General features: G+C 47.5%; 2 protein-coding genes and 1 pseudogene across 2 annotated transcripts; 1 reads left to right on the top strand and 2 right to left on the bottom strand.

Moving 5' to 3' along the window:
* Nucleotides 1-18,835: 18,835 nt before the first annotated feature.
* LOC146186680 (tetraspanin-33-like) lies at nt 18,836-42,645 on the bottom strand. Its single transcript, XM_084608080.1, has 4 exons — nt 42,637-42,645; nt 42,130-42,454; nt 21,318-21,474; nt 18,836-19,202 (listed from the first exon to the last, which is right to left on the bottom strand). The coding sequence occupies exons 1-4, from the start codon at nt 42,643-42,645 to the stop codon at nt 18,836-18,838; spliced, it is 858 nt and encodes a 285-aa protein (XP_084464206.1).
* On the bottom strand, nt 22,527-25,686 carry LOC146186681 (uncharacterized; annotated as a pseudogene).
* Nucleotides 35,917-39,454, top strand: LOC146186682 (uncharacterized). The gene is made up of 3 exons (XM_084605721.1): nt 35,917-36,298; nt 36,801-36,878; nt 38,684-39,454. The coding sequence occupies exons 1-3, from the start codon at nt 36,143-36,145 to the stop codon at nt 39,452-39,454; spliced, it is 1,005 nt and encodes a 334-aa protein (XP_084461847.1). The 5' UTR covers nt 35,917-36,142.
* Nucleotides 42,646-71,885: the final 29,240 nt, after the last annotated feature.

Raw genomic sequence — 71,885 nt, forward strand, 5'->3', positions numbered from 1 at the left:
TATGCCCTTAAGCACAAAACCGCGTTCCTGAAGGTAAGCCCTGGTGCCGTCATTCCTTTCCAAATGCTTTCAAATACTTTATATCTGTTGTACCACCATGATGGTTCACTATAGGCCCATTCGTTTCGGCTGCACCTTCTGAACTGGTTCACAGCTGGTTCACTGCGGTGCACAAACGGTTCAGCACTCTTGCAGCCGCAATACAGTGGTGCAGCTAGAGCGCGATACTAGCGCCGCTCTGAAACGAATGCTGAGGTGCAGGTGTTTTGCAAAAGATCTGCAAGCCCTGTGTGCCGCTGTGCGTGGTCGTGCTGTGCTGTGCCCGTTAGAACTTTCGCGTTTTCGCCGTAGTGTTTGTGTTCCCTTTTTACTGCCCGTGGTGTCTAAAGGACGATGTTAACCTGTGATGTACTGTCAACTCTTGTCAACGTAGCCATGGAGCTCATAGGCTCGGACAGCGACGACGAAATCGACGACATGGCTGTGGCACTGGCTGAAAAGTTGGTGATGATGGACAGAAACCGCGTTCCGCGGTACTACGAGGACGTAGTTGGAAGTTATTTTGATTTTGAATTCAAGAGAGACTTCCGGCTTTCACGCGATACTTTCTGCAATCTAGCAGCGCGCTCTGAAACGTCTCAGTTCTTCCCAGAAGGTCACGGCGGGCGCCCTCGTATCAGTGCTGAGAAGACTTGCCTCATTGTGTTAGGTTATCTGGGAAGCCAGTGCAGTATGTATTCTCTCGCTGACAAATTTGACATATCGGAATCTTGAGTGCATGCGTGCATTGTAAGGGTGCTCAACTTCTTGCATAGCATCAGTGGAGAAGTCATCTCATGGTCAAGCCAGCAAGAACGAGAGCGTATAAAGGCTGGCTTTTTGTCAAAAAGTGCAGGCAAGGGACCGCGGAACACCATTGGCTGTGTGGATGGTTGCCACGTGGAAATAAACACCCCGACGGAGTCAGCCCCCACGTATTTCAATCGCAAAAAGTTTCCCTCTGTGATACTTCAGGGAATATGCGACGACAGGAATAAATTCATTGATGTGTTGGTCGGGTCCCCAGGGTCAGCCCATGATGGTAGAGTTCTTCGTGAAGGCCCGTTATACGACGAAGCAGAGACAAAATGCGGCGATGACTACCTGCTGGGAGATAGTGCATACCTGTTGCTGCCTTGGCTGCTTACTCCCTACAGGGACACTGAGCACAACTTCCAGGCATTGAAGAAGAAATACAATAAATCATTCCCAGCAAAGAACTGCAATAGAGAACACATTCGGCCTTCTCAAGCAGCGGTTCAGAAGGCTGTATCTGGCTGATGCTGTTACCATCAAGCAGTGCTGTCTGATCATCATGGGTGCATGCGTATTGCACAACATGTGCAATGCAGAGCGGGACTTCTTCGACGAGCTTCAGCAAATTCATCAGCCTGAAGAGGTAGGGAATGATTATGAAAATGCCAATGTCGACCGCAGTTTGGCAGTGTACAGCGAAAGCCTGCGAAATGCCATAGCGCAGAAGCAGTGCGAGTCCATATTCTTCAGAAGTGTGCACCAGTGTCAGTGTTCTTGTGGAATGAATAGTGCAACATCGCATGTTTACTATTGGAAATACAACAATGTTGCAGCACATTGTCTGGTGGAACCAGTGAAAATTTATCTCAATCAGTGGATGCCACCTTTTCGACAGCCGTGACGAGGCGCCCAGAAGTGTCATTTTTTTTTTTCAAAGCGGTCAGCTCTTTCCTTGCCTCCCTGAATTCATCAAGGAGGCCTGTTGCGGAACTTTCTTTCCGCCTTTTTTTTCGCGGTGGTTTTGCTGTGCCGATGTTGAGGGCTGCGGCTCTTCATCCAAACAGCTAAATCCCTCTTCAGTTTCGTCGCTACAATGTGAAGGAAGGGAATGCCTAGCTTCTGAATAGCTGCAGCTTAAGAATTAGCAGTAAAGGAACCCACCTGCTTTTTCCTATTGTTTTTCCAGGTGCGAGGAGCACAGTTGGAGCTATATGATGTTCTTTTTCAAGAACGTCGCTCAACTCCCTGTGGAAAGGAATACAAATTAGGAGCCTGAAAACGCACAATGCAGAAAATAGACTAATACACTCACTCGTCATGCTCACATGACGTCCCGGAATGCCCAGAAGAGCCATTTTTTGCCTTGGCCCTTTTATACGCTCGCTCAAGGCTCTTCCATTTGTTCTGCACCTGCAGCGCCGTGGTTGTCACCGAAAACTCGGCAGAAATCAAATCTGCCAGTTTTTGCCATAAGGCTTTCTTTGTTCTAAGGAAAGAAACAGGCACAAACTCAGCCACATGTAAACTCAACACGTCTGCTCTTTATTTTGCATCTAACTGCATGTCGAGCTCAAACAAAAGTTATGTAACGCTGTCATTTCACATAAGAACCATGCATGTTAAATATGTTAATAAATGTACTTGATTTTATAAACTACTGCCTACGCATCTGGTAATGCTGGTCGTGATCAAGCTCATAAGCTTTAGTGTGTCATCTAATTTCAGAGCTGCATTTTATATCGCCGAGCCCCTGAGCATGCAGAAAGCTACACACGATTATGACAGCTGCTTCAAAAAGGTCAGACTTGATGACACATTGGCCTTCACTGCCTGAAATCATGCAGAACTATGGCCACTCGAAGCTATTTAGACTATCACTCAAATATCCATTTAGCGTGACTTGCCGAAAACCACCCTTCTTCCCGACATTTTCCTTGAGCTCCTTGTACTTGGAGATCAAAAAGCGGGCCTTCGGCCCATTCCGGAGGTCAGACTCAAGGGAGCCTGGGCGCTCATCGGGCGTAACCTGCGCTACAGGTGATGAAGCGGTCGACGCCGCGGTTGGAGACGGGGCCATCGGCGCAGGCGACGCGGAGGCCGACTCCGCAGGAGGAGACGGAGCCATCGGTGGTGCAGCTGTCTGCGTTGTGTCTCTCATTACAACGGACACGATCTCCCCATCTGTGCACAGAAAAAAATATGGGAACGTATGACAGCTTGGACGCTTACGTTTTGGCCCTAACATTGGAACAAAGCTACACATTAGATGTTAGTTAACAACATAACACACAAGTACGTTATAATTTAACATCCAATAGGTTGCAACGAGAAATACTGCAAAAAGGCAGTAGACAGCTACAGCGCTACCGTGAACCAAAGATCTCTACAAAAAAAAAAAAAATTAACCACGTGCGTGCACATACGCACGCCCGTTGTTAGTGCACGTACCTGGCGTGGCGTAGGCAAAACCTTCACCCTGACGAGTGCGGGCCCCGTTTTTGTCGACCACAGGCTTCAGCGTCGTGAGCTGGCCATTTATTAGCACGTTCAGTGCTCCATCAATTTCGCCTGCTGCCATCGTCTGCTGCGTGCCGCTCTGCACCACCGTTGCACACAACCGGCACCTTCGACTGCGGTGGTTCAGAAATTTCGTGAACCAGCCGTGCACCTTTGCTGAACTTTTTGAAACGAACGGTAGGGTGCAGAGGGCGCTAGGCTGCACCGCTGAAACGAAGCTCAATACCGTAGCAGTCTGGGCGTGTTGGTTATTCATGATGGAAAAATACAGCGCAGAGAAGGACGAGGACAAAATGAAGACACATAGGACACACGAGCGCTGTTTATGAAACCCCCAACATCATACATGCGCAGTAGGCGATACATTCATATCTTGTCTTAAGTATATCAACTCCTTACGAGTAAGAGCGATAGAAGGCTTGGCTACGCAAGACCCACCCAACCGATCTATCATTTCAGCTTCTATAATCTCACGAGTCAGTTGACATCGGTTTTTTTGCGATAACATGGCATTGTTGGTAGTCAGGATGGCACACGGACATTTCATCTGGATCGTGTTGGTTTGCATTTTCGTCATTACAGTTTAGTTTACATTTCCTGCAGTGTACATCCAAAAACCCTCCTCGCTTTTCAGACACATTGGTACAATGTTCCCGGAGGTGGTCGTTCAAGCACCTACCGCTTTGCCCTACATAGCTTTTCCCACATTTCAAAGGGATGCTGTAGACCACTGAACACGAACATTCCACAAACTTTGTACGGTGGTCCTTCTTGCAATTAGGGTTTCTTGAACCACCGGGCCTTGTCAATCTGCACAACTTCTGCAGCTTATCGGGGGCAGAAAAGACAACTTTCACATTCCCCCGTTCACCGATCTTTTTCAGGCGATGAGACAGGCCATGAATGTACGGGATCACCGCAATCCGCTTGTTAGTAGGCGGCAGTGATTTACTAGTTTCTTTTGAGCACAAGCGCTTAAGTAGGGTTTCGGCGACACTGATAATGACATGTGTGGGATATCCCGCAGCTCGGAGACGAAGGATCTGTTCATTGAAGCTGGCAGCCATAAGTTCAGGACAAGATTTACACAGGTAATTTCTTAAGCACAGTCCCGCAATACCCCTCTTTACAAGTCTAGAATGTGCAGACCCAAATGGGAGCAGTGGCTTATTGGAGCGAGGTTCATACTTCCAGTAAATCTGTTCGTTACGGAATAAAAGCCTGATATCCAGAAGTCTAATGCTGTCGTCAGAAGGCATCTCATGTGTTAATTCTAGAGGCGAAAAACCTGCGCGTAAAAAGGTTAATGTGTTAGCAGCTAGTTCTTCAAATGAGTCCGAACTGCAGTCAAGGAAAATTAAGAAATCGTCAACATACCTAAGAATCTTGGTTATGTTAAAATTTGGTAGACGGCTACAAAGGGCTCTGTCAAGATCAGCTAAAAATAAATCACTAAGAACTGGGGCTATACAGGAACCAATGCAATTTCCTTCCTTCTGCAGATAAGGTTGCCCCTCCCATTGGATAAAAGTTGACCGGAGATAAAAACTAAGGAGTTCCAAGAAGCCACTGCTGGACATCCCGGTCTCATTCATAAAAGCTACATTTCCAAATGTGTCGATGCAGTCCTGGGCACAAGAGAGCAAACTTGACTGAGGCAACGAGTAGAACAGATCCTTAATGTCTACTGAGAACGCTCTGAGATTTTTATGCGGAAAACACTCTAGGTAATTCAAAACGGCGTCAGAATTCTTAACTAGGAAAGGGTCGTCAATGCGCAAAAGGTTGAGCTTTTTCTGAAGAAAAAGGGCAATAGATTTTTGCCAAGTGCCGTCTTCTGAGACAATTGTCCTGAAGGGAGTGTCAGCCTTGTGCGTTTTGACGCTAAAAAAGACATCTAGATAATCTCGGTGACAAGCTTCTATGCTCTTAACAGCGTTTTCTAGCTTCAGCCTGGTACAGAGATTCTTTGCTTGAGTTTTTACCCTTGACATGCTTATGTTCTTGCGAGGAGTAAAAGAATTCGAAACAGCCTCTAAGGCTTTGACTTTAAAAAACCCGTGGGTCAGCACAGCGAAGCCCCCCTCCTTGTCGGCAGGTAGAACGCAAAGAGCGCGATCTTTCAAAAAGGACAAAACGCGCTTAACAGGTACCTTCGGTACAGGCTGCTTGCAGTGATGCAACGCATCTATGCCGTCCGACGCACAGCGCAGGGAATCCTCAGCGGAGGCACGCCGAGACACTTGTCGAACAAGGGTGACGAGCTCTGGGGCTGTCCTTCTCTCTTCGACTGCGAACTTCGGTCCCAGTGCGAGCACCTCCTGTACATCTTGAGGCAAGCTGAGTTGTTCAGGGACATGGACAGAACCATGTGACACTGAGCGCTTCTCAGGGAGCGCTCGACGAAGCTGCCTGAGTTCAAGCTGCCAAATGTGCTCAGTCGCTTGGTCGATCAGGACAGAAAACTCAGCGCTCGTGTGTCCTATGTGTCTTCATTTTGTCCTCGTCCTTCTCTGCGCTGTATTTTTCCATGGCTGAAACGAATGGCAGTTTGCAGCACCACGTGAACCAGTTCAGGAGGTGCAGCTGAAACGAATGGACCTTATGTGCTTCATTATTGTGGCATCCCTTCGCCCTGGTGGCCTGTTCAGGTTTTTCCATGTATACCTGTCCTTTGTTCATCCATACCGCAAGGTACTTGTATTCTTGCCAGTCTTGGTACTGCTCCCTTGCGTTGTCAGATTTTTATCACTTAAATCATTGAATACTATCAGACCTGACTTAAGTGCGCTAAAGGTTGCTTCAACTGTCAAAAATTTGGTCACGGTTCTCAAACATGTCGCGGTCACCGGACACTTGCTAAATGTGCTAGTAAAGATAATTAATCTGAAAACTCTTGCAACCCCGCACTGCGCAAACTGCCAAGTGGATCATCCTGCATATTCTAGATCATGTCCCTCATGGAAGAATGAGAAGGAAGTAATTACACTGAAAACAAAGGAAAATATGGTTGTATGTAAATTGAGCATATTATTGTTTTGTAGCTTGCCACACTACCCGCAGCAGCTTCAAATTTGGTGTTTAGGATTATTTCTCGAGCTAGGGTATCATTTTGGGTGATAATCGTGACACCACCCGAGAGTCTATTTGCTCTCTGTCGTCGTGGAAGATTTTGTAATATATGAGAATTTTTGTGTTTTTAGGCCCGGGGTTTGTTTCAATGCTATTGGTTTCATTGCTCCTAGTGTGTCTTTAATGTCACTGTAGATATTTATTAGTGCTCTGCATTTCGATTGTGCTAGGAGATCCATGTTTGTGAGTTTTTGCTGAGTTATTTTTCTTCAGGACCCGTTATTCGGGTCTTTCCTTTTTTGGTCAGAGAGTTGCGCTGACCCTGTAACACGGATGTGCCAGGGCTGGTGTCCATCACCGCACTCGCGGAACGGGAGGCCCGCGGAGGCAGTGTGCGTGTGTTTTAGGCCTCCCCCTAATTGAAGAAGCCTTGCGGGCTCCCAACTCGGAAGTTGGGAGATTCTTCTGAGGTGATGACAGGGCAGCTTGCGCTACCTCCGTCTGAGGCTTTAGGTGGCTCTGCCAGAGACCCGCTCTTGGCTAGGGCCGAAGCCTGTTACAGCAAGTCGCCCCTACGTGCTGTACCACCAAAGTCCATATTCGGAGCTAATGAAAATTTCTTTGCCAAGGAAACAAGTGCACCCATGCCTTCTGCATGAACGTCCAGCACATCTGAAGATGTGATGGACACATCCCCCTCTTTGCCGCCACATCAACAGCAGCAAAGATCTCGAGCGCAAAAGAAGAGACAAAGTCTCAATAACAGGTCCAAAAGACCAAACTACCTAGTTTTTTTAAACTATCCCCAACAAATATTTTACCATGGCATTTCTAGTTCACTGGAGCTGTCGTGGACTTTTAAAGAACTGCACTGACATAACAGATATATTAGGTTCATTTTCCTTAGTCGCGTTGTGTCTCCAGGAGACAAATCTTAGACTGCGGAATAAAAACATCCTTAAAAAGCATCAAGTCTTTCGTTACGACCGACAGAACCCAAGCAGACTCTCTGGAGGCACTGCTATTGTGGTCCAAGGTGGTATCGCAACTCGAAAAATCGATCTTAAGACCTCATATGAAGCAGTTGCAGTCAAATTGCTCCATTTTAAAACCATAACAATATGTTCCGTATACATTAAACCTCATCTAACCGTCACACTTCACGATTTAGGAACTCTTAATACAACTACCAGAGCCATATCCTTTAGTTGGGGATTTTAATGCTGAATCCTCGTTTTGGGGAAGCAGACAAACGGACGTCAGTGGTCAGGTTTTAGAAGCTTTTATTCTGTGCAACAATGTCTGCTTGTTGAATACTGGAAGCATATACCTTTTGATAGGAAGCTCTCTTTCCCCCTCAAATAAACGTCCTAAAAAAGAAAGCTTCCAAATCTTTCAGTATACTCAAAGTCCTCTCATGCAAACACTGGGGGTCTGACCGGACCTGCAACAAAGAACCATTTTCTGAAACTGCGTCAGGGAATGTTTCCCTGAATAAGAGATGTGGTCCTTCACTAACCTAAAAAAGGAAAAAAGCATAACAAATGTCGGTAGCCCAGTGTAAAAGGTCACTCTTTCATCGCAGCCTTGCAAATATTCTTCAGTAAATCTTGTTGAACGCAAGGCCTCCTCGGATGCTTCAAGCTGTTGTCTCAAGCCTGAAATTCTGTCTTCCAGACCCTTGATGTCTGCACCACTCGAGTCTGTTTGGCAGGCTGCATCTGTTTGAAGCAGTATTTAAAAAAGACAACGCAAACAATTTAAACATTCACCATGCTGTTATCACTTTACAGAAGCATTCTTGTACGTACTGAAATAAAAAGACTACCAGAGAAAACACTGCCTCATTATTTGTGTCTACACGTGCGTACGTACTACCAGCTCGAGAGAAAACTGTCCGTTTCACGGTCGGTTCACTTCGGTGTGCATTGGCGTGTGCGTGTTTTCACTCGGTTCAGGCTTGACGCGGGATAGACACACACTAATCGCACCTATAAAAATAAATTAAACGAAAGAAAACATTACATTTAATATTATATATCAATTACGTAGTCTCTGTTAAGTGGGAAAAACAATGCGAGCTTTCTCGAGAGTAGAACTGAATGATCGATGTGATCGTGCTTTCCAGCGATGACAGCGCGATCGACTGTTCTCGGGATTTCGAGGCATTACCCATGCGCACCGATGGAGCCCAGTCGGGATTGCAGTCTTCGAAAATTTTCTAGGGCCGACCTGAAAATACACGCGCGTAAATCAAGACGTGCTTAGCTTCAGCAGCAGTTGCTTACTTCCAAGCACATTCGAGGTTCAAGAACAGAAAAAAAAATCAAGCACACACGTCGCCGCAGGCACCTACCCTGCGAAGCGCAGTACTACGAAGGCATTGCCGAAGCACTATCAAACTCGATCGTATCTCACAGACCGTTTTACGCACCTGACACGAAGTGGCGTGAACAGACATGGTACTTGTCCGGTTCGGCGTCAATTTCTCGTCTGTTGATTCGTGCGAGCCATTCGCATCGGCGTCGCTCAGACAGCTCCTTTGTCTTTCCGCACTCGCTCAGGTGTATTTTTGGAATCCTGAAGAACAGGCAGTCGGCCTTTCCGGTCTTGAGTTTCCGCGCTTTGCTTTGGCTTCAGCTTTTACAGCCCACCACAGCGCATTTTTCGTTCTATAGCCCTCTGAGTTGTCCTCAACTTAAGTAGAACTTTCTTGGTTAGCCTCCACGTTTCAGCCCCATAGGTGAGTACAGGTAAGATGCAACTGTTATATACTTTCCTCTAGCGATACCGGTAAGCTGCTAGTCATAATCTTTGAGTGCTTGCCAAATGCGCTCCATCCCAATCGTATTCTTGTTAATTCCTTTTCATGGCCCGGATCTGCGGTTACTACCTGTCCTAAGTAGACATATTCGCCTACTACTTCCAGTACTTCTCTACTTAACGTAAACTGCTGTTCGTTCCCGAGGCTGTTGAACATTACCTTAGCCTTCTACATATTGATTTTCAAGCCTATCTTTCTACTTTTCCTGTCTAGGTCACCAATCATTATTTGCAGTTCACCCCCCGAGTTGCTTAGCAAGGCAATGTCATCAGCAAATCGCAGATTACTGAGGTATTCTCCATCTACCCTTATCCCTAACTGCTCGCATTCCAAGTCTCTGAGTACTTCCTCTGAGCAAGCTGTGAATAGTACTGGGGAGATTGTGTCTCCTTGCGTAACACCTTTCTTTATGAGAATTTTGTTACTTTCTTTGTGCAGAACCATAGTTGCTGTGCAGCCGCTATATATATTGTCACGGTATTGGCGACTGGGGCTAGGTTAACAGAGCCGGTACAGGTGGAATTACACGGTCCAAGGTTTAGGTACGTCCTGCCAGTCCGGAGCCGATTCACTTCGTCTTTTTTTCCGAGCGCCACTTCAACGTCTTTCGCCCCGAGCGCCCCCTGGCATTCCTCCCTCCTTAAGCGTGACGCAAACGGCACATATGCACACAGGTGGACAAAAGCAAACGAAAAAAAAAAGTTTGCAGATGACGTTTTACAGTTACCGCGTAAAATACGGCTTCATGCGTAGAACATGAACTGTCTCTGGGCGAGGTAGCCGACGGCCTCTCTGCTCTGGGCCATCTGGGAGCACCTCATAGTTAGCGTCGCTGAGGCGCCGCAAGATTTTATATGGTCCGAAGTAACGGCAAATCAGCTTTTCTGATAGGCTACGGCGTCGAACAGGAGTCCACACCCACACCTGGTCCCCGGTGTTGTAGGAAGCTTGTTTGTGGCGGAGGTTGTACCGGCGTGAATCCTTGTCCTGTTTCTGGGCGATGTGGACGCGTGCTAGTTGGCGTGCTTACTCAGCATCTTGGGCAAAGTGCTCGGCATCGGTAGAAAGCTCGGTATCTGTTTCGCAAGGGAGCATTGCGTCCAGCATCGTGCGAACCTCCTTGCCGTAAACTAGGCGAAACGGCGTTAAGCGTGTCGTCTCTTGGACTGCCGTATTGTACGCGAATGTCACATATGGTAGGATAGCATCCCATGTCTTGTGCTGGGCGTCGACATACATCGCCAGCATGTCCACTATGGTCTTAAGCTTTTCCGTCAGCCCGTTGGTTTGCGGATGGTAAGCAGTAGCTTTTCGATGCGCCGTACCGCTGAGATGAAAAACTTCAGCCATCATTTGTGAAGTAAAGGCAGTCCCTCTGTCAGTAATAATAAAGCCCGTTATGCCTAGTGGCACGGGCAGATGCACATTATTTTATGTTTTTTGGGGTAGCCTCACCATAATATATATGTCAGTAATAATACAGGTCGGAGCACCGTGCCGCAGCATGATCTGGTGTACAAAGAAATGGGCAACTTCAGATGCTGTACCACTAGGTAACGCTTTGGTCTCGGCATATCGAGTCAGATAGTCTGCGGCGATGATTATCCAACGGTTGCCACCGGAGGATCGAGCGAAAGGACCGAGAAGGTCCATGCCGACTTGATCAAACGGTGCGCGTGGTGGTATTATGGGCACGAGAAGGCCTGCAGGCTTTGATTGCGGAACGTTCCGACGCTGACATTGCCGACAGCTCTTGACATAGCGCTTAACAACAGCGGCAAGGTTGGGCCAGTAGAATGTCTTTCGTATTCTAGCAAGTGTGCGAGTATAGCCCAAGTGGCCAGAAGTTGGTTCATCGTGGCACGCGGAAAGGATTTCCTCTCGCAGAGCTGGGGTTACCACGAGGAGGTAGGTTCTCGACTCGGACCTAGAGCTGTGCTTATAGAGTACACCACTTCTCAGTTGAGAGGCTCCGAGAAAATCACTTAGGTATTGTGGCTGGCTGACCTTCTAAATAATCGATCAGGGCTCGTAACTCTGGATCAGCACGCTGCTGATGAGACATATCTGAAGCATCAACAGCTCCGAGAAAACTGCCAGAGCCACCCGTGTGTGGTGAAGCGAGCTCGACGGGCGCACGAGAGAGCGCGTCAGCATCTTCATGCTTATGTCCGGACTTATAGACTATAGTGAGGTCGTACTCCTGTAGGCGAAGGCTCCATTGCGCCAGGCGGCCGCATGGGTCACGCAGGTTGGCCAGCCAACACAAGGAATGGTGGTCAGTGACCACTTTAACTGGGCGACCATAATGGTAGGGGCGAAATTTTGCAGCAGCCCAAATAATGACGAGGCATTCCTTCTCAGTAGTTGAATAGTTCATCTCGGCGCGGGATAAAGTACGGCTGGCATAGGCGACGACTCGTTCCACACCCTCTTGGCGTTGCACGAGAACCGCCCCAAGGCCAATGTTACTGGCGTCGGTGAGGATTTCTGTCTCGCCGTGCTCATCGAAATGGGCTAGAACAGGCGGCGATTGGAAACGGAGACGCAACTCGGTAAAAGCAGCTTCTTACTCGTGACTCCAAACAAAAGGGGTGTCTCCCCGGGTGAGCCGAGTCAGCGGTTCAGCAAGATCAGCGAAGTTATCAATAAAAAGCCGGCAAGAACTGCACAAGCCGAGAAATCTGCGAACAGCTTTTTTGTCACGTGGAATTGGAAATTCCGCAACAGCAGTAAGCTTGTCAGGGTCGGGCTTCATGCCAGCTGCGCTTACAACATGACCGAGGAATTTAAGCTCTCGGTAGCCAAAGTGACATTTCTGTGGCTTAAGTGTCAAGTTAGAGGATCGAAGGGCTTCGAGTACTGACCGCAGGCGCTTAAGATGTGCAAACGATTCTGCGAAGACCACCACGTCATCTAGGTATACTATAGCAACACTGCCTTTTAAGCCCGGCCAGGACAGTGTCCATCATCCGCTGAAATGTGGCCGGCGCGGAACAAAGTCCGAAAGGTAGAACATTAAATTCGTAAAGTCCGTCGGGTGTGACAAAGGCTGTCTTCTCACGATCTCGCTCATCTACCTCAATCTGCCAGTAGCCACTTTTTAGATCGATTGACGAAAAGTACTTCACACGCCGAAGGCGGTCGAGATAGTCGTCAATCCGCGGCAAGGGGTAAACATCCTTCTTGGTTACGGCGTTCAGCTTGCGGTAATCGACGCAAAAACGTAACGTGCCGTCTTTCTTTTTATCTAGAACGACTGGGGAGGACCATGGGCTATTTGAAGGCTGGATAACATCATCTTCGAGCATTTGTTTAACTTGCGACTTAATAACTTCCCGCTCGGTTGAATAGACGCGGTAGGAGTGCCGGTGAATTGGGCGCACATCATCGAACGTCACAATTTGGTGCTTGGCAATGGGAGTCTGATGCACTTTTGACGATGATGCAAAACACTCTGAATTCGAGTAACAACGAAAACAGTTGTTCACGCTGGCTCACCGATAGCTCTGAGCTAATATCGAGGCTGTCGAGGGATGTGGGCGGTGGCACGGTTTCTGTGGACAAGCACTCGGAGACTTCAGATATGCGTTCTGCGAAAGCTACGGAAGTGTTCCGAAAAAGGTATCGATACTCGTGCGAAAAATTGGTAAGAAGTACCTTGGATTGACCACAGTTAAGATGGATCAAACTGCGAGCCACGCAGACTCCCTGCGTCAACAGTAACGGGACGTTAGTTTCGGCTATTGCGTCACCATCGTGAAGTGCATTGCATTTGACATTAACGAAGGTGCTGGTTCGGGGTGGCAGCGTGACACTGTCCGCATAAACTCGAAGCACATTGAGTGGTCGCTGTGTACTCCTGAGGGCCACTGCTTTCTCAGTAGAAAACGAGACCTTAAAATCCCGGAGGTCAATAATTGCGCCATATTCACGAAGAAAATCTACGCCCAGAATTAGGTCACGTGAGTAGCTTTTCAGATCGAGGCAGCTTACCACAAATGTCGACTCTTGAATTTGAACCCTGGCCGTGCAAATGCCTAGAGGAGTAACCAGATGACCACCCGCAGTGCGAACATGTGTGCCAGCCCACGGAGTCACCTTCTTGAGAATCGCGGCAAACTGGCTGCTCAAAATAGAATAATCAGCGCCAGTATCCAACAAAGCCCGAACATGGCGACCATCCAGTATTACTCGTATGTCCAAGGAAAGCTGCTCGCGAATATCAGGCTTCTGAGTGTTTGAGTGCTCTGCGTCGGTGTACGCGGTATGCTTCACCTGCAATTCGTCGTTGTTGCGGGTGCGTTGGTGCGTCGTCGGTTCCACCGGCAATTCGTCGTCGTTGCGGGTGCGTCGTGGTGGCGTCGAGGTAGCGTTATAATCGGCAACCGCGGACTTTTCCAATGTCGATGTGTAGTCTTTCCGTGCCCGCGTCGATGGGGGGTCTCCCGCGCAGCGATGTCCAGCGAGCCTACCCCCGAAGGTCGCTGGTTTCAGTTTTCCCGCTGGGGGCTGGGCAATCGGCCCTGCGCTGCCCATGAGGACCTCGCAGCAGATGGCGAAGGGCGAGCCCTGGGCGACGGTGGTCGAGATTGCCGCAGACGAGACGGAACACCATGGCGCTGGTCATTGACGAAATCTTCAACGGCTCGGGGCCGTTCGCCGTAGCGAGGCCGCGGAGAATCGGCGGAAAAACCTTTGAGGCCCAGTCGACGGTAGGGACAGCGCCAAAAGACATGACCCGGTTCGCCGCAGTGAAAGCATAAAGGCCGTCGGTCAGGTGTACGCCACTTGTCTGCTTTCCGTCTAGACGGTCGGGAATCCGTTACGTACTGGATCACGGGGGCCGGTGTTGTCGGTGCAGCTACGTTAGCAGGAATGAGGGTCGGCGACTGGGGTGGAGAGTATTGTAGCACCTCGGCGTATGTGGGGCGCTGACACTCAGGTGGCGTAAGAGGAGGAGCAGGGTGAGGTTCACCGCTTGGAAACGGAGGCCGCAGCGCTTGCTGCACTTCGTCGTGGACAAGGCTCGCAATGGAGGTAGAAGCTGGTTGAGGTGCGCCATACAGCAGTCTGAGTTCGTCGCGCACAATGGAACGCACGAGCTCCCGTAGCGCCGATGCGTCCATGCCATGCGATGGTAACTCGGCAGAGACGGAGGTGGCGTGGTCGGTACGATTCTGTGCCGAAGCTCGCTGCTGAAGCACTTTTTCTATCGTGGATGTTTCCGCAAGGAATTCTGCGACAGTTTTCGGTGGGCTGCGCACCAGGCCAGCAAAAAGCTGCTCTTTGATACCAAGCATGAGGTAGCGCAGCTTTTTGTCCTCGGACATTGTAGGCGCTTGAAGAGGCGTGTCATCTCTTCGATATATGCCGCGACGGTTTTTTTAGGCATTTGAATCCGAGATTGGAGAGCGCGTTCGGCTCGTTCGCGGCGATCTGAGCTACCGTAAGTAGCCGCAAGATGACGCTTGAACTCACTCCAGGAAGACAGCTGGTCTTCATGGTTCTCGAACCATGTCCGAGCGCCATCCTCAACGCTGAAGTAGACGTTCCGAAGCCGGGCGGCGTCATCCCAGAGGTTAAAGGTAGCTACCCTTTCGTAGTGCTGCAACCACTCGTCGACGTCTTCACAGGTGTCCCCGTGAAAGGTCTTTGGGACGCGGGGGTTCTGAAACGTCACGTAAGTAGGGGCCGCTCCGGGCATTGCGACGACGTCGTGGCTGCCGGTAGTCATGGCCGATGGGGAAAACTCAGGTGGTAGGCCTCGTTGCCTGCGGCTGGTGCGGTGAACAGGCGTTTCCTCGAATATATGACCAGCACTCCTGCTTAGCGGAGGGGTACGGGACATCAGACCTGACCTCCACCAGATTTGTCACGGTATTGGCGACTGGGGCTAGGTTAACAGAGCCGGTACAGGTGGAATTACACGGTCCAAGGTTTAGGTACGTCCTGCCAGTCCGGAGCCGATTCACTTCGTCTTTTTCTCCGAGCGCCACTTCAACGTCTTTCGCTCCGAGCGCCCCCTGGCAATATCTTCTAGCACTTTCACGTACGGCTCGTCTACCCTCTGATTTCGCAATGCCTGCATCACCGCCGAGGTTTCAACTGAGTCAAATGCTTTTTCGTAATCAATGATTGCTATGTGTAAGGGCTGGTTATGTTCCGAGCATTTTTCTATCACCTGATTGATGGTATGGATATGATCGATATTAGAGTACCGTTTTCGAAAACCTGCTTGTTCCTTTGCTTGATTTCAGTCTAAAGTTGTCCTGATTCTATTAGCGATTACCTTAGTAAATAGTTTATACGTAACAGACAGTAAGCTGATTGGTCTATAACTTTTAAGGTCCTTAGAGTCCCCTTTCTTACGAATGAGGATAATGTTTGCATTCTTCCATGGTTCCGGTACCGTCGATGACACCAGGCACTGCGTATACAGGGTGGTCAGTTTTTCTAACACGATATCCCCCCCCCCCCCCCCCGTCCTTCAGCAAATCTGTAGTTATCTGATCCTCTCCAGCTGATTTCCCCCTTTTCATAGTTTCTGCTTTCTTGACCTCGTCCTTCGTCACTGGTGGAACGTCTGACTGTTTTTCTCTACTGCCAATCTCGTTACGGTTCTGACTTTTTTGGCTACTGTAGAGATTTGTATAGAACTGCTCGGCTACTTTGACTATCTTGTCCATATTCGTGATGACGTTGCCCGCCTTGTCCCTTATCGCTTACATCTGGTTTTTGCCTATGCCCAATTGTTTCTTTACCGCTTTGAGGCTTCCCCCGTTCTTTACAGCATGCTCAATTTTCTCCATGTTATACTTCTTTATATCGGCCACATTGCGCTTATTGATTAGCTTTGATATCTCGGCCAATTCAATCTGGTCTGTTGGATTGGAAGCTTTCATACTCTGGCGTTTCTTGTTTTCACTTCCGAATATTACACATTTTAACCTTACTCTTGGCGCATGATAGCCTTAGTTGCATATGCGCCATAAAACCCAACACAACACAACACAACTCAAATTTACGTTTGTAAACCCAGTTAGGTTTGTGAATATAGACATTGAACGAAAAAAATTCCTAAGGAACTTAAAACAAGGGTCCTTAAGAGTGATAATGCGGAGGCCTTTAGAGCTGGTTTTACTGTACTGTTTGCTTGACAGACTGAGCACACAGTGTACGACAGCTGCTTCTCCTGTAACGAGTAAAGGGGAGTAGCTCCACACAGCACTGACTGCGTGTGCTCATTGCTGCGCTTGGGCTCCATAGCTGGTGACAGATGGCGTGAGCCACCCATTCTCCTGGAGACTGGGTTAATGGTGTTGTTGTGCCCCTATATTTGCATGGAGATGGCAGGAACACTAGACAAGGAGGACTAAATGTTTCTCACGTGGCTGGCGTGGCTCAGTCAGTTAAAGCGCTCGGTTGGGTGATCGAAAGGCTAGTGATACTCGGTGAAGGGTGATTTTTTCTTAAAGGTTTCAGAACCTCGCCAATAGCCCGTGGAAGTCCACAGAATCTTACGGACACATTCGCGAACACATAGATCCTGCTAATACTGAATAGCCTATACAGGCTTTCGCCTTAAAATGTGCTTATAAAGATATGTTGCTTCTAAATGCTACATAGTAGAACACAGTTACAATGAAGTCTAATTTGGTAAAAAAATTTGTTCGCTATATCCTTTGTACTTTTAAATGTACAACAAAAAATCCTGTAAACATGCCCTGAAACAAAAGAAAGCAAAATACGCTTTATGTGGACTAAACAAAATTTCAGTAATGCATATTTTTTAATTCGAAATAAAGATTTGGTACACTGAAATATACATATAACGAATCACATGGGACTGCCAAAGTATTGTTGTAATAAAAAACTTGCAACTCTAAGCCAGTGGTAGTCAAACCTAAGTATGAAAATGACACACTTTGAATGTCGACGTGTGCACATAAGAAAAATAAAATGAAAATATTGAACGAACCTCACACCGTTTTATTTATAAGAAATCAGTTATTTCAATCAGCTACGTGCAGCACACATGACTAATTACTCTTTAGATCTTTCATGTTGCGCAAAAAACTCATCGGGTACGCCATTGCACTGAGTGATTAAAGTCCAGACTTTGTTCATGTGCAATAAAACATCGGAGGTCGATATGATTTCTCGCTCAGTATTCGGTAAAGTTTAACAATAATGTCTCCGTCTGTTAAAATGATTGTGACTGTCATTGGGGCAATGACAGGCTGTCTTATTCACCGCGTTGCTTTACAATAAGATCATCTTCAACAAAATTGCTGCCTGCATGTGAGAATGGCACAAAGAACCAATCGGCGAACGACACATAAGACAGAAAAAAAGGCATGCCGATAGGCCTGCTGGCTACTGCTTATTAAACCAGAGCTTTGTGGTGACGCTAGGAGTTGGCACATGCTTTGGCGGTGATAGACTATAGCCCGCTCCGTACATTGACAGCGGCCTCTGTTTCACACCAGAGTAGCGGCGCTGTTATTCCAAGGGAAGGAAAGCGTAGCATGGGGCGGCAGAAAGTTAGTTGGGCGGATGAGATTAAGAAGTTCGCAGGGGTCAAGTGGATGCGGCTAGCACAGAACCGGGTTAAGTGGAGAAATATGGGAGAGGCCTTCGCCCTGCAGTGGGTATAATCAGGCTGATGATTATGATGATGATGATAATGATGATGATTACCATCACAGTTTAATAATTGGACAAAAGTAAAGGAAATGCGTACTCTCTCTCGCCCTTTATGACACCTGGACCATCCTGGCTTCTTTTTGTGTCCACATTTTGGACTTGCCAAGATTCCTTATTCTTTCGCATTAATAATTCAGGTCGGACACCCGTATAAAGGGAGAGGTTCACGGAAAATGAAATGAATAAGCGTTTGGTTTATGGGGTTTAATCTCCCGAAGCGACCAGGGTATGAGAGACGCCGCATAGTGGAGGACCCCGGAAATTTCGACCACCTGGTGTTCTGAAATGTGCATCCACATCGTGCAGCATACAGGAGACGAGCTTTCGTTTCGCCATAATTAAAGTAAGCAGCACAAAAAACAGGGACAGAAGAAGTGATACCTTTTGAGTGTTCCTATACTGTCGCTGTTTTTTTCGCTACTTCTACTTTACACCCCACCGACTAAGTCTCCCCTGATTGGGCTGGGGCAGGTAGGTCACCGCTGCTTGCGGCGGGGGCTAGCCTGCCACGGAATTTTTATCTGTTGTAGGCCGTCATTGCAGCCCCCATCACTTCGGTGGTGGACGACGGCCGTCGTTGCGGCGCGCGTCTTTCTCTCCCTCTTCTTTTTCTTTCTTCTCTATTTTCTCTTCTGTCTGCACGAGGCAGCGGAGGTGACTCAGCTACAGAGCCGGTAGCAGGCCCGTGCAATTTCGTTTCCTTCTTCCAATAGCCACAACGACAACAAAGACACCAAGATTTGGAGATTTATTTTCGCCTCCCTTGAAAAGGGGCCGCCACGGCCGGGATTTGATCCCGCCTCCTTGTGCACAGACGTCGAACGCCGAAACTACTGCACCGCTGCGCCAGGGCAAAAAAAAAAACAAAAAAAACAAGGAAATGAGCCACACACAAAGTCTGGGAAAGATCGCACGGCGCTACTTTTTTCGTTTTTTAATAGCCGCCTCTATATTATCATATATTTTGAGGATGGCGTCGATCTCGTCGATGACCGTATTGGTGATCATTTCTATGAAGGTAAGCACGATGACCACGACCAGGCATCCGACACCCAGTACCAACGCGTGCTCCTTGAGGTACCGGTTGGCCGCTTCCTTGCAGCTATCCATGTACACCCGGTACCAGGCCTCGTGGTCGCTCATGTTGAGCACATTGCGGCCGCAGTACAGACTGGCTGTCAGGTCGGCGCCGGACTGGGCAGCCGCTGTCTTGTTCGCTTTGCAGCACGAGTGGGGCACGGAGCAGCGCTCGTAGCTCGGGTTCAGGTGCGTGCAGTTGAAGTATCTGCGTGTGCGCGCGCGCATTGCCATGTGTAGTTCGCTTGCTCCGACGCTCCCTGTCACACGCCCTCACGCTGAGACTCAGCTAACTTCGAAATATGAAGCATGTTTGCGAATGCGAACACAGTGGCGATCACTGTTACCGCCAACAGGGGCGCAGTAATGTGCCACCTTACTCTGCGTATGGTTTCATAACGCCAGCGAAGACCTCTTCTGTCTGCATATGCTTCATCGCACTTTACAGTAAGAATGGTCATTATTCTGGAGTTCGAATCGGTGTAATCCCTACGTCGCTCCTCCTAAGCTGTTCCTTCCTCGAATATTCAGCAATTTTGGGGTGGTGCCGCTATCGACCCTTGACATTACGGTTGCAACAGGTGTTTGCTTTTTTTCTCTATTGCTTGGTCAACCCATTACATTTTACGAAAACAAAGTCAACGAAAATCACACAAATGCTATTTACATATGACACACTAAAATTCACGCATACACAAGCTACTCGGGAGGTTCTGCTGCAGCTTTTTGAACTGCCAAAACCTGTGCACGCTTCCCTGAAAATAAATTCTGCCAGGCCGCGCGTCTTTATCGCAATGGTAACCCGCCATCCTTGAGCGCCTTATACAGTGGAAGCCCGTGAGCAAGATTAAATCAAATGGTACCCCATCCTCACTTTCTACTCATAAGTACCGGATGCCATGCGAGCCTGGCGGAAAATATTTCATTAGCGTTCTTTGCAATAGATCCCAAAAATATACACATTATGTTCACTATGCCTTTGTACAAGGCCTTTTACAATGAAGGCCCACGTGCAGATGTGTTAAAAAGGGTAAAAAGAATGAAGGTGACGCCATGAGCAAAAACCTTGTTTTCTAAAATTGCACAAACCTTGCCGGTAAAAAAACACTTTTGGAGGAAAAGGAATTAGCTATACTATGTATTTTTTTACACTGTTGGGAATAATAATAATAATAATAATAATAATAATAATAATAATAATAATAATAATAATAATAATAATAATAATAATAATAATAATAATAATAATAATAACTGTTATTATTATTATTATTATTATTTTATTATTATTATTCCCAACAGTGTAAAAAAAGACATGGCCTAAGCCTATTGTTTCTGGCTTCCTGCATATTAAACAATGTGATCCCCATGGTATAGATAATTGCTTTTTCTCCAAAAATGTTTTTACCGGCAAGGTTCCAGTGTGCAATTTAAAAAAGAAGGATTTTGCTTCTGGCGTCACCTGCATTCTTTTTACCCTTTTTAACATATCTGCACGTGGGCCTCCATTGTACAAGGCCCTGTACAAAGGCACAGTGAACATAATGTCACACAATGCACAGTACTGTTTGTTTCACTTTACTGTTGACAAATAATCACTCGAGAACCGCGCTGACAGAAACCGCACACTTGCTACGACTTCTCTATAAAAGCCCTTAATCCCTTCGAAAGAAAACAGTGTTTGCGTTAGCGTTGAGACAGTGTGTGACCTCACGCATACCACGTGAATGCATAATAAAGATAAATAAATCATAAATGGCATATAATTGAAGCGATTTCAATTCGCTAAATGTACGCAGCACTGCCACCATCGCGGTGGGTGCCCTCAACAGTGGTGTTTCTTCAGCTAACGCTCGATGTCGATGCTCAGCAGCGTTGAACGGCTTGGAACTTTTTCATCGGCTATAATTTACGATCAGTATTCTTGAAGTGATCAACCCTTTCGAAATTAAATGTTTATTTACTCGTTCTCCAGAGCGAAGCCCATCACGTTCTTGCCGATTCTTTATATAAGTACCATTTACACAAGAGCAAGGAAAAAAACGTACCGACAGAAATAAACTCGGACATCGTAAAAAAACTGTCACCTTAGTGGACACTCCCTACTCGACAGTCCCACTTGTTGCCTACATCGCACTGTAACAGAAGCGTGACGTAAAATGCATTTACCAAACAGCAACATCGAGTGTGCGCTCCTATGTGCAGTTACTGTTGTGGCGTCAAAACGAGAAGGTCTGGACATAACCGGAAATTATGTGGCTGGGCGATGTGCGTCAGGAAAACGCTAAGCACTGGATAAAGCGAAAATCATGAGCGCACGTACATGTTCTTGTTCCAGTCCCTGAAGCTGCTGTCCGACACGCCGCAGCACTTCAGGTTGCGCTGCACGGCGTCAATAAGCCTCTCCGCGTCCGTGGTGTCGCGGTAGTGGACGATCAGTGAGTCGGTCATCGTCTTCTCTATCACCTTCTTGATGCCACCTGCGAGACGTCGTGCGCAACAGAGTTGGGTACATTTTTAAAGGCATACTCCTCAAACTTTATTACGCATAGGTATATATAGATCGGTTGGAGGAAAGCTGTCACCGTATTCAATACTGAAAAAAAAAGAAAAAAAAAAGACGGTGTCAGAAAGAATACGCACGTGATTACAAAATTGTGGCCCAACCGTGCCATGACAGCCTACAACAAGATAAAAATTCGGTGGCTGGCTAGCCCCCGCCGCAAGCGGCGTTGACCTACCGTCCCAGCCCAAAACCGCCTAGACTACTCAAGGCCTCTCCGCTCCTCCGTGACGTCATCACACTACGACGAACGCGGAAGCTGCGCGCTGCTGCGCGTTGCTGCGGGCTTATTCTTGTTTCACTAGAATTGAGGTTGTTGCCGCGTGCGAAAACATTGTTTGGTGTTTTAAGCCCCTTTGTTTAATAATAATAATAATAATAATAATAATAATAATAATAATAATAATAATAATAATAATAATAATAATAATAATAATAATAGGTTCACAGGAAAGTAAAGGCGCAGTATCTGTCACACTTGTTTCTGTGGACACCTGAACCGCGCCGTTAGGGAAGGAAGGAAGGTAATACATACCTTTTCAGTTGGCTCGAATATTGCAAGTAAACGTCTGTATATTCGTGCAGCGGATTTTCTAAAGAAGATTAAAGTTTCCGGAAACAGCACATAATCTAAATGGATTTATGAAAAGCCAGAAGCACTGCTTTTATTGTGCCAGTGTTGGTATAACGCTACGGATATAAACATAGCTTCAGAAAGTCAGCGCTATAAACGCTGGAACATTCTGTAGCCTCTGTACTCGTTTTGGAAACAAATAGCAAGGAAGCTTCGCAATGATTTCATAGCACTCAAAACAAGTAACTCCACGATCAGCAGAGGACTTTATTTTTGGCTCTAGAATTGATTTCAGCTCAATAAATTCGTAAACTGTATCGAGTATGAAAGTATTTATTAAAATATGCAAGTTTAGAGAAAAACTTTGACAAATGTCACAAAAAAAGTCAAAATTATCAAGGCTTCAAAGTGTTAATTTTACGCTTTTGAGCAATCTTGGATTGCACAAGCCGACCGTTTCTTGTCTTGCAATAGTTCTTTAGCAGGACATTGGTTGCTGCACATATTTCATCACTTGCTGCGGGCTGTGACCATTTTCTCATCTTTCAAAATTTTCATCTTTCATCAGGTTGCTTGTCAAATTAAAAAGGACTTCTTTTTGGTTCGCCAGTGCATGGAATTGAATTGCATGATTTTCACTACGAAGTTTATCAAGCACGATCTCGGCTTTCACTACAGCATTTACGACAGCTTGTTTTGGAAATTTGAGACCTCCGCGGGTTCATGTTCCGAACAATGTCATCATTCTCAATTTGAATGTCGCGGTCTTCAACTAGGTTTGCTCTGCAGGCTGTGCATGAGAGCTTCTTAAGAGCAGCGTGTGCACAGTAACCGGCCACGTATGTAGTGGCAGCAATAGTTGGTTCCTTGTGTTCGAAGTCGTCATCATTTACTTCTATGTTGAAGCTGCCTAACACGAGCTCGTCAGTTTTAATTACCGGCGCCCCTTCATCCATTTTTGGAAGCTCCAGGGCTGCCTGGAGACGAAGCTTTCGTTCTGATTCGTACACCTGACGAATGGAAATGTGGTACTGGGATCCAGATAGTTGTATTTGCCGAAACGCGCCTCCAAGCAGTCAGTCTGAATTTCACCAGGAGGACGTAGTCAAATCCCAGGTCGTGGAGGCAGTAGATGATGAGGTTTACCAACGCTTCCGTAGTGAGTCGAAGCGCACTGTTCGTCTCCCGTGTTAGAATTCCAGTATCAGATTTCAAGCTTTGCCACAGGTCAAGCCATTTGAAGATACTCTGAAGAAATTCAACTTGTGGAGATGATGTTTGTGTTACAGGACTCTGGAACACATCACGATGCCGTTGTCCTTTCTTGGGTGACTTGACGTTTACAATCCTCCACCACTTTGCAATGATTTTCAGAAACTCTGCTGTTCCAGCTGCATGCTGGAGACCGTAGCGTTCACCACATGTTTCAATGGCAGCTATGGTGGAGGGCCTGAAGACCTTCAGCGCAAGCTTAACATTCTGTCTCTCCATACTTGATGGGTTGAGAGCTTTTGCTGAGCGTCGGAGCATCCTTGATTAATAGATCTTGTTTCTTGAGGTGAAGGTCATGCAATGACTTGAATGATGCGGTCAGAATTTTCGGCGTTGTGCATAGGTCCAGAAATTCAGGAAAAACCATACATGTTTCATAGCTCTTCTGATTGATCCAGTTGTTGCGAACAAATTTTAGCAGGTGAACGGGGTCAATAACAAAAAAAAAAAAAAAAAGCCGTGTGGGATCTGATGGATGCCAGTATGAGCTGCTGAGTTTTGACGAAGTTCAAAAGAAAGACATTACTTTACGGTTGATGGAGTTGTCTGTAATAACAGCGACAATGCGAAGTCCAGCCTCCTCAAGTTCATTTATGATTTTTCGGAGGACAGCATTCAATCGTTGTGCATTTATTTGCTTAACTGGTAAAATGTGAACGACGGTTTTTTGCGATGAAAGGAGGCTTTGAATCATGAAAAAGTGTGCCATTTTCGCTGCATTTGAGCTGTTGCTGGCCATGCCGACAATGGTGCCACCCTTATAGTCAAAATACCGTCTGTAGATGTGTTTCATCCATCATTAGAACCGCACATTTCTCATGATCTTTCATTGTTGTCACAACCGTTTTTGCATGCGACAGGAATGAGGCGTCCTGCTGCTCAGCTGCTGGACTGACGGCATATGAACCGCAGACACGTCTGATAGTTGATTCATGCGGCAGAATAAGACCTCCGTAGCTTCTCAAGTATTTATAGGTGTGAGGAGAAATGGTGAATAAAAGGCACGTAAATACGGGCAACTCAGAACAGTAGCGGGACGATTTGCTAGAAAAGAAGGGGTACTTGTTCCAACAAGAAGGTCAAAGCATCCTGTCGCTCCTCGCTTTGCATTTCTTGGTTCAAAGCATCCTCAAGAAGGGAATGCACGAGCGTCAGTGTGCTATCTGTCTTATCCACGGGCTTGAAGGCAGACACCTTATCAAATCTCTCAATGGCTTCTAGTAGATTTGTTAGGCACCGAATGTCATTTACAGTTTCTGGAATGTTTACACCATCAACTTTGGTCACCTCTACATCTTGAAAAAACAGCCTTATGGACAAGTCATTTGTTACTTTAACTGATTTTCTGATAGCTGGAGCACCATCAAGACCGAGATTTAGAAACAGTATGCACTCAGGATAGGAAACAACTTTCCAAAATTCCGAAGCCAGGATGCGTGGAAGACCGCTTAACAGAGCCTGAAAACTGTCAATTCTGTTGCTGTGTTCTTCCTCTCGGTGCGTCTCAATGGACTGGTTGATGGCTTCCTGTATTGCAGCTGCTTCAAGACGCGCCTTCTTGTCATCTTGGGCCTCTCGAGAGGCACTTGTAGCTGGACCAGAAAGATACGCTAGGCAGTTTGGGAGTATGCTTGGTACTGCGTCAGGTAGAAGTCGTACCAGTTTCAGCTTAGCTTCAATCACTTTTCCTGTCTTCACATCCATGTAACTTGTTTTGTCGACCATGTCCGCAGGCCTAAAGTGACGCTCGCAGACCTAGAATGTGAAATCAGACATTAGGAGGATGCAGTACCTGAAGGTAAAAAAAAACAAAAAACAGCAGCCCTACCTTTTAAGGCTCTAATGATCGCAATTTAGTTTAAAGTCCGCGCGCACTCAATATCAGTAATACCGTGTCTCTAAGTCACATTCACGTAGTATAAAATAAGGTTCGGACCATAGCTATGGAAACTTTCTTTTTAAGGCGGAAGCCTTTAATGGCTCATACTGTCGTGGACAAAGTGTACTCGCTAAAGTCCCCCTTATTTTTAAGGTATGAATCCCGTACACATAATCTCGGAGTACCTATGTAGCGTTAATGATGCAAAGAAGTTGTCGATAACAAATAGTAAAGAGGAATATTTGCCTTACCACCGATCGCTTTCCTGGTGTGAAATCGGCACGATGGATGACTTTTATCCACTGAGCCCTTCTCACTGGGTCCGATGGGAACGTGCAGACTCTCACTGTATCCCCACCATCATAGTTTCCTCGGCACCGCGGTAGAAAGCAATGTCCAGGCATTCTCAAAACGTGCACACTTGATGAAAACACTGCAGCATCAGCGCAGAACTGTCACCGCCACTCATCCAGTGCCTATTTCTAAAAAAAAAAAAACAAAATCCGCAACACTTTTGCGACACACGTTGCACAAAGGCGAAATCTCGCACTGTAGTTGGAGCATGAACAACACCACCTAGACTAACCACTCGCACCCCTCGCACCCGCCTCCTGGATATGCGCCGAGACGGGAGACGACGAAAGAGCTCCGTCGTAGTGTGATGGCGTAGGCGCGAGGAGAAGGAGGATATGAAGAGGCCTTAGTCAGTCTAGGTGGTGTTGCCCAGCCCCGTAGGGCCAGGAACTGCCACCCTTCCTTTTGCAGACAAGTGAGAATCAAGTAACAGGTGGGTCACAGCCGCTTGCGGCGGGGGCTAGCCTGGCACCGAATTTTTATCTGTTGTAGGCCGTCATTGCACACGCCACCGCTGGTGGTGGACGACGGCTGTTGTTGCGGCGCGCGTCTTTCTTTCCCTCTTCCTTTTCTGTCTTCTCTATTTTCTCTCCTGTCTCGGCGCGGTTGCGGTGTCCACGGAAAACAAGTGAGACAGTTACTGCGCCTTTCCCTTCCTATAAATAAATCAATCAATCTCTCCTGTCTGCACGAGGCAGCGGAGCTGTGCGATGTCGGCGCACGTTAAAGATCCCCAAGTGGTCGAAATTACTCCGTAGCCCTCCACTACGGCTCCTCTTTCTCACTCTTTCCACTTTCACTCCCACCTTCCTCCCTTCCCTTACAGCGCAGTTGCGGTGTCCACAAAAAACAAGTGAGACAGTTACTGCGCCTTTCCCTTCCTACAAATAAATCAGGCAGTGGAGGTGGCTCAGCTACAGAGCCAGTAGCAGGCCCGTGCATTTTCTTTTCCTTCTTCCTACAGCCACAACAATAACAACACCACGATGTCTTTCTCTTCTTGTGAACCAATAATAATAATAATAATAATAATAATAATAATAATAATAATAATAATAATAATAATAATAATAATAATAATAATAATAATAATTATTATTATTATTATCTAAATGTATGCTGCGCCTTCCTTTCCACACAAAAAAAAACTGATTTATTTATAGGAAGGGAAAGGCGCGGTAACTGTCTCACTTGTTTTTTATGTGGACACCGCAACTACGCCATAAGGGAAGGGAGGAACATGGGAGTGAAAGTGGAAAGAGAGAAAGAGGAGCCGTAGTGGAGGGCTACGGAGTAATTTCGACCACCTGGGGATCTTTAACGTGCGCTGACATCGCACGTTCCCTGTGAATCAATTATTAAAAATTTACTCGTGCACCTTCACTACGGCTCCTATTTCTCTCATACTTTCATTCTCTCCTCCCTCCCTTCTCTTACGCCCCGGTTCAGGTGTCCACAGAAACAAATGTAACAGATACTGCGCCTTTCCCTTCCTATGAGCCAATTTAATTTAACGGGGAGTTGTTGTTGTTGTGGCTGTAGGAAGAAGGAAAAGAAAATGCACGGGCCTGCTACTGGCTTTGTAGCTGAGCCACCTCCGCTGCCTCGTGCAGACAGAAGAGAAAATAGAAAAGAAAGAAAAGAAAGAGGGAAAGAAAGACGCGCGCCGCAACAACAGCCGTCGTCCACCATCGAAGTGGGGAGGGCTGCAATGACGGCCTACAACAGATAAAAATTCGGTGCCAGGCTAGCCCCCGCCGCAAGCGGCGGTGACCCACCTGTACCAGCCCCATCAGGGGAGAGCAGTCAACGGGGAGGCAGCCCGGGGTTGTGCGATGTCGCCTTGAAGGTCAAACCTAGATTCTGCGCCTTTCTTTTCTTAGAAACAAATGTACAATGTAAAAGAAAAAATATTAAAACATGATCCAATATCGAGCGCGCAGCCATGCCAACGACTCGGAGTACGCCAAGTTCAAACCAAGACCAACTTCTTTATGGATCACCGGAGTCTCTTCCTAGCCATAACCAAAGAAATCCTTTCTCTGAATAAAGAGATTTACCATGTGTAACCATACTTCGTCTTTCGCTTCACACTAGGTTTAACCGAAGCTAAACCACATCCAATTTATTCATTTATTTATTTATGGAGCTGGTTACGAGGAACAACGGCGGTGGCGCGAAACGCAGCAACGGGTGCTAAAGGAGCTGCGTTCTAAAAGATCCCTGTTATTTATAAACGGTAATTTCCACATAGGCCTGCACAGTTTATGGAGAAGCAGAATGGCAGATCTTCACGCACGGCCAGTTAGAAAATACCTTAAGGAAACTGTTTCAAGATATTCTAAACTTATAACACTTGGGGATCCAGCACCTGACTGGCTCTTGCACATTGAAAGTGTGAGATGTTTAAATGAATTTTAGCCCTGGTGTATCACTCAAATTCGGATTACAGTTCCTGTGTGAATATTGTATATTTTGAGCTCAATAAAAAAAAAGCCATGGTTATACAGTGGCAAATATCCCGACCGCCGGCGGCTGCGTTTCGATGGAGGCGAAACGGAGTGGCGCCCATGTGCTGTTTGATGTCAGAAGTTCAACAGGTTCCAGCCACTGTACTACAGGGATCTTTTTGATAGCATGTTGCTAGTGCCTACTATCCACCACTCGAGATATTGTGTGTTGGCCACTAACGACGTTTTGTAAAGAGTTAAAATTATACCTGTTCAACCCACTGTCAAGCATTTTTTTCTACTTCATAGCGACACGCTCCCCGTCAAACCTTGGCTCCAGGATAAAGAGATATTTGTTCCTTGGACAGTACTCTGTCTGCTTCGTCTGAAGCCAGAAACAGCCGATCATAATTTTCTTGATTGTTGTAATGCCATTTTTCACTGGGACGTCCTGAAGCGCATTTTAAAGAACTGCCCATAAAGCCATATGTTATCCGTTTCCTGACCGTGGATGATTATAGAAGCTTGCCATATTGCATGTTTATGGATTTGAGTTTAGATTTCATGTACATAAAATGCGTGTGGCTGTGCACCATGCTGATGTTGATATTTGATCTGTAAGGGTTAACTTTTAAGAAAGACTCATATATGTTCGAGACGTTTTCAAGGCTCAAGAGAGAGAGAAGAAACCTTTATTTAGCCGGATAGTTATATAGGGCCGAGTTATATTGCCCTACTAGATGGCCAGCAGGTCAAGCCTGTTAGCGACCTCGTAGGCGCGCTTGAGGATCCGGTCTTGTATGCACGGGTCCGAGCTGCGCAGCAGGGTCTCCCAGTCATCTGGATGCACGATTTCTCCTAATTCTGGAGGTGGGGGGTCCTCCTTGCATCCCCAGAGTATATGGTTGAGGGTAGCTCTTTCATCGCACAGTGTACAGTCAGGAGAAAATTGGCTGGGGAAAATATGTGAGAGAACTACCGGGTTTGGAAAGGAGTTTGTTTGGAGTCTCCTCCAGGTAATTTCGTGTTCTTTGCTTAGACGCTTGTGCGGGGGCGGAAACTTCCTTCGTTCAAGGCTGAATTGGTGGGTTAAATTATGAAATGATATAAGATTATCCTTGGCTGTCCCAAGAGCGGAGGTGGTCACCGCCCGGCCGACTAAACCTCGGGCTGGCTGGTGAGCCGCCTCGTTTCCAGGGTTGCCAGAATGTGCCGGTACCCAAATCAATTCAATGTCCCTATCTGGGAAGGGAATCTTATTAAGAATATTTAGAGTAGATTGTGCAATTCTACCTCGGGCGAAATTGTGTATGGCAATCTTGGAGTCGCTGATGATAATATCTGCCTCTGAATTTGTAATGGCTAAAGCGATGGCTGCCTCCTCAGCCATTGCGGATGTGGGTACACGGTGTTCTGCATTAGACGAGTTGACTAATCTCAATCACTTTTAGTAAGGTAACAAAGGCCAAAGTGTAGTTTTTGTTTTAGAATGCGTGCTTATGCTGCAATAGAGAAAAAAGTGCACGTTAAGAATTCCGGGTGGTCGAAATTTCCGGAGTCCTACACTACGGCGTCTCTCATAGCCTGAGTCGCTTTGGGACATTAGGCCCTACAAAACAAACAAAACCAAACCAAACAGGTAATGCAATTAATACATCAGAGAAATATCTTAGATCGACAACAATCAGAGGAATCATTCGAAATTGCGCATTCAGAGTTTAGGCACGAAAGACTGCAACAGGTTATGCTTCCTACGAAGAAAACGAACATAAGCCCCCATGAGCGTTTGGCTCGACGCTAATCGCACCTTGGTTCGCCTGGCACTCAAGCACGCAGCGATCGTGTGCGATAACTGTAATGCAGAATCTATTGCCAGGCTGGATATTATCCGGCGATTGCTGTCTGTTAACAAATTATATTTTGACGTAAACCGCGCACTTTTCTTCCAATGTAAAGAAAGCGTAGCAGGGGGCGGCAGAAAGTTAGGTGGGCGGATGTGGTTAAGAAGTTCGCAGGGGTCAAACGGATGCAGCTAGCAGAGGACCAGGATAATTTGAGGAATGTTTGCAGAGGCATTTGCCCTGCAGTGGGTATACACAGGCTGATGATGATGACGCACCATACGGAAGCAGCTTGTACTGGAACCACTCCAAGTACGCCGTGGTACTAAAATTATATACTTAATCTCCATTAGTATCACAAACCCTAGCCTTTACAGTCAACAGAGGCGCGGGATACCCGTTACAGTTACCCGTCGTCCCTCTAAGAGGTTTGATTGATTGATTTATAGAAGGGGAAAGGCGCCGTAACTCTCACCTGTTTTCTGCGGACACCTCCGATTGATTTATAGCAAGGAAAAGGCGTGGTAACTGTCTCACTTGCTTTCCGTGGACACCTCAGCCGCGCCGTAAGGGAGGGGAGGAAGGTGGGAGTTAAAGTGGAAAGAGAGAAAGAGGAGCCATAGTGGAGGGCTACGCAGTAATTTCGACCACCTGGGGATCTTTAACGTGCGCTGACATCGCACAGCACACGGACGCCTCTTCGTTTCGCATCCATCGAAACGCAGCCGCCGAGGTCGGGTTCGAACCCGGGTACTCCGGCACAGTAGTCGGGCGTCTTACCACTGCACCACCCCGGCGGGTGCGGACACATCAACCACGCCGTAAGGGAAGCAAAGAAGGTGAGAGTGAAAGTGGAAAGAGAGAAAGAGGAGCCGTAGTGGAGGGCTGTGGAGTAATTTCGACCACCTGGGGATCTTGAACGTGCGCTGACATCACACAGCACACGGACGCCTCTTCGTTTCGCCTCCATAGAAACGCGGACGCCGAGGTCGGGTTCGAACCAGGGTACTCCGGCACAGTAGTCGGGCGACTTACCACTGCGCCATCCCGGCGGGAACTTTAACGTGCGCAGTCGTTAATGCAGGAGGTGGTGAAGGGTGGCAGTTCCTGTCCCTACGGGGCTGGGACGGTAGGTCAACGCTGCTTGCGGCGGGGGCTAGCCAGCCACCGAAGTTTATACGTTGTAGGCCGTCACTGCACCCACCACTGCTTCGGTGGTGGACGACGGCTGTTGTTGCGGCGCGTCTTTCTCTCCCTCTTCTTTTGCTTTCTTCTCTATTTTCGCTTCTGTCCGCACGAACGCTCTGGTCCCTCCTCAATGTACGAAATAATCTTTCGCAGCGGAGGTGGCTCAGCTACAGAGCATTTTCTTTTCCTTCTTCCTACAGCCACAACAACAGCGCACTCGTCGCACTGCACACGGATGCCACTTCGTTTCGCCTGCATCGAAACGCAGCTGAGTTCTGAATCTGGAAACTCCAGCACAGTAGTGGGGCGTCTTACCACTGCACCGCCGCAGCGGGGCAATTGTACAAGAAAAATATTTTTAGAGCGCAGCTCCTTGGCGCCCGTTCCTGGGTTTCGCGGCGGCGTCGGCGTTGCCCATCGTAACCAGCTCCACTTTCACTCCCACCTTCCTTCCTTCCCTTACGGCGCGGTTGCTGTCTCCACAGAAAACGAGTGAGACAGATACTGTGCCTTTCCATTGATGTGAACCAATTATGAAAGGCACGCTTCACAGCTCAAGTGGACTTTCACTCTCACCTTCCTTCCTCCCCTTACGGCGCGATTCAGGTGTCCACAGAAACAAGTGTGACAGATACTGCGCCTTTCCATTCATGTGAACCAACTTTGAAAGGCACGCTTCAGAGCTCAAGTGGACTTTCACTCTCACCTTCCTTGCTCCCCTTCCGGCGCGATTCAGGTGTCCACAGAAACAAGTGACCAACACTTCGCCTTTACATTCGTGTGAAACAATTATGAAAGGCACGCTTCACAGCTCAAGTGGAAGACGCGACCACAAAGGGTGCACACTGCAAAGATAATTCATGAATAATGCGAGCGCCCACACCGAACTGCAGGGTAACATGTGCAGTACCCGAGAATTCACACACTCACAGAGAAAAGCATCATATTTTGATGTAGCTTGCTTATATACACCTAGTTCACCACGGTAAAAAAAAAAACAAAAAAACTTCGCTTTTCAAAATATGCCTCGAATGGCGTCGTTCCAGCATTAAGCTCTTTGGCGCCTGTTCCTGGGTTTCGCGTCGTCGTCGCCGTCGCCATTGTCCCTCGTAACCAGTTGTCTGTAATTGTACATATATGTCTTGCTCGAATTAGTTGCCTAAATCTATAGAAAAGCTGGAACAGCTGACGAGCTGCGCTCAAATTTCGCATTAGAAAGTACCGTAATCGTCGTTAATTTTTTTTATATACAAGAAAATATATGAATTTGGCCTGGTTAGGTGTACGTGTCCAAAATTCCGTGGCGTCAACTCAAATGCATAAGGATTCTTCCTTTCCCCAAAACCTAATTTAAATAAACATTATAAAATAGAACCGCGGATTGGAAAGCGGGTGTTAAATAGGCTGCAACACTCGGCTTTTGGTCATCATTAGGGTCAAGCGATGATTAAACCCTCATAATTGTTTCAGGCTGCAGTTGGTTAATTTCCTCTCTGTTCAGACTCAAACTATTCCCACCCATTCTGCACGCAAATGAAGGCCTTTCGCGCTTGTTCACGTTAACATTTAAATTTTCCGCCACCGGAAGTTAGGCCTACGTCACCAGATGTCCAGCACCACCTGACCCCGTTTGATGTCGACATTACCCCTCCCAGCGATTTCGACTTCTGATGGACTTAATTGCTTGTAATTATTTAACCTATTTGCCCACATCTGGCATTATTATCAACAATTGTATAACTTGCATACCTTTCTTTGACGCTCTATCCGATGGCACCATTCTGTTTCACCTTTTACAGCACCGAAAATTTAATGCATAAGCGAAAACCCCTACATACTCATACAATGATTACGCAATAACAGAGGGGTTCAACGCTGCTGGTGGAGTGAAAGCGTTGGCAATCGAGAATTGCGTCGAACACAACCAGCGTTCCGTTGAATGCATCAAAGTTCACCGGCGTTCTAGGCAGAATCCACTTCCACGCCCAGCGTATGCAATCCCAGCAGACTCCTGTTCCACCCGCCGTGGTACTACAGTGGTTAGGGTGCTCGACTACTGTTCCCAAGGATGCGGGATCGAATCCCGGCCGCGGCAGCCGCTTTTCTATGGAGGGGAAACGAATTGCGCCGTCTGCTGTGCGATGTCAGTGCAGGTTAAGGAACCCCAGGTGGTCGAAATTACTCCGAAATCCTCCATTATGGTGCTTCGTCCTCTTTCTACTTTCACTCTCACCTTCCCCCCTTCTCTTACGGCGCGGGTCAGGTGTCCACAGAGCAAGTATGACAGATACTGCGCCTTTTCTTTCCTGTGAACCAATTATGTTCCTGCCGCGGTGGTGTAGTGATAAAGATGCCCGACCACTGTGTTCTTTTTTTTTTTTTAGATTTCCCGGGTAAGATCCCGACCGCCAGCTGCTGAGCTTCGATGAAGGCGAAACAGAGGCGTCCTTGCACTGTGGGATGTAAGTCCACGTTTAAAGATTCACAGATGGTCGAAATTATTCCGCAGCGATGTTGTTGTGACTATAGGAAGAAGGAAAAGAAAATGCACGGGCCTACTCCTGGCTCTGTAGCTGAGTCACTTCCGCTGCCTCGTGCAGACAGAAGAGAAAATAGACAAGAAAGAAAAGGAAGAGGGAAAGAAAGACGCGCGCCGCAACAACAGCCGTTGTCCACCATCGAAGTGGTGGGGGCTGCAATGACGGCCTACAACAGATAAAAATTCGGTGGCAGGCTAGCCCCCGCCGCAGCGATCCACTACGGCTCTTCTTTTTTGTTTTTCAATTCTCTCGCGCCGCCGGGGTGGTCCAGTGGTAAGACGCTCGACTACTGTGCCGGACTAGCCGGGTTCGAACCCGACCGCGGCTGCTGCGTTTCTATGGAGGCTAAACGAAGAGGCGTCCGTGTGCTGTGCGATGCCAGCGCACGTTAAAGACCCCCAGGTGATTGAAATTACTCTATAGCCCTCCACTATGACTCCTCTTTATTTCTTTCCACCTAAACTCTCACCCTCCTCCCTTCCCTTACGGCGCGGTTCAGGCGTCCACAGAAAAATGTGTGACAGAAACGGCGCCTTTTCTTTCCTGTGAACCAATTATTATGATTATTTTCTCCGCCACCTCCGTGCCTTCCTTCAGCGCACGTTTAAAGATCCACAGATGGTCGAAATTAATCTGCAGCCTTCTGCTTTGGCTTCTCTTTTTTGTTTTTTAATTTTCTCTCCCTCCTGCCTTTCTTCTTTCACGGCGCGGTACAGGTGCCCACAGAACAAGCGTGACAGATACTGCGCCTTCCTTCTCCTGTGAACCAATTAAGTCCTCGCAATAATTCACTCGCTAGCCCATTAGCTCTTGCGGTCGAGAAGTCGTCGCTGTACCCTAGACTGGAGATACCGCATAAAAATGCCCATGAAAACGACGGAAAAATACGCACGGGATTTCGTATAATATAATAATAATAATAAAGAACTTTCCATGAACACTGCTGAATCTGCACTGCAGAAATGTGTAAGCCTGAGTGTTGTGTTTACCGCCAGATGTGCGATCGGGATTCCTCGAGGGACACATAAAGCACATTTTCAATGTTGTAAACCAATTATAGAACACCGGTGAAGTTTGATGTGTTCAACGGAAAGCTTGTTGCGTTCGACAAGGGGCACGCAATTTACCGTGTGCAGCCGCAACGCTCTGGATTTAGCATTTCCCCACTGCAGATTCTGCAGTGTTCTCGCAATTTCGCAGACTGCAGTTGGTTGATTACCTCTCTTCATACAGTTTCCAACCATTCGCACCCATTTGTGAACGCAAATCACGCCGTTTCCCGCTTGTTTACGTTCAGACATTTAAATTCGTCGCCAGCGGGAGTAAAACCCACATCATTGGAAGTCGAGTACCACGTGACCTCATCTGGACGTCGTGATTACCCTTTCCGGTAATTTAGACATCTTATTGACCTACTTGGCCGGAATTAACTGACTATATAAACCACCCGCACGAAAGTCTTCCCACAGCGACATTATTTTATCCTCTAATGCATCCATTCTTTTCATTATAGCTTGTTTCTTTCGAACGCAATCATCAGATAAACTCGTGATTACACGAACTTGCGACATAATCACTCAAAGATTATGCGTTATTACTAATTATTGGTTGACAGGAACAAAAAGCCGCGGTATTTGTCACACTTGAATGCGGACACCTGAACCGCACCGTAAGAGAAGGAAAGAAGGAAGGTGGTAGTGAAAGTGGAGAGAGGAGTTGTATTGGAGGGATGTGGAGTATATTCGACCATCTCGGCGCCTCTGATCAGCGCCATCTAGAATTTTTTCAAGGCCTCCGCACTCCAGTCTTTCGTAGGTCTGACGTCACAACACCTTGCCCTAGCCGAAGGGGACCTAGGTTTCTCGGCGTTCCGATAGGTGGCGTTGACGGTTTGGTTTGGTTGGTTCACAGGAAGGGAAAGGCGCAGTATCTGTCACACTTGCTCTGTGGACACCTGAACCGCGCCGTAAGGGAAGGGAGGAAGGTGGTAGTGAAAGTGGAAAGATAGAAAGGGGAGCCGTAGTGGAGGGCTACGTAATTTCGACCACCTGGGGATCTTTAACGTGCGCTGACATCGCACAGCACACGGACGCCACTTCGTTTCGCCTCCATCGAAACGCAGCCGCCGAGGTCGGGTTCGAACCCGGGAACTCCGGCACAGTAGTCGGGCGTCTTACCACTGCGCCACCCCGGCGGGGCTGGCGTTGACGGTCAAATACGTTTTTTTTTCTACCTTTGTTGACCGGCGGGTGCGCGCACGCTTGCGCTTGGATGTAGTATTTCTTGAACTGTTTCGTGATTATAATCCAGCACACGGCGTGCAGACTGCACGAATAGTCTTTGAAGTGAAGTGGTGGTGTCGAGGAGTTTCCGAACAAGGTTGAAACTGGTCGTAAAGTCGACGACTAGGCGAAATCAGTGCGTTAGGCCTGTGCCTGCGGTGTGGGACGACGATCTGCGAGGTTTCTGCGTGCATCGAGAGCTGCGATGGGTCGCTGCTGCGTACCCAACTGCCGCGGAAATTACGATAACGGTCCTAAAGTCAGACTGTTTTCGTTGCCGGGTGACGTTTCCCGAAGAAAGCAATGGGTGAGAGCCATCCGTCGGGACGATGTTGACATCTGCACCTTACGCGATCCCAAGGTATGTATACATACATACTTCCGCATGTTCTCTTCCCTAGGCGCCAAGGTTTAAAACAATGTCGTTTCTTGAACCGACACATGTTTTTTTTTTTTTTTTTTAACGTGTTTTTTTTTTGAAGGGGACTTTTTGTTTACTGTTTAAAAATGGTGATAATGATTTCCTTCGGTTCCAGTGCTGCCTGCTAGCTTCGTGCTAAAATCGAGTAGAGCTAGTCGCATATTAATGAAATAGAGTTGGCTTCTCTGCATTTCCGGTAGAAATATTGGGATTTCGAATTTTGAAGTTTTAGCGAGCCACTTATGCCTTTTGTACTCGTCTGGAGTACTGTGTCGATTGCGTTTCTTGATGTCGAGCCTCTTATCTTGCACTTGACACGGCCCTGCTTGATTACTATTTGCTGAAGGATCTATACGGCGCGTTATATATGAAAACAAAAATACCAGTGGAGATGGTAAACGAACCCAAATCTTAATAATTGATCTTTTCTTTTGCTGTGAAGGTTTGCGAGCTGCACTTCAAGCCAGAGTATCTCCGGTCCACTTCTAGCTATACAGCATCTGACGGGAGGACAGTAGAAGCAGCGATGGGACTTACACGTCTGACACAAGAGGCTGTGCCAACCATTTTCCCCAATAGCCCTGCCTACCTACCACACTTTGCTCCAGTGCGTGATGCACCAGAAGAAAAACGAAGGCGACTTGACGCATCCCATATGGACGAAGCCGTGCAGTTGTCACTGGCAGCACATGCTGAAGAAGAGCGTAAAAACAAGCTGGCGTCATATGGTGATCTACTTTCACGGCTTCCAGATATTCAGGTGTGCGATTTTTGGATGGTGAAGGCTGTTCAAAACGCTGTGTTTTTCGTGCACATTGCGGGTGATTCAGGAGAACCAGAGGTGGAACGCTCTATTGTAGTGAGTGACCTTATGGAGGTTACGGCCTTCTGGAGGAAGGTAAAACTTTCTTCTGGTGTTGTAACTATGCCTAGCAAGCTGGATGATATGCGCTCTCTTGAGTCTCTCTTGGAAAGCGTAAAAATGTTCAAAGCACCATCTGTATGTCACACAGATGAAAAAGTGAAGGCGTCTTTTCAGCTAGTGTGCTCACTTCTTGATGACATTACGAGCGAGGATCTTTTGCCTCAAGAAAAGTTGGAAACAGCTAAATTTTTAACTGAACAGTTGCACTTGCTCCTTAAAGATAAAAGTGCATTGAGGTATCCAGCAGAGCTTATGATATTTTCAAGCATCCTTTATACCATTTCCCCACATGCCTATAGGTTCGTCCGCAGTACTAGCAAAGTAACTTTGCCACACCCTTCTACAGTTATGAGGATTTGTGGCGAGTATCGTGCCAGTCCTGCGCATGAACAGACAGATGAACATTTCTTAAGCTATATCAAAAGAAGGACAAATCATCTAAAGAAACATGAAAAAGTTGTCATTCTCATGATGGACGAAATTCATCTGACGCAGTACTTTGATTACAAAGGTGGCTCATTGACCGGCACAGCAGCAAACTGTTCTGATGCAGCAAAAACTGCTCATGTATTTATGATTCAGAGTTTGCTATCAGGGCACAAAGATGTTGCGCATATCTTGCCTGTCTTTAGCATTGAAGCAAGGCAGTTGCACGATGTCCTCAAAAAAAGTGATCTTAGAGCTTGAGAAGGCAGGACTCACAGTTATTGCTGTCATCACAGACAACAATGCGATAAACAGAAAAGTGATGTCCATGTTTTCACCAAATAACAGATTGGGTATTGTATACCCTCACCCAGCTGACAAATCTAGGCCCCTATTTTATGTGGTGGATCCTGTTCATCTACTAAAATGTGTGAGGAACAATTGGCTTAATGAGAAAAATCCTGGAACATGTATTTTCTATCCGGAGTTTTCAAGTGCATCATCATTAGTTCGAATTAATGGCGCTTCTTTTAAGGCACTGCGCGACATACATGAATTTGAAAAAAAAAAGTCTGTCAAAGTTTGGCTATGGGCTCACATACAAAGCTCTCCACGCATCTAACATAGAAAGACAGAACGTAAAACTTGCACTGAAAGTTTTCAGTCCATTCGTTATTGAAGCCCTGAGGTCCCTTGGAGCAAAACTCGGATTGTCCTATGCTGAAGGAACGGCAGACTTTATCAATGTGATACTCAAGTGGTGGCACATTGTAAACGTAAAAACGCCCAAGAAAGGCCGTCGGCTAAGAGATCCTTATCAAGAACCAGTGACGAGCTTGTCTGGTGTGCAAGTGCAGTTCCTAAGTTCTTTTGTCAGCTGGTTAGATGTATGGAAAGAGGTAAGAATGGATACCGGCGCGCTCACAACTGATACGCATGCTGCACTCAGGCTTACAACTTATTCGCTTATTGAGATCTGCCGCTATTGCTTTGACGAGCTTCACTTGGAGTATGTCTTGCTCGGCAAATTTCAAACTGACAGCCTCGAACAAAGGTTTGGAAGATACCGTCGCCTTTGTGGAACAAACTACCATGTCTCTATCCAGCAAATATATGAGGCGGAAGCGAAGCTAAGGCTGCAAGACTCACTTATCTTCCCTGAAATGAAAGATATGTGGAAATCTAGCAGCAAGACATTAGATGCCAGCCGCCTCATAGAAGACTATAAGATAAAAATAACAGAAGAAGACATGAAAAGCAAGGAGTCGAGCTTGCCAGCTATTACATACATAGCTGGATTTTGTGCACATTCAGCTCTAAAAAAGGTTCCTTGCACAGCTTGCGCAGAAAATCTTACTGCCCAAGAAAGAGATATGGAACTGGATCACCACATAATAATTGAGAACCTCACCAGGGGTGGTTTGAAGTTCCCGAGGCCTGTGGTCATAGATGCTGTGCTGCGTATGCAAATTGTTCTGGAGAAATTGACTACAGCAGAAAATGTTGTGCAATTTCATGCTTCCAGACATCAGAGGGAACTGCTGATTAGTTTGACAGCAGAAGTGATAGACGATGAAGGATTCGATATCTGTTCTGAAGGTCATCATCCTGATGTTGTCTATCACAATATACTGTGGGCAGCAGCGAACACATTACTTAAAAATTATGTCCAAATGAAGACTGACCTCTTAAACAATGAACTGTCAAATAAGAAAAAGCAAAGAAAGTTCAAAACACTTTCATAATGCAGAGAAGTTGGTTGAAGGGTTTTGTTTGTATTGTTGGTAGTGAGTGTATTGTAATGTGTATGACAACTCGTCATTCTTCAATGTGTATTTCAAGTAAATTTGTCAGTGTATTGTTCAGTGTTCTTTTTTTAATGAATGCTAGTGTTGAGAAATAAACGTTTTTCTTCATGCTACTGTCGCCCACTCTGTTGTTGCTTGCATGACAGCATGACACAGTTAAATAATGGTTTTAACCGCAGACTAAGATAGGACATCATGTTGCCATGAGAAAGAAATTGACGCTAAATACTGGGCGCACATTGAAATTCTTGGGAGCGCCTATTTCACTTCGGCTCAAAAGCCGACGGGCGGAAGCAAGCAGGCGCACTCCGGCGGGGTCGGGCAAGGTACGTGACGTCACGGATGGAGCGTGCAGGCCTTGAATAATTCTAGGTGGCTCTGCTCTGATCCCCAGGTGGTCGGAATTACTCCGTAGCCCTCCACTACGGCTCCTCGTTCTCTCTATCCACTCTCACTCCCACCTTCCTCCCTTCCCTTACAGCGCAGTTGCGGTGTGCACAGAAAACAAGTGAGACAGTTACCGCGCTTTTCCTTTCCTATAAAGCAATGTTTTTTTTTTCGTTTCGCCTCTATCGACTCCATGACGCATCGTCCGCTGTGTCATGTGCTCAAGTACACATGGTGCGCGTGCCAACACCGTTCGAAATCCAGACGAATGCATAGATAGATGCAATATTCCCAGAAAAGGTGATCGAGCGAGGCCGGCATCCTTTTCTTGTATGTTGGTTGGTTGGTTCACAGGAAGGGAAAGGCGCAGTATCTCACACTTGCTCTGTGGACACCTGAACCGCGCCGTAAGGGAAGGGAGGAAGGGGGAGTGAAAGTGGAAAGAGAGAAAGTGGAGCCGTAGTGGAGGGCTACGGAGTAATTTCGACCACCTGGGGATCCTTAACGTGCGCTGACATCGCACAGCACACGGACGCCACTTCGTTTCGCCTCCGTCGAAACGCAGCCGCCGAGGTCGGGTTCGAACGCGGGAACTCCGGCACAGTAGGCGGGCATCTTACCACTGCGCCACCCCGGCGGGGCCCTTTTATTGTGACGCTATCGCTCATTGCGCATACCATTCCGCTTGCCATTTAGCATGCCTCTGCTTCGCATGCTAAATAGATTGCGATAAGGATTCGAACCAACTAAACTACATCCAATTGTATGCCGTTTATTTTAAGTGCAGGCGTCCATCGTTGAATTAAGCACATGCTGTGCGTTACTTGCACAAGCATCAAGCTAAACAAAAATATAATAATATCAGTTGATTGAAGAGGTGCACCTTTAGTCTTGGTCCTCTGTGCCAAAACTCTGAGCGGGGAGACGTTTCATTTCATGGCAAGTGGCTTTAAAATTTGCTTTTGTGCTCGGTTGCATATTTCAACGGGCAACCATGTGCACATGGTGGTGCTGCGCAGATAGCCGTCGATATTCGCTCCACTTTTTTTGAGGAATAACAGTTCGCGCTTTATCATTTCAGAAAAGTAATATGACGACCCAAGCTGTCGCCTGTTCAGCCCGACAACGCGCACACTGCAGGTATTGGGATAGTATATGTTGCGTCACTCGACTGTCTCTCCTAATGTTATTGCTTGGTTTGAACCCAGTTTAGATTCGGTTTCCTGTTTTTTGCTCTCCTATTATATGTTGGTCCTGAGTGCTTTGAAAACCTACATACTTTCCGTACGTATAGGAGGAAACTATAAGGAATGTGATTTGATTAATAATTTAAACAGCTGAAAAAATTGGCAGTCGCTTAGCTCTGCTATGCCTGGATATACGTAGCGTAAAGCGCCCGCGGCAGTGCGCTCTGGGAAAATTTAGTCTTCCGGGCCTCTCTCGCGGCAGCTCTGGGAAAGCTCCTTGTCGTGGCGGTACATCGCGTGCCCCTTATCGAACACAGCCAGCATTTCACTGAACATATTAAAGTTCACCGGCGTTCTATAATCCGTGCACAAGAAAGGAAAGGCGTAGCATTCGTCACTCGCGGAATCCCGCTATTATGCTCACTGACAAAGGGAATTATGAACAACGCTTCGCGATCCGGAACGTGGCGCTGTGCTAAAGCGCTGGGCTGGGGATCCACGGGATGGAAGTTCGTTTCCGCGGTGGAAGACAAGGTTTAGTAATTTATTTTTAAAGTATCGATTCAATGGTGATTGGGTATGATACTTCTGGTTGTTCGCTTCGAATTGGGCGGCTCTCGCGCATACGTAAAATGGGCGGCGCAGACTCTCTCGTAACTCGGCTCTGACCCGCGTCGTGTAGCTTTACGCTAAAAAGTCCTAGTTGTTTGCCTTTAATAAGGACGTTTAGTTTAGCGCCACCGCTACCGCGTCAGCGTCAGCACGCATGCGCAGATCACCCCAAGAGCGACAGATGGCGCCACGTCTCTGTTCAATTTCAGTGGACTCCGCCGCAGGAACTAATCAGAGCGTGCTATGCTGACGGTGTGCGGTAGCGGTAATGGCCGCGGTAAACCAAAAGTCTCTAATGCCTAGACGCCTTTGTGTGATGGTAATGTGCGGCACATAAACCGAACATAGTGGTGGCATTTGTTTTAGCACAGAAAGGTGGATCGCAAGCGGAGACAGAATGTTGACTGATCGCGACGTGTCACTCACCGGGCACGTAGAATGCGATGACGCCGAAGACGAGATGGACTGCGATCATGACGGTGAGGGCGAGCGAGTAGAGCTGCAGCAGGCAGCGGTTCTCGCGCAGAGCGCCCACGCAGCCGCAGAAGGAGACAACGAACAGCGACGCGCCCGCGATGGTCGTGATGATCTCAACACGCGTGATGATTGCGCTGGTCGAGTCGAGGGTGGTCAGCACGTCTGTGTCGTCGTCTTCTTCTAGCCCGCTCACGTACAGCGCCACGCCAATTGCCATCATCAGAATTCCAAGAAACCACAGCGCCAGGTTGAGCAGCAGAAGGGGGTACCGCACCTGCGAGGCGGACTTCGGTCACAACCAAGACAGTTTGGTAGAAAGAAGAGGGGTGCAATGCTGGTGCAACGTCCCGTGTACGTGGGACACCGCAGATGAGAAACTTGGAGGAGGAGTAGGTGTACGAGTATCAGGAGCGGTGTGTCGGATGGAGTTGCCGCGAAGGAACTATGCTACAGCACTGAGTCCATCTTCATCCACAGCCCAACGAAGGCATTATTGCGCAACTTTTACTTGGTATTGGCTCCTTTGTGTGAACGTAAAGTTAATGAAGAAGACCAACTACGGTCTGATGGTCTGCTAACAGCCTCAAGCGGAGGATCATACCAATATCTATCGCTCTTAAATATCGACTTCGATCATTGACTCCGATCACGCTGTGACCGGCCCTCCTGACAACGAAACACGTGCGCCGCAAGACTGCCACACTATGTTGAGGTAGAGGACTTCCCCCGGGTACACCAGTTTTCCATCGCTGGCAGAATCCTAAACGAATGAATATGAAATCAATGACAATGGAGCGGTTATGTAGTGTCTGCACGCATCACATCACTTTATTTTCCTCGAAGACCCCTTTTGGAGTTTGCATAAGGGGTGGGGTTACGTTATGATCGCCTCCCCGCCCTCCCCCCCTCCCCCCCGTTTTGTGTGCGCTTGCGTTTTGTATTAATTGCCTATGAATTGTTTGCTGAAATGTATTTTCCACCGTGCGTGTTGATTCTTTTTGTTTGTCTGTTTTAGTCTTTTTTGTGTGTGTTTGTATGTGCTCATTACGGCTGCCTGATCAAGTTCATTCTGTACTGGACCGTCCACTAGCCCGCGGCTATCGGTCCAAATATTCTTTATGTATTTTGTTTGATACAAATAAAGATCACTTTGATTGATTGATTGATCTAACTTTCTGATGTGTCCCTCCAAAGGAAAAACAATACGTTTTTATGGAACGGTACAATATAAAGCAGACTCGTATTTTGCTCAATTATCGATTTGTCACTTCGCAATGTTTATTTCCAGTTAAACCCGCACGCTTTCAGTATATAAGGAAACGTTCTCATGGGTGGTTACGCTACTGGCGTATTCAGTAATAACTTCATCCAAAATAATCACAAGCCTGAAGTACTCAAGCGCTATAGGAATGAACCCCAAGGACCCGCCGTCATACGCTAAGAGTTTTTGGATTCAGGCACTTAATAAGAGTGGTTGCACGTTCGTACAAAAAAAAAAAAACGGTAATAGACAGCTAAAATAGTACAAATACAGCTTTCCCTCGGCTTAAACATGAATAGTGAATACTGAAGGTGAAGCATGGTTTTCGGTGGAAACAATGTTCGTGGACGAAACTGTCATTATTAAGGGGTGAAATTTATATGCCGCATTAGGAACGGGACCTGGAGGCTGCAGCAAGCAGAAAAAGTGTTCCCGAAATTTCAGCGTTAGTTTATTGGCTACCGCCAAGCGGTCGCTTTGGTGCTGTATATAGTCACTGTAGAACATGCACGCGACTACTACTGATCCATCTTATTGAAGTATCATGTGATCGCATTGTGCGCGATTGGTAGGTAGTGTCACGTGATGCTGTGACGTGTGTGAATGGCAACGCCGAGAGGGGGAGCGTGGACTTGTTAAGAAGTCAGCGCGCAGATCGCTCGTGCGGGTCTTAATCTGTACGGCCCAGCATGCCGAATAAACATGTTGCTTAGTCGCTCTGCCTCTGCTTCGCTCGCCGCGGCTACAACATAATGGAATGAAGTATCATGTGATCGCATTGTGCGCGATTGGTAGGTAGTGTCACGTGATGCTGTGACGGGTGTGAATGGCAACGCCGAGAGGGGGAGCGTGGCACTTGTTAAGAAGTCAGCGCGCAGATCGCTTGTGCGGGTCTCTTAAGCTGTACGGCCCAGCATGCCGAATAAACATGTTTCTTAGTCGCTCTGCCTCTGCTTCGCTCGCCGCGGCTACAACATAATTGGCGACGAGGATGGGATCCCGCTGGACTACGTAAAACGCATCGCGGCGTTCGTGATCCCGCTGGACTACGTAAAACGCATCGCGGCGTTCGTGATCCTGCTGTACTGCGTGAAACTCATCGCGGCGTGCGTGGAAGCACCGGCGTTCGTGGAGAGCGTTTGGGCGAGGCACAGGGATGGCAACGCTTGGAAGTTTCGACCAGTTCGTCGAGGACGGAGACGAGGATTTTGGGTCCTACGTGGAAAGGTTCGAGCACTTCCTGAAGGCCTCCCAGGTGAGCGACGACCTCAAGGTCTCGATGTTTATTACGGCAATAGGCAAGAGGGCTTACAAGACGCTGAAGACTTTGCTAGAGCCTAAAACGCCAGAGGACAAGACTTATGCGGAACTCGTAGAAGTGCTGGGAAGTCATTTCACCCCAAAGCCCATGGTTATCGCAGAACGATTCAAGTTTAATCGGCGGTACCAGCATCAGGGAGAGTCCATAGCAGCATATGCAGTGGAGTTGAGGCGTTTGGCAGCTTCATGCGAATTCGGGGAATTCCTCGATGAGGCTCTTGTAGTGGGCCTCTGCGACAGCGCAACGCAAGCAGAGTTGCTGAAGAGAAGCAAGTTGACGTTTTCGGACGCCTGCGACGTTGCGAAAAGCATCGAGCTAGCGCGGAAGGAAAGTCGGGAATTTCAACCGACCGGGACGCAAGGTACAGTCGACGCCGTACGTCATAAGCCAGGCGGTGGGAAACGCCAGCAGCAGCGTTCAACCGGGGCAGGACTAGCAAGGGTCCGAGTGTCTGAATCGCCGGTCTGTTTTCGGTGTGGCTCAGCGCACGAAGCATCGAACTGCAAATTTCGCAAGTATCGTTGTCGTGCATGCAAGCGTTACGGACACTTGGCGAAAATGTGCAAGTTCAAGTCTAGAGACGCGGCTAATTCGGTAGCTGTGGAGGACGCGGATTGTGACCAAGTGTTGTTGTACAATGTCTATTCTTGTGCAGAACGCCCAGGGCATTATGAAATCTGTCTCAAGGTAGCCAAGAAGGATGTTAACATGCAAATAGACACGGGTGCGTCTGTTTCCATTGTGCCAGAAACGCTATACAGGAAATTGTGGCCCAGTCTACCTAAAGAGCCTTGCCACATAAAGCTGAGGACATACGGTGGGTCGCAGCTAACAGTCACAGGGAAGTTGACGGTTCCAGTCGAACATAATGGTCAGTGCAAGCAACTTCCGCTCATTGTCGTTAAAACCGACAACAATAGCGACATTGCGTTGCTAGGGCGTGACTGGCTGGAGGCTCTTAAGCTAGACTGGTCAAGTGTGCATGGCGTGTGTTTAGACAAAGTTGCGGCGCTACTTGAGAAGTACGCAAAGGTGTTCGAGCCCACTCTGGGGCTGATCAAAGGTAGTCCAGTCAGGCTGGTTTTGAAGGAGGGGAGCAACCCCGTATTTTGCAAAGCGCGACAGGTGCCATTTTCTTTGAGGGAAACCGTGTCACTTGAATTGCAGTCTCTTGTGAACAGGGGAGTGTTAGTCCCTGTACAGAAAAGCGACTGGGCGACGCCCCTAGTTGTTGTGCCTAAGGCGAACAACAAAGTCAGAGTGTGTGGGGACTTCAAGGTTACATTGAATCCGTGCCTGCGAACTGACCATTATCCACTTCCCGTGATGGAAGATTTGTTTGCAAAGTTGTCAGGATGCAAGTATTTCACAGTGCTTGATTTGTCGACAGCGTACCAACAGCTGGAACTGCATCCGGAGGCACAATCAATGGTGGTTGTCAATACACACCTGGGGCTTTTCAAGTACACGCGCTTGCCCTATGGCATCACAAGTGCACCTGCTATTTTCCAGTCTGTCATGGATGATGTGTTAAAAGGGCTTGAGCGGGTAAGCTGCTACTTGGATGAGGTGCTTAGCGCAGGTTCAACATTTGACGAATGTTTTCATCGAGTGGAAAGGGTGTTGGCACGTTTTCTAGAAAGAGGCATGCGATTGCAAAAGGAAAAGTGTAAATTCTTTCAGACATCTGTCTCTTACCTAGGCCACATTCTGGACGACAAGGGCGTTCGGCCATCAGATGAAAAGGTGAAAGCGATAAAAGAGGCACCAAGTCCAAAAGATGCGGCACAGTTGCGAGCTTACCTGGGCTTGATTAACTTCTACGGGAAGTTTGTACCGAACATGTCAGCTAAGCTTAAGCCTCTGTATAATGCTCTAAAAAAAGAAAAGGGATTTCAGTGGTCACAGGAAGCTGAGCAAGCGTTTCAAGAAAGTAAGAGCTGGTTGACACAAAGCAATGTGCTGACATACTACGATCAGAAAAAGCCGATAGGACTAGTGTGCGACGCTTCGACTTACGGCGTAGGAGCCATTCTTTTTCATAAGATTGGAAGCGACGAAAGGCCAATTGCCTATGCTTCCAGAACGTTAAGTAAAGCAGAGCAGGGGTATGCTCACATCGAAAAAGAAGCCTTGGCTGTTGTTTTTGGGCTGAAAAAGTACCACAAATATCTGTTCGGGCATCGCTTTGAGATTTACTTCGACCATCAGCCATTGGTGGGCTTGCTCGCTCATGGTAAGCCCGTACCAGTGATGACAGCAGCCCGCATGCAGCGCTGGGCTTTACTGCTTGCAGCGTACGATTATCGTTGGGTTTACCGCAAAGGTCGAGAGGTTGGAAATGCTGACGGTTTTTCAAGGTTACCACTTGCAAATCGCAATGATGTCTCGGATTATGCACATTTCTTTTCAGTTGTTGATGAAGTGCCATTGTCTGCTGTTGAAATTCAGAAGTGCACTCGAACTGACAGAGTATTGTCGAAAGTGCTGTGTTATACTATGAGTGGTTGGCCGCCGCATGTTAAAGATGATGAGTTAATGCCTTATTTAATTCGTCGACATAAGCTATCTGTAGATCAGCAGTGTGTTACATGGGGAAATCGAGTGATTATACCTCGTGGGTTGCGCAAACAGTTGTTGCATCTTTTTCACGAAGGACACCCCGGGATGACGCGCATGAAAATGCTCGCCCGTAGCTTTGTGTGGTGGCCTCAGCTCACGGAGGACATTGAGCAGATTGTGAAAAGCTGTGACACGTGTCAGTTAACACAAAATGCTCCGCCACGTATTCCACTGATAACTTGGGGTTGGCCAACTCGCAGATGGCAAAGAATCCATCTGGACTTTGCTTTTACCGATAACCAGTGGCTCCTAGTCCTAGTGGATGTGCATTCCAAGTGGACAGAAGTGTTCGTCATGCCATCCACCTCTACCGAGAAGACCATTGAAAAGCTGCGGAGTGTCTTTGCGTCCTACGGCCTGCCAGAAGAAGTAGTTACGGACAATGGTCCACAGTTCTGTGCCAAGAATTTCGCAGACTTTCTCCGCAGGAATGGGGTGCGGCATACCAGGACGCCACCGTACCACCCCGCATCAAATGGAAGCGCAGAGCGGTACGTACAGGCCATTAAGCGGGACCTTTTGCGACAGGTTCTCGACGAGAGAAGAACAGGGATCAAGAAAACCTTGCAACATCGGGTTGACCAATTTCTGTCCACGTACCAAAACACACCAACCGCAACCACGGGGCTGACACCCGCGGAATTGTTTCTGTCATGGAAGCCGCGCACACGCCTGACCTTTCTCCAACCGAACTTGGAAAAACGTATGGACGACAGGTTCTACCAGACGAAAGAGAAGGCTAACGAGAGAGGGCGGTCATGGAGATCATTTGAGGAAGGCGACCATGTGCTCGTCCAAGGACTACGTCCTGGGGAATCGAAGTGGTTGCGAGGCGTTATAGACCAGCGGTGCAGTGCATCCACCTACAATGTTAGAATAGGGCAGGAACAGAGGTTTGTGCATGCTGACAACCTACGTCCGTGTTCGTTTCAAAGTGTTGAATCCGGGCCATCTGTGTATCCTTCTGTGCCTAGTTCAATGCCTGATTCTGTAACGGAAGAGTCGTCTACTAAGACCCCTTCCTTAGATACGTCTGAGCCACAGGATTCCTCAGCACCACAGCCTGCCCAAGCATCTACGTTGCGGGGACAGAACGCCAGTTCGCCTGCAAGGTCCACGCTGCCTGCACCACCGCTCCGGGAGCATGCGCCACCTCCGGACACGCCACCTCTTCGGCGCAGTGCTCGTTCGCGGAAGCCTCCTGATCGTTATACCCCATAGAGCTGGTGTAAAACAGTTAGGGGGAAAGGGAATGAAGTATCATGTGATCGCATTGTGCGCGATTGGTAGGTAGTGTCACGTGATGCTGTGACGGGTGTGAATGGCAACGCCGAGAGGGGGAGCGGGGCACTTGTTAAGAAGTCAGCGCGCAGATCGCTTGTGCGGGTCTCTTAAGCTGTACGGCCCAGCATGCCGAATAAACATGTTGCTTAGTCGCTCTGCCTCTGCTTCGCTCGCCGCGGCTACAACACTTATTCCACCCTGTATCGCCTTAATGAAGCACCTAATCCAACTCATATTTTAATCCATCTTTAAACTACCTTTATGTCCTAATCTACTTAATCTAATGCTTTCGCATCCGCACGGAAGCAGTTTATGTGCGTTCTCTAACTCCTACGGTCTGAAGTACAAGCATTCCGACACAAGTATAGGCACTGACTGAGACAGCCATGTCTGATTTCTCCGGCCACTAAGCTGCGCTCTGCTGTGTGTCGAAAAAGTTTGCTGTCACGCACACAAAATATACTATGGGACGTTTGCCTCAACTGACAGCAGCTTGGGGGGCCAAACACTCTTCCTCGCAATTTATGAAAAAAAAGAAAAAGCCGTTCATAATTGCATTTATAAATGTCGACACGGCACATAAGATCTACGACGGCACAGGGTCATCACTGGCGGATAGGTGATCGCTGGAATTTCAGAAGGTTAGGCAACGACACAGGCTATGCTGATTATTTATGAGAGCGTCTAGTGATCAGATTTGCTATTCTCCCATGACACTTGCGTCAGACACCGACACTCGTGTGACGTATGTAGAGTAGATTTGGAGCTGGTGGGGCCACGCCGGGAGCTACAGCGAGAGACGAGGCTCCGGCACCCAGGCGTGCTCACCATTGGATTGACATCGAGCAGAAGAGGTTCCCCGGCCTCTTTCTTTCCTGGTTGCTTCTTGGCCTTGTCGGGCTTCACGCTGCCGCTCTCCTTCTTGACCTTCTTCTTGGGCGAAGATCGGGCAGGCGAAGGTGGCGATTTTCTTTTGACCGGCTGGGTACTCTCAGAACGCTGGAAGGACTGAGAAACGGATATTCTAGGGACGGGGACTGCGGGAGGCTTCTTCGGCCTCTGCACAGGAGACGAGTCGTCACTGGACATCACTGGTGCAATTCTAAACGGTTTCGGCGAACCCCGGGTTGACCACTGCGGTGATTCACCTTCTTCTTCTTCTTCTCCTCGGATCTGTGCATACGGCACATACTCATAGTGAGGCAATGACCAGAGTTCAGTGCATTAGTAAGAATCGAATACGCGGTCACGACTTTAGTTGTATCATTTATAACTTTTTTCTTATTTATTTATAACTTACTATCTATGTTTATAACTTCCTATTTATGTTTTAGTGTTGCTGAGATAATTTGGATATAATTTGAGGTAATAGGAATAGTAATAAATAAAAAGGATATTTAAAAAACTGAAAGGAAATTTTCATTTTTAAAGTATAGTCCAGATAAAGAAGCGTTAAAAACAAATCCCTCGGTCGCAATATAGCTGCGGAGGAACTCACACACTGTTGTTAGGGCATGCCATTTGGCGGCTGGATTGAAGAAGTCGGGAATTGTAAACGGCAGTCCTAAGCGAGCAAGATGAACTTTCGAATAATTACTTCTCTGACGAGCCAAATGCCTCAAAAGGAGCCACGACCAAATGCAGGTCGTGGACGGGCTTTCAGTTCGTAACGGGGATACGCAGGCTATGGAAGCAGTGGCGATAGCCCCAACGCACTCCGCATCGAAATACATAGTTACAAATTTCCAGGCTGCTTATAGAAATTATATGCGTGGCAGAATCACGCTGCTAGCCTGCAAAATTCTGAGTCAATGTAGGACTTCAGCTGCACGCAAGGAGCTAATATGGGTACCAGGTCACCAGGGAGTTGACGGAAGCGAGCGCGTACACGCTTCGGCCCGAGCTTTTCTTCCCCTGAATCCTTCTACGTCCTCCCTTGCTGATTTAGGCTCCCCCTCTTCGTTAATAACATATTCAGAGATATTACAGCATTTGCGCCTTGAAAGGCAGACATCCCCGAAGCCCGCTAAGGGTCTTAGTAAATCAGAAGAGTGTCACCTTCGAAGGTTACAAACTATGTCATTTAATAATCCAGCAACACTTCACGCTATTGAGTCCGAGTCTTTTTCGGCGCAGTGCAAGTTTTGCGGCCAGAAGGCAAACTTATACCATATGGTATGGGCTTGTCAATAAAATACCAGTATTGACACAATACATCAGCCAACGTGGGAAGGCTGGGAGGCGGCCCTGTCACGCTCGGATCTCAAGGAACAACGAGCCCTCGTCGAAAGAGCACGGGCAGCGGCTTTTACCAACGGCGTCCCGGACTAGGGACCCGACCAGCCTTCCCTTAATCTAAGCCAATGTCAATAAATGTTTTCATCATCATCATCATAATCATCTGAGAAGCATACCTCCGCCAGGAGAGGATCTATGATTTCCGCGTCCTGGTTTATCGTCGTCATGTAAATGTGTAATCTGGTAGTGTTGTGAAGTGGATTAGCAATTGCGACCCCGAGTAGCTCTCGCACGAACACTAGCAACTGCTGTTTTAATATACACGTTAAAGTCGCTGGAGGTGCGTGGTACGTCCAGTGCCAGCGCAATGCATCGGCGGCGCTTGAGTTGAGAAACGCAGATACATTCGTATGCTGTGCGATATCAGTGCATGATAATGATCCCCAAGCAGTCCTCTACTAGGGTGTAACCCTATTTCAATCTTGTGCTGCATACGTTGAGAGCGCCGGCTAATATATCGTGCGCGCCCGTCCTCGTCCCTTGGCTGGTTTTTATTCTCTGACTATGTACCAACTGACCCAGATTTCAACCCTCCATCATGCGATCCAGTGGGAGTGCGCGCTGCGCTCCGTTTTTTGTCTATACCAAGCGCCTGCCCTGGCGCCGATGGGCATGCGAGTATCTCGTGCGTGCCCGGATATGATATCTGTTATCCTGTTCCTTGTACCTTGGCGGAAAATAAACTTCTTTCAGTATTTCCGGCAGTTTTCCTCCTAACTCGTGTATAGCCATTTCTGATTGCCGCTAGGAGGTGGTGCAGCACCAAATGCCATTTGGCTACAGCGCGGTTTAGGTGTTCACGGAGATATGTGGCAGATACTTTGTCTTTCAATTTATATGAAACAGTTTACAGTTTTGGGGCACGCACGCCGAAACTGTCCCAGCCTGTTTTCTGCCTTCGAATTGTTGTTATTTCAGAAAATAATTAAAGGAAAGCTGTTCGTAAGTGGTGCTTGTTCATGCGACGAGATTCTTTTCTTGATATTTAGAACAACACATGAGAATTTTTGAAAGTGCTCTGAACCTCACTAGGCGACACCTACTTTTGTCCTGTATCATATTGCGGAAGGAACCGTGACGAACAAAGGGAGTCGAAAGTGTATCCATTAAATACAATCCTGCATTAAAACAAGGATTTGCTTCAAAATACGCGTCTTCGGGCTTTTCAGCAGGCAGTCTGGGAGTATGATTACGTGAGTAATATTACAAAAAAAGCTTTCTGAAGGGTTAAACGAGTTGCGCGCAATAGAGGGTTTACAAAAGTAAGTCTGGCAACCATGAGCGGCACGCTGATCCCGCGCTGGCAGCCATATGTTGTTCGCTCCATCCGTTCGCTTTAGTTCGCTTCGTGTCCGTCCGTAAGCGCCCGCCGTTCTGTCAGCGCTTTTCATGTTGCAACCTAGTGTGCTGTGCTTGGACCTCTCTTCTGTCCCTGGTGGTGTCTGTTAGCGACGCCAAGAAGCGTATTTTGACAGCCGAGGCGTAGCGGTTACAAACTGGTCTACGAGTCGTGCATGGGCCCCTCGTCGATCCGCGCAGCGTCATCCCTATCCAGGTACAGTATCCAGAGTTTCTTTTTTTTTTTTATCTGTGTGCCTTTGCTATTTACTTGAACGACTGTGAGAGATGATCGCGAGTTTGTTTGCTTGGTTTGCGCATTACCGTCGCTCATCCCACTGGTAGATACTTTTTGGTGAAATGAGCGAGGATGCAATTTAGTTTGAGATGAAAGAATCGTGCGTAATTTGACGTAAGTTGGAATGGCGCTTAGCACTTTCCTGCCTATGCCGTCGACGCAGTAGTTGGCACGGGTCTCGGGAATAATCGGGGGCTGTGTAAAAAAAAAAAAGAAAACGTGTCATAGTAATTTCTGCTTCCAGTGAGTGAAGATTGATTGGTGTGCGATAGGCGATGATGAGTTAATAAGGAATTTGAGGGTTTAAAGGTGTCAAAATGCTAAAACGAAAAACCAGTGCTTGGTGATGCTAATGAAGAAAATTTAGAATGTGTAATTGATTAATTGAAATAATTGAAGAATGCGTTCAGAGGTGTCAAATTACTCAAAGTGGAAAGGCGATTGTTGCTGACTCTGAGTATTGGGGTATAAAAATATAAAACATTAAATAAAATAAAGAAGCAAATGATAGAAATATAAAATAAATAAAAGCTAAAAATTTAAAACGAAGAAATAAAACGTGTGTGTGTGGGAAAGAGACGCTATCGCGTCATACCCTTTACGGCGGAGGTTAAGTGTCCCCCTAACTTTTTATAGCAGAATAATATAATATAAATCTGACTTTGTGAACACAGCCACTTGCACCAAGCACAGACACTTCGCGGTAATGTGAGTTGACTTTTCAAATTTGTTTTCGTTTCAGCCGAGTTCCTCTTCCTCCGAGTTCCTCGAAGCTTCCCATGACAGCTATTTCATATGAGATTAAGGCTTCAAATGTCTACTAGCTGACAGAGGGAATAAACAAGAAATCGGTATATTTACAAAGTCAACTGCATTTCAGGTGGCTGTCAATTAGCGAACCATCGGCTGACTCGACAAAAGTGAAGCGCACGATTATTTATTTTATCGGCCGCGATGGCAGGTATGAAGGCACAGAATGCAAACCTGAGCTGCGCGCTCTGGACGCGGGGACTTCGCATGCATTATCACGTGATAAAATCTTTCGAAACGGGCTGGACGTGAGCATATTACAACACACTAGTGGGATGTCATCTTTTCCTGTAGAGGCTTTTGCAGCATGAAACACGCTCCTCGGGTGCACTAGACAGCCGTATTTCTCTCTGCACCAAGCACTACCATTTCGTACGACTGTGAAAAGTAGTTTCGGTAATCATGCCCTTGTCTTAAATCAAATACATAATGGTAAATGCAACCTACGGACAAAAGGATTCAAGGAACGTATTTGAACTATAGCGTTCGTTATACATGCATTGCCCCTTCTCCCGTGTCCTCCATGGAAGCATAAGCTTACCCTTCAAGTTAACAAGGCTCCATAGCACGCAAAACAACCTTGCTGTTTTAGGTGATAACACGTTCTGTGAGCTAGCTCCCAGTCAGAGGGACGTGTAGTAATGCTTTACATGATGCAAGTGACACTTGTAAAGCAGCTTAGGATTGCAAACGAACGGTCGCATACACGCGTATACCTTGTTTCCGTGCGCATCTACGACGGTGCGCTTGCTGCTGAAGGGTACGCACAACATGCTGGCATCATTCCGAATAGAGCTTGGTGCTAGCAGAGACTGCTGTGATGTTAAAAAATAAAACAATCGCTTGTGATCATTCCAATGCACCTTGCGATGCAAGCACGGGTTCCACGAAGGCGCACGTTGACAGCGTACTCGATGGGAGGCGCGGGCGGACTGAACAAAACATGGCCGCCGCGCACAGTTTCTGTCTTTTTCTCTAGATGACGCTAACTTTTGTAAAGGCAGTAAATATCGGTGTGTATTTTGGGATTTGTGGACAAAATCCAGTCGAGTGCCTGGGAATAAGTGCCTAGTGCTGCTTTTCCATCGCGTTGCGAGGTAAGTGTGAAAATAGCTTCGTGTTGTGGATAATGTAGGTAATCATCCATGTGGCCATTTATTACAGTAATCAGATGCTTTGCTTTAGTAAGGACTGGTCAAGGACCGGTGCAGAAGTAGCAAGACCATCACTCGCACGTTGTAGTGACCTGAGCGAAACTGCAACGACTGAGTTAATGTAAACTTTGGTTTCTTATACTGCGGCCAATGGTTATCGAGAAACTGCTTTGCGTGTAATAAAAATCAGACAAGCTACTCCAGGCAGAGGCTCAAGTGCTCGTAAAAATGTTCGTAAAGTGAGAATCTCAAAACGAGATTTCAAGACTTGTACACGGGTCTCGAAATGGAGGACTGCATTTGCAACTGATTTTGGTGAGCCAAAGACTCAGCCGTAAAGCGCGCTTCTTCAGAAACAGCAAAGGCCGTAGTTTATATTTAGGATTGCCAGACAAAAGAACGCAACCGAACCCTAGAATTAGTCCCACATAAATTTTATAAACAAAAGAGTACCCCTGCGCATACGTAATATCTTATTGCAAATTCTAATCAGGCGACCAAGGCCTTGCTTTCCTTTCAAGTAATTGTTGTCAGGCGATGTGAGCATATACCACTTCCTGTTATAATTGGCAGTGGTATGTTACACCTCGAGGCTTTAAGGATTCAACCTGTCGCATCTGTGAAGCGCAATACACAAAATAATCATAAAGTGGCTGTGCCGGTAGGAACACGAGTACCCAGGATTTGTTCCCGTTGTTGTCCTCTAAATTGATGGCAACCCACACAGAGAAATCAACGAAGAATTTTTGTTCACAAACATTTTTTTTGCGCTATGCTGAAGGTTTCTAACCTTCAGCATAGCGCTGCTTCACCCACGTGACGCTGTGACGTCACACCCCACGTTACACTAGGGTAAGGGCTGGGCTACCAAATCAAGCGGTTGGCGTAGCGCGGCCGCAGCCACGGCACAGAGCGTGACGTTACACCCCACGTGACACAAAAGCGGTCGGCGTGGCGCGCTAGAGGCGCAGTTGGTGCTCACGTGATACGTTACGTCAGACACGTTCATACGGCTTAGTTAAAGCGGGGCTGTATTGTGGGCTGGCAGGCGCTGCCAACTTGGGTCTTTCGTTTCACATGGGACGGTTATGTCAGAATCAGCCTGCTAGGACCCTGGCATTCACGTTATCCCTATAGGCCACTAAGGTACGTTCATACGGCTTGGTTAAAACGGGGTTTATATGTGGGCTGAGGAAGAGGAAAAAGAGAAGAACGCTCGGTCACCCGCAGCTAATGCGTTCGCTCAATATTTGGTTCTGCAGCATTGAACCTTTGTAATTTTTTCAGTTGTATAATTACATCGCACTTTCAAAACAAAATGATTGCTAGAGAAGAGATAAGGACACGAAAAGAGTAACGCCGAAATAAAAAGGATAAATTATTGCACATGCATTAGGTGAAGACTGGGACATTTGTAGCCAGTGATATAAAAAAGGAAAACTATATTAGCAAGGCAGACGTTTGGATTCCATTATAAAGTTTTGAATGGCGGTAAAAGGGAACCTTTGGAGTACGCAAGTATAGTGGCTCCAAACGACAATAAAATTTAGCTGCTCATATTAGGTCCTAGCTGTTGCGATGGCTTCACATCAAGATGGACCATGCATTTCGCCGAGTGGCTTCTATTTCTTAGTTCGCGCTGTATAAAAAAGAAGAACCGAACAAGGGTAAATAGGGTACGCCTCAGGTCGCAGATGAGCCAACGTTTCGACAAGTGGACTTGTCTTTGTCTTCCGAGACGAAGACAAGTCCACTTGTCGAAACGTTGGCTCATCTGCGACCTGAGGCGTACCCTATTTACCCTTGTTCGGTTCTTCTTTTTTATATCGTGCAAACCATCTTCTTCCTTTCGTTCTACCTAGTTCGCGCTTGGCATGCGTCCGTGCAATCCCCACTGTAAGACTCGATTGGATTCGTAAGTTAAATCGGTTTAGTCAGGGTCGAATCATTAATGACTGGTTCCATAAAAAAATAACTCAGAGAGAGCGGAGTAGGCAGCTGTTTCTATGGTAATGGTCAGCACCAATGCAGTCACTTTATAATTAGCAGCTCCAAAATCTCTATAAACATTTCACGAGGGCCCTAAACAGAATGAATAATGAACATGAAGAATGGAATCAGAGGGAGGTGTAATTATTATGGGTGCCGGCACACTGAGCAATAAGGAAAGAATTAATGTCAGTATGCTCGAGGTTACTTAAGCCGATCAGTGAGGCAGGTCGAGTCTCCCAATGTCATGAGGCGTGCAGTCATATAGTTTTACTGCTACATAATTGCTTAAAACTAGAAATGTGGATATATCCGCAACCATACAAGAGGATGGACAAATGTCGAAGCTGGCACACATGTACACATGTACACTATGTAACATAATCCTACTTTGAACGAATGCGGCTAAATTGCAAGGTATGATCGCAAAATAGAGCTGCAAAAAGGCATCGTTACCGGTAGACGTACTATCGGTTCTTTCTATAGAGCGGTGGGAAGCTATACCGGCCAGCTCAGCCCGTTTACGCACGTCCGAGCCATTTAATGAGCTCACAATGTCACCGATCGCCACGAACTCGAAGCCGTCGCTCACATGCAGCTCAGGGCTGGTAATAAGCGTTTCCAGTGCGAAGTTGTCACCTTCGAACTATTCATTTTGTTCTAATGATTTAAGCGGCTTTTACTTTCTTTTTGCGGTTTCAAAATTTATCCCCATTACAATAAGTGCTCAGTTTAGACAGTAATCTTTGTTACTCTAAGGTAGAACCGTTCAGGTGCATTTATGTTCACACGATTTCTGCTGTTATCTAGGCTCTGGCAACTTCACATCTAACGTACACAGCCGACCGAATGTTTTTCGTTTCGGCGTTTCTACGATCCCCATAACTAAATAGCTAACACGTGTACTAGTACTGTCTTATTACGTTTAGTAAATACCTAAAAGTTTATCCTGCTTTCTGAACATGTACTGCAGCTCCGTTGTTTGCAACCCGGCCTTTTCAAGTACTACGGTGATCAATAACCTTTCAGGCGATAGGGGATACATCTTATTGAAACACGCACGTGTACATATATTTTATCCTGTTGCATATGGCAGCAAAAAGTCGTGCTTAAAAGGATATTTTAGTGGCAGTCACATCTCAATTAGCAAATGTAGCGCAACTACGCGCTTTGTTTCTACTCAGTCTCGTTCGACGTCCTTGAATGCTTAAATAAAGACAAGAGAAAACTTAAGCTCCTCATTTAAGGATATGATGCGTTAGCATTGAAGGATCCAATGTGAAGCTTTCATTTCCGTTATTCGTTCGCGCACATGAGGTATCTGCTCGTTTTTCTATCCCACTCTTAGCGTTTTAAATATCTCACACACTCGCATGAGCATACAGCGCTAAGCTAGCCGTTATCCAGCTACCAATGCCGTTATATTAAGGCCTGCTTTAACTAGTCTTAGCAGACTGCCTGCGTGGTCTAGGGGCAGCTTTGCTGAGCATGAATGCAATGGGGCCTGGAATGTTGATTCCTATCCTCCCTTCCACCTTAAACGAATAGCCCGAGTTAAGAGCTCATCCCAAACTTTCTTATATCGCCTAACCCATCGAGGAATTAGTGCCTGGCCATCTCCTACTTAGAGTTACCACCTTTCACCTAACCACTGATTTTTCGCTCACAGCGCCGACAGCTGATGCCAACAAAGCGTAATTTACACGATGGTTTGGTTTGGTTTGGTTTACGGCCCCTGGCCGAAAATAAACTTGCCTCATGGCTTCTTTGCCCTCCAACGATCGCTCCCAAAAAAAGGGGGCGCACCGATGAAACTTCGCAGTTCTTTTTGAAAAATTTAAACAGATTTTCGCGATTCAATGTCGTGCGCAGCGAAGATGCTGAAAAAACGGCTCGACATATCTCACCTTTCATTGCGACAAAGCCTCTGTCAGAAGCATAGGTCCACGCTACAAAGCAAAGAAATTTCCAAATTGTGACCTCCTTCTGAAAATATTTTATAACAATCAATATGAAAAACGTTCTACTGTAACCAGCTTTGGACAATGCCCAGTAATAATAAGTAAGCAGCGCTCACTGATAAAGGTAAAATGGTTAATTTCAGATTACGACCTTAGGTAGTTAAGTGAAAAGGAGTTTCTCGACGGACTCAAAGAACAGAATGTCATAAACGTCTTCAGGATCAAAATCAGACGGGGAAACAAGCAGATACCAACAGGCACATAGGCCTTACCTTTGAATTGAGCGCATTGCCCGAAGCTGTGGAGATAGGGTACGCAAAGTGCAAACTGAAACCATATATACCTAACCCGCACCCCTGCTTCAAGTGTCAAAGGTGTGGCCACGGCTGGCAGACTTGCCGAGGTTAACTGACGTGCGCAAAATGTGCCTCAGTCAGCATCCTGACAAAAACTTGGAATCCGAAGTGCGTCACTGCAGCAATTGTGCGGGCAACCATGTTGCTTACTCACGCACCTGTCCAGCGTGGAAACAAGAAAAAGATAACATCACACTAAAAGTCAAAGGAAACCTAACTTACAGGGAAGAACGTACAAAAGTCACATTGACTCAGAATCCAACTCATTCTGTTGTGACGCAAAAGGGGGTGGCATCACAGCAGTCTTTGGAACCTGCCCAGGCCACACATTGGACTCCTCAGGCAGGGACCTCTACGCCCCTGGTGGAAGTAGATGGGGCTGTTCTACCGCCCCCAAACAGGCTGTGGGAACCACTAGGTCAGCCGGCCCTAAGGTCTCTCCAATCACTGCGAGGCTTAACACAAATGGGTCTGTGTGCCCTGCACAATCGTTCAACACGTCCTAGTACGCAATGGACACAACGAACAATGATAATCCTACGGCTGTCAACATCGGACATTTGTCAGAGTGAAGTAGACAGGAAAAGGCCCGAATCACCGGGCCAGAAAAATACCTAGTCTCTCTACCTTCCACTAAAGATGGCGTTCCTAATCCAATGGAACTGTAGAGGACTGTTAAGAAACTGCAGCGATATAAAATATATTCTCGCTTCACTCTCGCCTGTAACGCTGTGTCTACAGGAAATCAATCTCGGTGCACAACACTCAAATACATTAAGAAATTATAGTTTTTCGCCGCGACCGAGAGCAAGACAGCAGGCTCTCCGATGGCATTGCCAGAATTGTGAAAAATGACATTCCAGCAACTGAAACCTAACACTACATCTGAAGCTCTGGCATCCGCTTTGCTTACATTTAAAACACTGACAGTGGGCTGCGTGTATATTGAGCCACACCACAAATAACCCTCCGGAATTTCGGAGACCCAAATCAACTACCGCAACCTTGTGTGGTAGTTGGTGATTTTTATGCACATTCTCCTTTTGGGGAAGCGAGAGAATTGATAGACGAGGCCAAACTATCGATTTTATTCCATCCCAAAATGTTTGCTTACTAAACACTGGTAAATCGACCTGCTGCTCTCCTAACTGGAAACTTTGGTGTTTTAGATCTCTTTTTGATCACCTTCTGATTTTAATTACTTTAAATGGGGAGTTTTACATAATCAATATGGAGGGATCACCCACCAGTACTAATCAGCTTGTCATCACCAAAAATCATCCCGAGCAGAACGCTGAGGGGGAAGCTCCATTTAGCTGACTGGCCGCTTTTCCAGTCTAAGGCCAGCCTAGAGAGGCTGTTCAGGAGAGCTGAGTGTAGAGGAAATGAATGAGAGATTTATGAATTGTATAGTAAATGCAGTACGCTTACCGATCTCACAATCCTCGGGAGCTGTGCATATAATACAATCGTTTCACAGGAAAGGGAAGGCACAGTATATCTGTCGCAGAGAGAGAGAGAGAGAGAAAACTTTATTTAGCCGGATAGTTATATAGGGTCGAGTTACATTGCCCTACTAGATGGCCAGTAGGTCAAGCCTGTTGGCGACCTTATAGATGCGCTTGAGGATCCGGTCTTGTGCGCCCGGGCCCGAGCTGCGCAGCAGAGTCTCCCAGTCATCTGGATCCAGGATTTCTCCTAATTCTGGAGGTGGGGGGTCCTCCTTCCATCTCCAGAGTATATGGTTGAGGGACTGCAATAAAGCTTTGGTGGGGCCTAGTTCTCCAGACTGGACACTGTGCAGTCTGAAGAAAATTGGCTGGGGAAAATATGTGAGAGAACTACCGGTTTTGGAGAGGAGTTTGTTTGGAGTCTCTTCTAGGTAATTTCGTGTTCTTTACTAAGCCGCTTGTGCGGGGCGGGAATTTCCTTCGTTCAAGGCAGAAGTGGTGGGTTAAATCGTGAAATGATATCAGGTTATCCTTGGCTGTCCCCAGAGAGGAGATGGTCATTGACCGGCCGACTAAACCTCGGGCTGTCTGGTGAGCCGCCTCGTTTCCAGGGTTGCCAGCATGTGCCGGTACCCAAATCAATTCAATGTCCCTATATGGGAAGAGAATCTTAAGAGTATTTAGAGTAGATTGTGCAATTCTACCTCTGGCGAAATTGTGTATGGCAGCCTTGGAGTTGCTGATGATAATATCTGCCTCTGAATTTGTAATGACTAAAGCGATGGCTGCCTCCTCAGCCATTGCGGATGTGCGTACACGGATGGAGGCCGAGAGGGCTGTGGCGTGTGTTCTCGTAACCCCTGCCACTGCAAATGCTCTTTTTGGAACTGCATACTCAGCTGCATCAATGTAGATAATACCCGGTTGGTGCTTATAAGTCTTATGAAGAGCCAGGGCCCTGGCCATCCTCCTACCCCGTGGTGTATAGGATGCATGGTTTGGGAAGAGGCTTAATGGCGAGTATCTTTCTGATTGGTGTGGGTAGATCTGTCGCTTCATCTATTTCTGGCTCTGAATTTGCGTGCAGTGCACCGAGGATGCTTCCGCCTGTTTTGGTTTTTGTCAGCCGCGCCATCTGTGTGGTGATGTGGGCTGCGCAAAGTTCCTCGAGTGTGTTGTGAATGCCGAGTTGCAGAAATTTTTCTGTAGGTGTGTAGTGAGGAAGCCCCTAGTGCCTCTTTGAATGCTTGTCTGATGAGGCACTCCAGCTTGGTCTTCTCTGCGGCATAGAGCTGCAGGCACTGAGTAGGTGAAGCGGCTAAGGACAAATGTCTGCACTAATCTGCACAGGTCTTTCTCTATCATGGCCCTTCTCTTGTTTGCAATTCGTTTAATCAGACGGATTGTCTGATGGGTAGTGGCAGAAAGCCTGTTAATTGTCTCCGCATTCTTGACATTACTCTGGATGATGCCCAACACCCTCAGTGTCTGGGCTTCTGGTATGGGTTGTATTGTTCTGTGGATACCTGACCCACGCCTTAAGGGAAAGGAGGAAGGTGGGAGTGAAGGCGGCAAGGGAGAAAGGGACGCCATAGTGGAGGGCTTCGACCACCTGGGAATTTTTAAGAGGGTGGTTGCTCCTGGCCCTACCTGACTTGGACTGGCAGTTCACTGCCGTGTGTGGCGGGTGCTAGCCTGCCATCATAGTTTTATCAGTTGTAGGCCGTGATTGCACCCGCTATCGTTTAGGTTGTGGACAACGGCTGTTGAGACGCGCGTCTTATTCCCCTTTTTTTATTGCGAAGCAATACTACTTTAGCTACCACCTCAGCCCGTCAAAAGGCGCGGCGGTGGCAGCCATGCTTGACCTTTAGCGTGACCTGGCTGTGTGACGTCATACCATCGGTGTAAGAGTGGGGGCTCAACTCGTGCCCTTGCCTTGCGCGGTGGCAGTTACGGCTTGACTCCGTTCCTCTCACTAGTGGCGCTGCGCGCTGCGTGACATTATACCATCTGTGTAAGAGCGGGGCTCAACTCGCGCTCTCGCCTTGCGCGGTGGCAGTTATTGCCTGACTTCTGCTCCTCTCACCAGTGGCGCTGCGCGATGCGTGACGTCATACCATCTGTGTAAGAGCAGGGGCTCATCGTCGCCTTGCGCGGTGGCAGTTACGGCCTGAAGCCGCTCTTCTCGTCAAGCCATCAGATGCCGCCTACAGTCAAAGCGCTTAGGCAGGCTGCAAAGAGGAAGCAAAGGCGAGCCACAGAGACAGAAGAAGAGCGAGAAGAACGGCTTTTCAAGCGACGAGCGCAAGAAGCAGCTAGGCGGAAAAGGCGGTCAATGCCTTCGGCAGCAGAATCGACGACAGAAGCAGGAGAGGAAGGTACGAATTTGTCCGATAGTTTGGAACGTGCATTTACTAGCAGCACTACCAGTTCGGAGCGATGGAACGCTAGCATACGACAACGACGTGCCCAAGAAACACCGGAAGAGCGACAACAGCGACTAGAGAAGGAACGTGTGTATCGAGAGAAGTACAATGAACAGCGAAGAAAACGGCGTGCTGAAGAGACACCCAAACAACTATGTAAAGCCATAGCTAAACATAGTACAGTCAAGCGTCACCATAGCCATAACAGCAAACATAACCGGAGCATCACCATGGTGAATATAGCACAGCCAAGCATCACCACAAGCGGTACAATAGTAGCACCACGTATTGCTTCGCGATCACCAGGCTTAACCAAGCTAAGCCACAGCTAATTTTTTTCTTTCTTGTCTACTTCCTCTTCTGTTCGCACAAGGCAGCGGGGGTAGAGAAGAGTGAAGGGTGGCTGTTCCTGGCCCTACGGGCTGGGACTGGTAGGTCAACGCCGCTTGCGGTGGGGGCTAGCCTGCCGCCGAATTTATATCGGTTGTTGGGCGTCATTGCACCCGCCACCGCTTAGGTGGTGGACGAAGGCTGTTGCGGCGCGCGTCTTTCTCTCCCTCTCTCTATTTTCTCTTCTGTCTGCACGTTGTAGCGGAGGTAGCTCAGCTACAGAGCCAGTAGCAGCTAGGCCCGTGCATTTTCTTTTCCTTCTTCCTTCAGTCGCAACAACGACGTGCACTGACATCGCGCAGCACACTGACGCCACTTTTGTTTTGTCTCCATTGAAATGCAGCACCCGGCCGTCGGGATCGAACCCGCTTACTCCGGCACCGAAGTCGGGCGTCTTACCACTGCACCACTGCAGCGGGGAAGGAGTTGTGCATCATAAATATAAGATATGGTATACACGAGAAAGCCGGGTTGCAAAAAAACAACAACAAAATAAGGCCTGGGGAACTTTACTCGGGTACCCAACACAAGAAAACATGAAAGCAATTTAAGAATGCAGGAGGTAAAGCACAAGCTATTCGTCGAAATGCTGAAAAAGGTCTTGACCGATGTATGAGACCTAAATATTTAGCAGGATGAAGTCTAAAAAATATGAGAGCAAGTTCACAGGTTAGATGGAAGCTACTCCCCATTTACAATTCTTTTGTTGACAGCTCCTGATAGTCAGTCAATCATAAAGAACAAGCAGACATATTGTCACGTTTTAGTCAAAGGACGGGACGATAACAGTGACCGCAGGTCAGCAGGGCAGCAGCAGGAACCAGCGTGACGGCGGGATATTTCATCAGAACATTGAAAAAAGGATCGCCCGCACCGGCGTCTTCTTTCTTTAAAGAACACTCGCACTTTCTTTTTTTCGGCTACGATACTAGGCAAACATTTTTCCATAGTATCTAGTTCCTCACATTACACTTACACTTTCTCAAGTGCGAAAATATAGATGAAAAACAGATGCTTTCTACAAATGGCAGTCTAAATGAATGTTATATTAGTTTAATCACACCTCAAGAAACGCATACAGCACTTTGCCTGAAAATAGCCTGCACCAGGGGCTGATGTGCAGTATAAATTCTGGCTCACCTCCCTGAAAAGGCCATTAAAGCACTCCTTAAACTCTTTAATAAGATACGAGTATTAGGAAAACATGGAAAACAGCTATTATTTTTCCATTGCTCAAACCGGGTAAACCGCCAACCTCTCCCAGCAGTTATCAGCCTATAGCTCTGAGAAGTTGCCTCGCCATGTCCTTAGAAAGTATTTTATTATTAAAATAAATGTTTTACTAGCATCACGCAAACTTCTCGACGTTCACCAATGCGGGTTGAAAAGATCACGCTCGATAGTTGACCATCTAGTTTGCCTCGAAAACAGCGTCAAGGAGGCATTTGTGCTCAGACAACATTGTTTCGCTGTCTTTTTTTTGGTCTCGACAAGGCATACGATACCACTTGGAGGTATGGAATGCTTCGTGCCCTAGCAGCTAGGCGTACGTGGTCAAATGTTGAACTGCCTGAGGGATTTTATGACTAACCGCTCTTTACAGGTACGCCTATCGGCGCAACACTTTCGGAGAGCTTTGTTCAAGAGAACGGGGTACCCCAGGGCTGTATTTTTGCACAACACTTTGTGTTGTGAAAATGAATTCAATTAGCAAAATAATTCCGAAATCCGTTACGTACTGAGTAAGTTGATGGTCTTCGAATATTTTCGACGTCCTCCAAGCTAACAACATGGTCAGGTAAAAATAGACTCCAGTTTTCCATTCAAAAAAACATTGGCAGTGATGTTGTCATGAAAACGAGTTATACAGACTGACCCCACTTTACACCTTAGAAAAAAATATGGCTTTAAAAATGAATATAAATTTTAGGTATAACGTTTGTTAAAAAAACTAACAGTCCTTCATTTAAAAGCCTTAAAAGGAAGCTTTTAAATCCCTCAACTAACTGAAACATGTCTCAAGGAAGCACTGGAGACCTGATTTAACATGCTTGTTACACATCTACCACTCTGTTGTATGCTCCAGTTTAGATCATGGTTGTATTGTACATGGCTCTGCAAGACCATCATATCTAAAGCCATTAGATTTGATATATAGCCTTGGTTTACGTCTTTCTAATGGATCATACAGAACAACCCACATTAAAAGCATCTACGTAGAAACAAATGAACTTCCCCTTTTAGACGGATGGATGATGGTTACATGTGCGTACGTACTCAGGATACGATCTTCACAAAAACATCTCTGTTACCCGTTAGTTCCAAAGTGCTCGGCTTCTCCCCAACAAAGAAAACAGAGTGGGCATCCCGGAAGTGGGGAAAAATACCTTGACGGTTAAGCCGCTCCCCAAAAACATGAATTGGCAGTATAATCAGGAGGGAGTAAAATTTAAACAAACTAACTATGGCTGTAAAAGAGGCACATAATACGTAGATGTCACGGGTTCCACCGAGGATGGCATCTGCACCATTGATGTCGTGTACGAGGGAAGGCAGGTGAACGGGCTCTCAGTAAAAACTAACAACGCGCTAATGTTTGAGGAAGTGGCGATTGCACTGGCCGCCACCCACTGCGACGCAGCCTACATAATGTCGGACTCGCAACAGGCCTGCTGAAATTACGTGCGGGATAGGATAGCGCCACTCGCACGCAGAATATTATTGTCACATACGAAAAATTCAGATTCGGCTACTAGTAAAAAACAGGTTGTATGGGTGCCCTGTTACTAAGGTGTGGATGGGAACGAGACTGTTCACGCGGCTGCCCGAACGTTCCTCCCCCGGGATTCCGCTCAATCCTCCGGTTCTACCGAGGCAACCATACCAATCCCGCTCACAACTTATGCGGACATTACAAATTATTTATGCATCTGCAGAAGGGCACATCCGGGACCCGCCAAAGGTCTCGACAGATCTAAGGAGTGCCACCTTAGACGGCTCCAAACCGGGTGTTTTCTAAATCCCGCCATACTTAAACACGTGGACAGAACATTCACGGGTAGGTGCAAATTCTGTGGGCTGTAAGCTGACCTATACCACATGGTGTGGGCCTGCCTGCAAAATACAAAACTAAACGTTATAAAACAGCCCACTAGGGACGGCTGGGAGGCGGCCCTGTCCAGCGCGGACCTGGAGGCCCAGTGTGTTCTGGTCCAGAGAGCTCGGGCAGCGGCGGCGGCCAATGGCGTCCTGAAATAGGGTCTGCCACTCAGCTCTGCAACCATACGCACCTCCTTTTCAAATAATTTCATTATAAATAAACGTTTTCTCCTCCTCCCCCAGAACACTGATCATTAAAAACCCCATTCATTCAGGCTCTTACTGCTCCGTTTTGAGCAGATATGCCAAGATTTAGAAATACTGGATGCACTTCCAAATGTTGCCCAGAACGAGATCCATTTCCGCCTTGGTACAGCCTTCCCTCTGCATGTGACCTCACACTGACTGTCTTCTAAAAAAACTAAACGCCACATGAACACGTATTCATAAACATAGTAGTATGTACACTTCACCGAATTTTGTACAGATGGCTCAAAAAGAACAAATATTTTTGCATGCGCTGTTGCGCAAGGGATAAGGCAAAAAGTAATAAAGCTACCTAACAGTGCATCAATATTTACTGCAGAATGTTATGTGTCGATGTAGCTCTAAACAAAATTATGAAAGAACTGTGAAAAGAGCATAATCTATACCAATTCTTTTTGTCTGCTTACGGCATTACGTTCTAAATATGCAGCTGAGTTCATAGCAGGAAATATCATTCATGGCATAGTAAAAATCCCAACACAAGGCCAAGCCATAATATTTTGCTGGGGTCCTAGCCATGTCGTTGTTGATGGTAACGAAAGAGCCGATTCATGTGCGGCACAAGCTCGAAACATGGAAATGAAGAAAATACGCGTGTCTACAAAGACTATCAGGTTAGTAAAGAGATGCTTGAGAGACAAATGGCAGAATAAATAGAATAATGAAGGGCAAAGTAAACTACACACAATAAAACCCATAGTAGGAGAATGGAAGTCATATGTACACAGAAGGACCGTTTTATTGAAGTGGGTTCGTGCCGTTTTCAACTCAATGCACAATTTTGCACTACAAAAAGGACAAAAAATTCTATGCGAAAAATGTGCAGGTGAGCTCACCATGAATATCATTTTATTCTCGTGCACCGAAATTGAACACTTAAGGAAAAATATTTTACTTTAATTTATATTGAACACATCCTATGACGCCCCTGCTTACCGTTAGGAAACAACGGACTTGTTGAACAAAAAATGCACAAAACTCAAGACCCCCTCCTCCCCTTCCAGCCAATACCCTCGATCACCAACTCCTTGAGCGATGTGAGACCTTATTATCCAACCACGCCCTATCTATTCAGCAAGTACTAACGGAAAGGGGCCAGGAGCTGCTGGGAACATATGGGTCCCGAAACTAGAGAACCACCCCGTCTGGTGCAAGCATGTACCACCGAATTATTTCGGGCTTAATAAATGTTGATTCCTCCTACTCTTTCACTTTCACTGAAAAACAAAGCTCAGCAACTGTGTTTCGCTCATGATGGCCTTAGTTACATATGTGCCAAAAAACTCAACACAACACGACACGGTCGGGCTAGGCGTGTCGCAGGGCTCTGTCCTGTCACCTTTTCTGTTCAATGTGGCGATGTCGGTGGTGCTGGGCTGCCTGCCTGTAGGCGGCCGGCATCATGTGTACATCTCCATAAACGCAGATGACATTACTCTGTGGTGCCTGGGACCGCCGGGCGAGACAGCACGGGTGCGCGCGTGCCATCAGGCAGCTCTGACGGCGATGAGCGACTGTTTACACGGCCTAGGTCTCTCGCTCAGCGCGGACAAGTCCGTCGCAATGGTCTGCGTTCCGAGCTCGCGCAAGCGACCACCGCCGCTCACACTGGACGGGACCCTCCTGCCGTGGCGACGTTCGGTGCGGTATCTGGGGTTGGACATAGACCAGCGCCTTTCCTTCCGACCCGCCGCGATCAAGGCCTGCCTGCAGATGAAGAGAACCACCGCCGCCGTACACAGGCTCACTGCCAGGGCATCTCCCAGCAAGCTGCGTTGCGGCTATACAACTCCGCGGCTGTGGGGGCAATACTCTACGCGCTACCGCTCGTCACACGGCGCAAACCATGCTGGAAGAAGCTGGAGGTCGAGCATCGCAAGGAGCTGCGCATTTGTCTCGGCCTTCCCCAGAACTCTCAATGCGCTGCTACTTTGGCCGAGGCAGGTGCGTGGCCTTTGAAACTTCAGGCCGCGCGGCGGGCGCTCCGACACATCGATCGCCTACAGCGCGCAGAGGACGGCGGCCCGCTACTACATCGGTTGCGACATTATCGCCACTCGCGCATGGGAGCGGCGCTGCTCGAGTACGAGCAGCTCACCAATGCAACGCCCCCCTACGACCTCTTCTCGCCCTGGCCCGCTGCTACGGAGGTTCAGCGAGAGATTGTCGGAATCGCGGGGAAACGCACCACACCGCTCTGTGCAGTGCAGCAGCTGACCAGAGCCGTCATCTACGAGGAACTCCAACACCACCTCCTCGTTTACACCGACGGCTCCGTGGCCAGATATGGTTGCTCGCTAGCAGCGGCGGCTACCATCCCCGCCCTGCAACTGCACAGACAGCTGCACCTGTCATTCCTGGGTTCTTCCACCACGGCGGAGCTGCTGGGTCTACGCCTAGGCCTGGATCTACTGTTTGAACTGACTCCGCCGCCACCGCGCTGCCCTCAGCCGCCTTCTAACCACCGGCTGGGGAACTCCGCTGCTGTGTCAGGTTCGCGTAAGTCTCGAGCGCTCGGCGGAGCGCGGCTGCGCTATACGGGCACAGTGGATCCCCGGGCACTGCGCCATAGAGGGCAACGAACTTGCCGACGAGCTCGCGACCGCAGCACATGAACTCCCTCCTAGAGACGAGCAACTCGCTTTGGAGGACGTGCGTGCGGTAATCGACGACCACCTCCGGACGCAGCACCCCGACTCACGCATCGCAAGATGTCAGCGCATTCACAGTGTCAGCGGCCGCTCGCTGACTCGGCTGCACCACGAAATGATCCTCCGTGCACGCATTGGATGTGTGTGGCCTGGGGAATGACGGATGCGCCACGGGCTTGCCACCAGTGACGTGTGTGACGGCTGTGGCGTGGTAGAAACTCTCGAACATCTACTGCACTGCGCCGCGCTAGCCGAACCACGACGTGAGTTGCTGGCGGCTTACAGAGCGCAAGGGGTAATCCCGGACAGCGTAGCTGTGCTCCTGTGGCCGCCGGACAGTGCGCGCGTCCGCGAGCGAACACACGTGAGCCTGTGTGAGTATATCGAACAGGCGGGCTTGATGACCCGCCTATTTCACCTCTCCAGATAGTGCGCGCTGTGATTGAACGCTCCGCGTATGCTATTTCGCACAATAACGGCCGATCGCCCAACACAGCCGTCAGTGTTTTGTACAGTGTGCCAGTGCGTGCGTTGTGAACAGTTGCCTGGACACAGAGCTATTGCGGAGGCCCGCCCGATGTGCCGAGTGCTCAGTGACCTAAGACATTTGCGGGTGGGCCTCAAGCAAACTATATACTGTACCATAGTGTACATATTTCTTTTATTTTTACCTACCCTTTTCTTTCTCCCTATCGCTCACCTCTTTGATTTCCTCTACCTTTTCCTTGCTATCGCTTTATTTCCGCCGCCCCAGTTCAGGTGCTTTAGATATCAGATAGCAGATACCGGGGCTGGCAAACATCGTTTCTTTCGTTTTGTATATAATAAATACCCACTAATACCACCACCAACACGACACAAGGAGGGAGGTGGTGAAGGGTGGCAGTTCCTGGCCCTACGGGGCTGGCTGGGACAGTAGGTCGGCGCCGCTTGCGGCGGGGGCTAGCCAGCCACTCAGTTTTATCTGTTGTAGGCCGTCATTGCACCCGCCACTGCTTCGGTGGTGGATGACGCCTGTTGTTTCGGCGCGCGTCTTTCTCTCCCTCTTCTTTTTTCTTTCATCTCTATTTTCTGTTCTGTCCGCACGAGGCAGCGGAGGTGGCTGAGCTACAGAGCCAGTAGCATGCCCGTGCATTTTCCTTTCCTTCTTCCTACAGCCACAATAACAACAACACAACACAAAGTGCGATGAGGCGCGATAGTGAGGGGTGACTGCTCCTGGCCCTACGGGTTTACGCGGTGGTCCAAAGCCCTCCACTGCCGGCCCCTCTTCCTCTCTTCTTTCACTCCCACCTTCCTCCTTTTCCTTATGCCTACTGCGCCTTTTCTTTCCTGCAAACCAATTTGAAACGCCGCTGATATGCCTGCTGTACTGCGTGTACTTCTGTAGGCTGTGGCGTGGCGTTCGAGGAAGTGCCAAATGAAAGGCGCAGCACGAAGGCCTGGATCGAATGCCCGGCGAAGTCAAGCTTCGTATAAGCGTGGTCATCGTCACACGCATTTCAAGGCACGATATACCCTACTGATGATGATGATGATGATAATAATAATAATAATAATAATAATAATAATAATAATAATAATAATAATAATAATAATAATAATAATAATTGGTTCACAGGAAGGGAAAAGCGCTGTATCTGTCACACTTGATTCTGTGGATACCTGAACCGTGCCGTAACTGAAGGAAGGAAGGAAGGTGGGATAGAGAGAAAGAGGAGTCGTAGTGGAGGACTGCGGAGTAATTTCGACCACCTGGGGATTATTAACGTCATCCTTTATTTCAAGGTACGACATACTACACTACTGATGACATCATCATTAATTTCAAGGCACGACGTACTGCACCATTGATGATGTAAATAACTTCAAGGTACGGCATACTACAGCATTGATTAGGCCATCAAAGCATTTCGGACGGCCGGACACAATCTTGGCCGCGAGTATGAGCCATAAAAACAATCGCCTTAAAGCCAAGCATATAAATAGCACAACTGCAGTGAATTGTGGGAATTTGCTGAAAACAATGTTGATAAGCGGTACTTTTTGCTGCATCATAACAATTTAGGTGGTTTAAATTTGGTTTCGCCCAAAGTGTGCTTGTGGCGAACTTGTTGACTGTTTGTATTTTGTAAATAATGTACAAAGCTCCCCCTGTCCCTTCTTCCTATCGCTCCCCTCTATACCTCCCCTCGCTCTCCTCTCCCTGTCCCCTTTTCTTTCCGCCGGCTGCCGCTCAAGTGCTTCAGACTTTTTAGATAGCAGTTGCCGCGGCCGGCAACACTCTTTTCCTTCTTGTTGAATATTTATAATAAACCACTACCACTACCATCACCAAACAGAACTTCGTCTGCCGCAAGAAAACTATGTTCCTAAATGGCCGCATAATCATTCATTCTACTACTGACAACTGCGCACAAATCTATCACAAATTTAGCTGTTATACATTTCAGCTCAAAGCCTAGCTTAATCTGCACACCTGGACTCACACTCCGAAATTCAGCTGATGCGTACATGCTACCACAATTTCTATACTCTTTCTTAGGATTGCTGCCAACTGGAATGACAGCCTCCATCGCTTTACAGCCATCATAGTTGATTCTGAATTCTGTGATAGTGCGGCTGCTAATCTTAAACTCTGCGTTTCACTTGGTTATCCTTTACGTAATACCACAAGTGGGAAACCTGCAAGGTACAAATATAAATGTAATAGAAAGTTTTTAAAG

This window comes from Amblyomma maculatum, chromosome 6 (genome assembly GCF_055883805.1).
Source record: "Amblyomma maculatum isolate TAMU_Amacu chromosome 6, ASM5588380v1, whole genome shotgun sequence".
Lineage (NCBI taxonomy): Eukaryota > Metazoa > Arthropoda > Arachnida > Ixodida > Ixodidae > Amblyomma > Amblyomma maculatum.

What these genes read in the sequence shown, in the direction of transcription:
- LOC146186682 (XM_084605721.1), top strand. Translation starts at nt 36,143, where the DNA reads ATGGGTCGCTGCTGCGTACCCAACTGCCGCGGAAATTACGATAACGGT. An exon ending in GCACCTTACGCGATCCCAAG is followed by an intron (nt 36,299 to 36,800) that starts GTATGTATACAT and finishes TTTGCTGTGAAG; the next exon opens with GTTTGCGAGCTGCACTTCAA. An exon ending in CTGACGGGAGGACAGTAGAA is followed by an intron (nt 36,879 to 38,683) that starts GCAGCGATGGGA and finishes TCGCTTATTGAG; the next exon opens with ATCTGCCGCTATTGCTTTGA.
- LOC146186680 (XM_084608080.1), bottom strand. An exon ending in CATCGCATTCTACGTGCCCG is followed by an intron (nt 21,475 to 42,129) that starts GTGAGTGACACG and finishes GACGTCTCGCAG; the next exon opens with GTGGCATCAAGAAGGTGATA. An exon ending in AGGGACTGGAACAAGAACAT is followed by an intron (nt 19,203 to 21,317) that starts GTACGTGCGCTC and finishes GCGCACACGCAG; the next exon opens with ATACTTCAACTGCACGCACC.